This window comes from Perca fluviatilis, chromosome 12 (genome assembly GCF_010015445.1).
Source record: "Perca fluviatilis chromosome 12, GENO_Pfluv_1.0, whole genome shotgun sequence".
NCBI lineage: Eukaryota > Metazoa > Chordata > Actinopteri > Perciformes > Percidae > Perca > Perca fluviatilis.
Window position 1 is genome coordinate 21,255,781 of NC_053123.1, and position 60,948 is coordinate 21,316,728.

The 60,948-nt window shown below is 39.7% G+C and overlaps 5 protein-coding genes across 8 annotated transcripts in view; 1 reads left to right on the forward strand and 4 right to left on the reverse strand.

Annotated features, from left to right (window-relative positions):
• LOC120570262 (cytoplasmic protein NCK2-like) overlaps positions 1-1,642 on the reverse strand; it is a 45,542-nt gene extending 43,900 nt beyond the window's left edge. Inside the window, exon 1 of the mRNA XM_039818511.1 lies at positions 1,398-1,642. The gene's annotated coding sequence lies outside the window, so the exon portion shown is untranslated. The remainder of the gene's footprint in view (positions 1-1,397) is intronic.
• Positions 1,643-13,472: 11,830 nt separating this feature from the next.
• Positions 13,473-18,848, forward strand: LOC120570592 (four and a half LIM domains protein 2). The gene is made up of 6 exons (XM_039819004.1): positions 13,473-13,609; positions 16,180-16,355; positions 16,469-16,643; positions 17,338-17,507; positions 17,641-17,827; positions 17,930-18,848. Exons 2-6 carry the CDS (start codon positions 16,200-16,202, stop codon positions 18,079-18,081), a joined length of 840 nt encoding a protein of 279 aa, XP_039674938.1. The 5' UTR covers positions 13,473-13,609; positions 16,180-16,199; the 3' UTR covers positions 18,082-18,848.
• Positions 18,849-21,233: 2,385 nt separating this feature from the next.
• Positions 21,234-24,079, reverse strand: c12h2orf49 (chromosome 12 C2orf49 homolog). The gene is made up of 4 exons (XM_039817085.1): positions 23,938-24,079; positions 23,585-23,739; positions 22,404-22,650; positions 21,234-21,899 (listed from the first exon to the last, which is right to left on the reverse strand). The coding sequence occupies exons 1-4, from the start codon at positions 24,046-24,048 to the stop codon at positions 21,843-21,845; spliced, it is 570 nt and encodes a 189-aa protein (XP_039673019.1). The 5' UTR covers positions 24,049-24,079; the 3' UTR covers positions 21,234-21,842.
• Positions 24,080-26,385: 2,306 nt separating this feature from the next.
• gpr45 (G protein-coupled receptor 45) lies at positions 26,386-31,729 on the reverse strand. Of its 4 annotated transcripts, none has more exons than XM_039817129.1 (3): positions 31,582-31,729; positions 29,725-29,818; positions 26,386-29,036 (listed from the first exon to the last, which is right to left on the reverse strand). In XM_039817129.1, the coding sequence occupies exon 3, from the start codon at positions 28,927-28,929 to the stop codon at positions 27,769-27,771; it is 1,161 nt and encodes a 386-aa protein (XP_039673063.1). In that variant the 5' UTR covers positions 28,930-29,036; positions 29,725-29,818; positions 31,582-31,729; the 3' UTR covers positions 26,386-27,768. The 4 variants fall into 4 exon arrangements, with proteins under 4 accessions (XP_039673063.1, XP_039673064.1, XP_039673061.1 ...); XM_039817130.1 differs by having other exon boundaries at positions 29,551-29,818; XM_039817127.1 differs by having other exon boundaries at positions 29,725-29,822.
• A 4,401-nt stretch (positions 31,730-36,130) lies between these two features.
• On the reverse strand, positions 36,131-38,688 carry pou3f3a (POU class 3 homeobox 3a). The gene has a single exon (XM_039817114.1). It carries the CDS (start codon positions 38,196-38,198, stop codon positions 36,909-36,911), a length of 1,290 nt encoding a protein of 429 aa, XP_039673048.1. The 5' UTR covers positions 38,199-38,688; the 3' UTR covers positions 36,131-36,908.
• Positions 38,689-60,948: the final 22,260 nt, after the last annotated feature.

Genomic DNA, 60,948 nt, shown 5'->3' on the forward strand with positions numbered 1-60,948 from the left:
GAAATCGTGGTATTCCCTTAACCAGAATATAATCGTTTTTTTAAACTACATGTAAACGCACTGAGAGTAGGAAGTGCTTATACATTTTACTTATGTAAAAGTAGCAATACCACTCTGTAAAAATACTCTGTTACAAATTTAAGTCTTGCATTCAAATGTGTACTTGTATGTAAAACCATAACTTAAGCTTTCAGATAAATGTAGTCAAGTAAAAGTACAATATTTCAATATACAATATATTATAAACTAGCATTAAATAGAACTTGAATTTTTTATTTCCTCTTATCCAGTGAGTAGTAACCCTTCTAGTTTTAGTCTGGCTTGAAAAAATACTGAAATGTGCAAAGCATTTGAATCACGTTTACCCTCAAGACTTCTTAACTTGTGATGCAAGATAGGAAGTTTCTGTATTACCGGTCTATTATTGCACTTGCCTTCCACATACCTGTCAATGCTGAGTGAACCTTGTCCTATGCGTTACCATGGTGCCCTTAACAGAGGGTGTGTCTGCACAATAAGTGTGCCATAAAAGTGCACCTCAACCCAAAACTGCTGCCTGTACCTTAAAGCAACCTGAAGCATTACATTGCCACCGCATACGTGAGATAAAAAGACATTTCTCCTCGTCTTTTCGAGAAAAAAAGTATATCAATGTATGGATATAATGAGCAACTACTTCAGACAAGCAAGAAAGACAAGGCATCCCATCATATATTGTGATTAAAAGGAAGGCTACATGGTGTAGTTACCATGAAGAGCCACTAGAAACACTGACAAGCTCGGCATGTGGCAACAGTCGCCAATCTATGGTGTTATGGCAAATGTGGTTCATTGTGTAGCTATTGCGTTTTAAACAATAAGCTCTGACACACACCATGCACTCTAGTGATGAACAAATGACTCATTGTGTTTTAAAATAAGTAAATAAAGAATACAAATTTAGAAAAATAATCCAAACAAAACGTCTTTGAGAATAGAGATATCTAAAAAGCAGTAGCCTGCGCTTACAGGCCTTTTAAGAAGTGACCCAGTATAAATATTAGCCTACAAAATGGGTAAATGGATACATTTTAACTACCTGTTTTAGTAGAAGAAATGAACAATTAAGGCATTCAGGGTGTGTTGTTTAATCGTAACAAAAACAAATGCAAGGCAGACCGCGGTTTCCAGCACAATGTCTAGTTAAGCAACATCTGAGTGGACAAAGACCAAGCGTCAAATCTAGAAAGTGAGTCGAGTAAGCTACCATTTTTGTCCCAACTTTTACGACTGTTTGTGATTTTAATTTTCGTGTGAAAATAAAACAAAAACAGACGTTTAAACAGCGCTTGAGTGGGCAAAGTATAGCCGATCAAACTGCACCAACTTACACAGTTCATTTGCGGTTACAGGCTTACCTTAGTGCTCACTCCAGTGAGAATGGGCAAACGGTGACACACTCCGCCAAAATGAGAACCAAACAATAAATAACTGAGCCCGCGTAAAACCGACACAAATAACGTTTAAATCCACCTATCCTTTGGTTTTACTGTTTCTTTTTGTTTCTTTTAAAACATGAGCTGACTGTGTACTGCTCGACCTATCCTCGTTTGTTTTTCTGTCGCAAGCTGACTGTCTCGGTGCCTACACCTCAATCACTCGTATCAAGCTAGTCCGGATGTACAATTCACTTCCGCTCACAAGTTTCAAAATAAACGGCATTTGGGCATGGATAGATATACAGTACATGTATATCTATGGCATTTGGGTAGCAGAGTCGGAATTACCAGTCCTGAATTAAAAATGTTAATCATAAGGTAAAGTACTCATTATGCAGAATGGCTCATTTCAGTTTCAGTTGTTATTATAGAATATTATATTATTCAGTTTTTTATCACTAACGAATTGTATTGTAATTTAATGTTAAAAGTCACGTTAAAGTCAAATTCCTTGTGTGCACATACTTGGCAAATAAAGCTGATTCTGATGTTATAGTTCGTCAATGTGGAGCCAATTTTAAAGACTTTCTATACTGATTAGATTAGTATTATAATACTGCATTATATCATGTAGGCCTAAGCATATCATGTGTTTATGTAAAAAGTAACACAATACAAAAAAGGTTCCGAAGCTATCTATAACATTACAGAAAATATAAAAACAAGCTTACAAAATCAGTTAAGTTCCATATAGATAAATGTAAATTCACCAACAACATTTGTTTTTAATGTTTTCCATAAAGAAAGTAAGCAGTAGCTTATTTAGAATCTCGCACTAATGCTGTAATGACTTTAAACAAGTAAGTTGCTTAACGTTTTTACTTAAGCGACTTATCCACTATTGTTTTTTTGATTACTATTATTTATATACATTGTACCGTTCAACAGTTATTGAAGAGAAAATAAACTTTCATTTTGAACGAACATCACTTAATTTCTGGTGAGACCGTGCTGTCTTCGGTTAGCTTGATCACCGGTTCCTTTGGTGACGTCACCAACGCTGGGACTGGTACAGGACAACGCCAAAGGAAATGGGACAAACTCTGGGGGACTAACCCTAACAATCTCGCCCATGGCTGATGACAATGGAAAATGTGCTTTACATTCTATTTTTTACATTCATTTAGGTCCAACATTTTATTTATTGTATTCATATTACATTGTGAAATGTATTAGTAGGCTACAGGTAGGCTACTAAATGGACCTCGGTGTGGCCGTTTCCTGGGTCAAGAATGATACATGTGTGATTTCCACATTTTTCAATCATTTGACATATGACCAAGTAGCAATATTAGTCTACACAAAATAGTCAACTAGATACTCCAGCTCGACTCAACTACATTCAAATAAGATGAGATCAACTTAATTGTATACCCACAGGAAAATTAAAGACGTATCACAGCTGCATAAAGAAGTACAACAGAAAGTGCATAGGCTACAACAAGGAGCATGGAGAATAATCATAGAAGTGTTATACACCACTACATAAAAGAGTATGATTATATAAATGTAATACAGTAAATCAATGCAAACAATTGGTAGGCCTAGGTCTACTTGTGTGGTGGGTAAAGTGATTTTTTTCTGCAGCTAGCATGGTAGAGTCATGAAAAAGGATGCAGTACTTTGGACTCCTGTGAAGAAAATATCAACCTTGAGATGTTCAAAACAAAAAAGTGAGTGGGATCCGTTAAAAAAACAAATTACTGAATCATGATGTAATATTGAAAATAAAGACAGTATTATCCAAGTTTCTTTTGTTCCAGCTTATTTACAGTTTTTGTTGATTGCTAACAAGCATTGAGCAATACTTAAGCCACCTTATACAGTCTCTGCATCACCAACATGCATCTTGGCCAAACGGTTAATCTCACCTCCAGAACTCACTCAAACCACCAAACCACTTCATACATGCCTCAAAACAAGCTCGCTGGACCAAAACACCTCTCACTCAGAAAGCAAACATTGTCACTCATAACACACTGACCTAAACAACACTGACAATTGGGAACATTACATAAATAATGAACTTTCATCTTTGAAGTTTGAAAGTTTATGGTTATACATAAATGAGTATTTTATAATAGAGTAAACATTTCACTTCAATGATTGTACTAAAGTATATGGAACAATAAATAAATCATAAATTAGCTTCAAATTCCTTCATTCATTTTTTTATGTTTGTGCATATCATAATTTACTGTAATGGTGAAAACTAAAAAGTTCAAACAAAAAAGAATTCTTGATTTTCCAGAGCTCTTATAATAATAATAAAAAAAACATCAACATGTAGGCTATAGTATAATCACTCATAGTGTACAGTATGTGAGGGTTCTAGTCCTCCCTCTCTCCTGCATTTGGCCCCAAGTTCTCATCAACATCACATCTTATCTCTTCTCTTTCACCTGAAATTGCAATCAGCTGTTTTGAATGATTATTGCTTCATTTTATTGTAAATATTTTTGCTAAGATGTTCTCTATATTTTAATTTGGTTGCTGCAGAAATGCACAGAATAATTCTGTTTTGATTGTCTTTTAACATTTTAAAAGCAGTGTGGTATCAATTAAAAAATTTTCTGCAGATATATTGTGTTTTGCAGGTGGTATGGAGGAGAAAAGAGTTCATGGATTTTGAAAAAATGTGGTCATTGAATACGTTTTGCGTGAAAGCAATACAAAATTATTCACAGTTTGGTCCACATACACTTTTGTTTTGCTGACTGTATGAAGAGTTTTGACAATGGGACTTCAGTTTTGTCCAATGCATGTTAGCAGTCGGAAAAAACTGTAATACTCATGCAGGTTTTTTGGCGTGAGTGTTCTTGTCCATTTTTTTTTATTATTTCCTTCAAAGTCATTTTTTTATTATGGTATTTTAACAATCAAATATTTGATTGATAAAATACCATGATAAAAAATACTTAGTTATTATTACATTAGATGATACAAGTTGTGAATTCAGTGAAAAAGGGGCTTCTCAAAAACCTCTTTGGGTTATTATTGACTAATTATCCACTGTTTTTGCATGGCATAAAAGTTAACATGAAGTAAAGATTAAGAATACATCTAAACTTAAACTTTAAACCAGAGGGTTACATTATATTCCTGTTACTATGCCAGACTTCTCACCAACTACATAGATAGATAGATAGATAGATAGATAGATAGATAGATAGTTCGATCGATCGATAGATAGATAGATAGATAGATAGATAGATAGATAGATAGATAGATAGATAGATAGATTTTTATTGATCCCCAAAATGGGAAATTACAGTGTTACAGCAGCAAAATATCAGACACACAGCACACATACAGAATATACATAATATGATACAATATACATAAGGATAGAATACAATAACACATATTCAAAATATATACAAGTTAGGAATAAAAATGTAAAACTACTTAAATAGTATTAATTAAAACTTGTACACATCTGTAAAGTGTCTCTAAAGAGTCTCAACAAACTGGATTCAGCTCATAAACTACAGCTCTTAACTTCACATTTTACTTTTCTCATAAGCAATATTCATCCCTTTAACAATTGAGTTAGGACAGTACACTGATGCAACTTCATTTTCGTGTTCCTTGTTCCACAGCACCCCCACATGTCAATCTTTATTTATACACATTGGAAGGGGTGTAAAGGGTTTTTGGTACTCATCTGAAACTTTGGGATGTGAAACTGAAAATGTCAGGCCCAAGGGCAAAACAATGCTTTTATTTATAGTGAAATGTGAACAAAATCATATCAATTAAAAACAAAAAGGTTTCTTGCACACATATCTAGCTGCCCTTCCACAAGGGGGCAGAGCAGAGAAGCTAAACACTCTCCATCATCATTTGTGCTCGTCACATATACCAACCTCTGCAGGGTCATACTATAATGTCACAATATCAAAATAACCAACCCAACTCCCCACTCGCAGTCAACATTGACAATGACTTTCATACCCTTACAAATCAATTTGATTAGAAAGCGATTAGTTGAAAAATTAGAAGCACATGCTTAAGTTGTTTTTTTTATACAGCTGACTCAAGGATAATTGGAAAGAGCTGAGGTGCATGTTTACACTACCAGACACTGAGCTGGTATTATTAGATTTCATGGTTGAATTTTATGTACCATTAAATTACAAAACATCTGATGGCATGTGACCTCTGTACAGGATTTAAAGCTGCTTTAAAAGTGCAAAAATGATCGGAATGGTCTGTTTTTCATACCCCTCCTCTCTTAAGCCCAAGGAGAGCTTGACTTATTAATCAAGGCTTAGTAACACTTGTCAACACTTTATCTGCCACTGCTATAACCAGGATGTCTTCCATTTTGGATCCACGCCCCTCATATTCTCACCAGCCATACCAAGTCATCCCACTGAGTGACTGCTGAGAGCCCTGCAGCTCAGCAGAGCTATAGTTACAATGCTGATGAAACTATAGATGTTTATTTTGGCAGTAAGGCGCCCGTCTTTAAGGCCACCTGATTGGAAGCGATGATGTATGTGATGAACCGGTGGCTCCCGTGCTATGTTTACTATTCTGTGGCCTCCAGACCCAGTGAAATGTGAATCACATAGACTGTAGAAAATGTGTATGATGTGTAAATGTATGTCTTTTTTGTTGTGGCTGCGTTATCATACATGCTATCTCCAAAACATCTTACAGTGTGAAAAAGTAATTTCAGTGAACACAAGACTGCAATTTGAAAATAAGAAGTAATCATCAGAACACATGTGTACCATATTGTACCTGATTTTGGCATTGTATACTGTATATTGCATATATTTTGGATGTGCACTTTATTGTTATTGTAATAGTGGACTTTTATATGTGCACGCTTCCCACTTTGTATTGCAACTGATGCACGTTTATGAAGTTACAGCTAATAACAGCTTAGCATAAAGACTGGAAGCAGAGGGAAATAGCTAGCCTGGCTTACAATCACCTCTAGAGCTCACTAATTTCAACCTTTATATCCCATTTGTTTATCTGTACAAAAAAGTGTTAAAAGTCCTGAGAGAAAGGTTCTCTGAGAGGCTCTACTTATGTGCTTTCAATTCTTTGTATGCAGAGAAGCACACAGATTCACAAATGTCAGAAACTAACCGAAATAATATTGCTCCTAATTGTAGACGTACATCTACAAGCAAATCTTCAACACCAAATCCTCAAGCTAAGCTTAGTATTCTGAATCATCATTGTCATTGACTGAATCAGTAGCTTTTTTTTTTTTTTTAATCTGTTAATTACTCGTTAAAGGTTTACTGACAGACCACAGAAAAGCTACAGAAACAATCATGATATAATAAGTCTGTTGCAGATAGGTGGTTGTTAAGTCATTACTCTTATAAACAGTGTTGGTAAATTTTGTACTGAACTGTAGGAGACACTTTGAAGCTGCAACAGACTGTTGCTGTTACTCATTACATTACATTATATGTCATTTAGCTGACGCTTTTATCCAAAGTGACTTACAATTGCTATATATGTCAGAGGTCGCACGCCTCTGGAGCAACTAGGGGTTAAGTGTCTTGCTCAGGGACACGTTGGTTGATGTATTGCAGTGGGATTCAAACCTGGGACTCCCACACCCACACCAAAGGCATGTGTCATATCCACTGCGCCATCACCACCCCACTCCATTGCTAAATGAAGTGCAGCCCTATTGATATTATTACACCTGTGGTTTTCTTGCTACATGATGTCAAAATGTCTGCCATGAAAAAAAGTCTATACCTTGAAACTGAGGCAGCTAAATAGAATTCAGACATCATTCATTTTCTTGTCCACACCAGTGGTTTTCCTTCTGTGACATCTGAAAATGTCTTCTGTGAAAAGGGCCTATCATGACGTTAGGATTGGTGATGTCACATGTATTTGAACAATGGTGTGATCATTTAGCTTAGAATAAAGAAAATATATGAATGGCTACTACGAACTAGGAATCTTTGAACTGACCTGAATGAAATAATTCAATCAGCAAACTAATTTGTAATTTCTGTTAACTTTGTGTTAACTTTGTGGCACACACAACAAATCTTGATTCCTTTTTTGACACAGCAAAAGTAAAACATCTCTTTAGACAAAGCCATAGGCCTTTGCCATCAGAGTAGCCAAATAATAAAAGCCTAACTGCATTACAAAGTCGGGACCGCTGGCCCCCAGCTGCCACCATACCACCAGCCTCAATCTTCCACCAGCCCCCAGATCTTTGGGATCTGTATTCTTGGACATGGGGGCTTGGTGGTAGCTGCCACAGTGCTATCATGACAGCTGCCCTTGCTTTGCAACAGACAGAGTTAGTAAGATTAACGCAGCCAGAGACAGAGGGGCCCAGTTGTTGTCCCGATAAGTGAGGTCAGATGAGACTACAGCACCTTTTTAGTGAATGGGACCACGAGAAAAACAACTAGAAGTAATTTACAAGTTCTTAACATGGGACTTTTCTCTGAAACTAATTTAGATTAGCTGGATTTTGTACTGAAGCATCATCAGAAGAGGAGTCGATAATTAACCTTTAGTAAAGGAACAAATCCCCAAAATGTTGATGTTCTCCCACCCAGTCCATAAAATAGATGGCTATATAAGTCTTTTATTGTAAAAATGACACCGATTATTAAAGAGAGGTTTTCTAAGGGGAGAGATTACTATTAAAGATTAAAATATTATTACTGTTATAAGGATCCTTTCTGCTCTACTTTTTTAGGCTCTCCATAATCGCTGCATAATAAACGCGGTGTGCTTTCCAATGTCACAGAAACATCCAAATGATTCCAGAGGAAAGCAGATGATAGTAATTCTGTATCTGTTGGTCTCAGTTTGTGGTTGTATAGGTAAAAAGCAAAAGGAACAAAGAGAAAAGACAAATTTCAGCATCTAAATAAAGTGTCTGGTGACTGCTGGGGTTGAAACATTCAACTAATCTCTGCAGGGATTTAGCGGTCTGGGAACACAACACCAGGCTAAATGACTGAAGATTTGCTGTGTCATATATAGACCCACATCACTGCTTTGGCATCGAGCGAAAAAAAAAAACGAGCACAGGAGGCTTTTAATCAGCATCATAAATTTGAATGCCAGCAAAAAAAGCAACCACACTGACCAGAGAAATGTGCACAGGTGTCTGTAGTTTCACTAATTTGAACTTCAAAAACGTTTAAAGTGCCCATATTACGAAAAAAACACATTTTCTGGGATTCTTGTTATTTTGTGTCTCTGGTGCTTCCACACGCATACAAACTTTGAAAAAAAAAAACATGTTGTTTTGAGTGAGTTTCTGAATGTGTCCTGCCTTCAGTCTCTGGGTGAGCTGTTCAAAATCTGCACGGCTTTCTACGTCACTAGCCGAAACAAGGGGCCTAGGGGGCTAACCGTTAGCATGCTAGCGCTAGGTCTTCTCAATGGCAAAACACTGCTACAACACACACAAATTCACCCTAATATACAAAATAAATTGTATAGAACTATTTACATGTCCCTGTTCTGCAAGTATTCCACGCAAAGTTGGAAGTGTGTCCTCGTTTAGAAGAAGTCTCCCGGCTAATCCTGCCTTACAGGCCGAAGTTGGAGAAACAGCTAGCTAGCTGTAATACTTACCTAGCTACTGCGCATGTGCGACTGACAACAAAGATGTTACAGAAGTTGAGAGGTCTCACTCTGTAGCTAAAACAGAGACCTGACACAGGGTGAAAAGAGGAGCTGCAGCAATGTGCAGTACAACAAAAATATGGTGTTTTTTGAAAATTAAACCATGTAAACCTATTCTGATACAATCTCAAATTACAATTATGAACCTGAAAATGAGCATAATATGGCCACTTTAATTGCTGTTAGTTTATATTTTAAACGGTTTGTTGTTTTCCTGGTTTTGTGTTTGGCATGTCCTGTTTGTCCTAATGCATGCTGGGAATTAATAAGGCATTAAGGAATACACCGGTATGCATGGAACGATGAATGAATGAATGCATGTAAGCATAAATTACTGAGCCCCTGCTCAGTAATTTATGCATACATTCATTGTCTTAAAACAAATGCTAATTTAATTTATACCCATCTAAAGTATCTTCAGATGAGTAAACACATATTTTCCATAGTTTTGTTTTTTGTTTGAAATCTTTTGAAAAACAATCAGGTTCATGTTTCAAATCCTCCTGTTGCAGATTACTTTTCATGTTGTGTGCAACACAAGAAAAGTAATCCTATTCATCTCTGTCACAATGAAGTTTGAGGGGAATTTTCTCCTTTCTACCACATGACCATACCTCATGATGTAAAATGCCCTGCACGTGAAATTTTTTAAAGCAAATCCTTATTCAATATAATATAATACAATTGTTGGAGCAAGTTAAACCATCAAGTTAAGGCTTAGTGAGGCTAAATTTGAGGCTAAAAAACTTATCGGGCCTAATTTTAATTGGCTTTTAATAAACATAAAATATCCTGTGTTTAGGATGGAAGGGTTGTTAGTCTGTAGCTGGCAATCAAATGCGGAAACTCATCTCTTTTCCATCACCCTGATGGATTTTGTTACCGTTGGACAGAGCCAGGCTAGCTGTTTCCCCGTTTATAGTCTTTGTGCTATGCTAAGCTAACCAGCTGGTAACTGTAGCCTTAATGAACGGACTATACTGTAAAGGTGGTAACTGTCGTTTCATCTAACTCTTAGCAAGAAAGCGAACAAGAGTATTTCCCAAAATGTCAAATATTCCTTTAATGCAAGTAATCCTGTGTGGGTCTTCAGCATCAAATCAAGGCTGTGGTAGTCACACTTGTTAAGCTACCCTATTCCCACAGTGGGAGCCCAATATTATTGTGTTCCTCTTCATCAGTTCTAATTGCCCATTTGAGACCTTCATTATGACGCCACACACTCTTTAAAGTCAGTTGCTGGGATCCATTTCAACCAGTTTGACAGGCAGGGCAGTGAAGTTCTTCCAGAGGATCATATTGGATCTTGGGTGACCCAGAGAAATTCCAGTCCAATTGGTTGCTGTGGCATTAATGATTAACGGTTCACCAGTGATGATGGGGTCTGCCTTGCTTGACCTTTCCACATAGCTGTATTTGCAGCAGAAGTAAGCACCAGGCTTTAGCAGTACGATAGCCTTGCAGTGCCCAAACAGCTGCACCTTTATCCCCTGGCCTTAGCAGCGGAGTTGGAGGCCTCGATCCAGAGCACAGAGTGGGGGAGGGATAACTATGTGCTAGCTGAAGACAGGCAAGAAGCAACGGCTGAGGGCTGGGGGGCAAGGACTGAGGGCATGCCAGGGCAGTCCTGGGAAATATTTCAGTTGGGCCTAAAACAGACTGACCCTTCCGTTGGATCAACGGAATTACATTTCGAGGATAATTGCCACGAGCCGGGTGTCCCTCAACTTCGATCTCTGTGTGTTGCAGTTCTCAAACTCTGTTGGCTTTGGGAAACAACAAACTTCAAACTAGAAAGCTATGCGCTAAAAGTTGCTCGTTTTGAAGATAATTTGGATTGTGCAGCAAGGCAGGCCTGCTTGGTTCTTTTGGGAAATGATTGTAAAGATTTACAAAGAATATGTTTTATGTTGTGGATAAAGTACACACAGCGATACACTGGTAAAAGCAAATTCTGTTTAACCATGTATACAGCTAATTTAAACAGCTCACGCTACTGTATTGTGTGAACAGTTAACTTCATTTAACATTTTATGCAGTGTTTTCTTTTGCGGGGTGCAAATGTTCCACCAAAACAAGTTCCTTCCCAAGACTATTTTGCAGAGCCACCGTTGTTGTGTCCGGAGCGAAGAGAGACAAATGCAAACAACCCAGAGTGTTTTTTTTTCTATCCCAGAATGTATGTGTGGTGTAGCCAGACCTTACTCCACAGCACTGTGGAGACAGGTCTGGCAATCAAGACTACCTTTATTAAGGTAACAATTAGACCACATGCCTGAAATTAAGTGAACTGAAATTATTGCTTTTCCATGCCTGGCTTAAATACTTAAGTATTACTCTAATATGTCTAATTTATACATTTTAAATATAAGAGAAATATGGTGATGAACATATGTGATTTATATTGGTGCTCAAGTTTTATGAGTGAAATCCGTCTACTTTTTTACTATAAGCACATTAGATGCATGAATGAAAAGATGCCAAATGTTTGTTGGGGAAGTAATTAAATCAAATCTATTCCCAGTCTTGTCCTGTGTACTAGCACAACATCTTCTTCTGTTTTACGACCTGTCATCTGACTTCAATTTTGCAGACTACTCCAAACTACATAGATTCCTGTTTGTTCCAGCTGCTTGTTTTAAACTTGTTCAGGATGATATTCATTGAATTTCTTAGCTACTATAATCTACATTTAAACAGAAATTGAAAAGTTCCTTTTGACGATATTTTAATTCCAGTTGGCATTTGGAGCAGCTTCCATAAGAGCAGTAAAAAACACATTGTTATAAAACCTGTATTCCCTGACACAGCCACAAGACTAAGAGTTTACAGCCATGCTAATGCCTCTGTGAGGCTATACCTCAACATAGTGGTGCTTTGAGCTAAATGCTAATGTCATAAACATCAGCATGCTAACATGCTGATGTTTAGTAAGTAGGTCCGTAAAAATACTTTGTAAAATGTTCATCATCTGAGTTTAGTGTGTTAGCATACTAACACACTTATCAGCGCTAAACAGTATGCAGGTATTTGGTAATAAACCAAAGTATTACACACAATTAAAATTCTGACCTGATAATGGCGTTAGATGAAAGGTTAAGGGATCACCAAACTTCTTACAATTTATCCTGAGGGGAACATGAATGTGTGTCTCAATGCTTTTGGATGACAACAGTTGTTGAGATATTTCACTCAAAACCACAAAAGTCAACCAGTCAGGGGCTCATCAATAGCATTCATCCTCTGGGGACTAAAATGTCTGTATAAAATATATGTACAAAGTTTCAGATATTTCAGTCTGGACCAAAGGGGTAGACTGACTGGTAGCCATGCCGTGAAAAAGAACTCTTTTTATACACGATACAACACATACGAACACACACATGCACATAGATGCAACACACACACACACACACACACACTTTGTGAAGCACCAATGTCTCTATGGCTCTTTGGTCTTTAAATAGAGCACTTTAATCTAGTGACGCTAGAGAGTATCCAGGGACCACCAGGTCAGGAAAACCTGCTTCAAACAGAGAGAAAGCGAGAGAGAGAGAGAGAGAGAGAGAGAGAGAGAGAGAGAGAGAGAGAGAGAGAGAGAGCTGGGATAATTAAAGAAAGAATTTATGCTAGCTTGGGGTTGATGGAGGGTGCTGTAGCAGTGTGAACAAGAGAGTGTAGGGTTGCAGAAAATAGTGCTACAATTTTCTTAGAAACCATGAGGGTGTCTGTCATTATCAGGCCTGGATACTATACCTGACACGTTGGAGGTTGGGCTTAGGGATTGAATGTGTATTCCCCTGTGAGGAGAAATATAGGGAGGTAAAGACAGATGAGACATATGAGTAGGGATAAATCTCACAGGACAACAATCTTTGACGTTTGACCCATGGCGTCCTTTCCATCATGGATCAACCGGCCATAGAAAGATTGTGGCATTATGTAACAGTGTGCATAACTGTGTGTGTGTGTGTGTGTGTGTGTGTGTGGTGTGTGTGTGAGTGAGTGCAATATTATGATAATGATAACTCAGATATCTCAGATGTAAAGAAAACAGAAGTTGAGAACATGCTTTTCTCCAGGAAGTGGGATAGGGGGGGATGATATGATAAGGCTGTTGTGGGGAGAAACAAAAATATTAGAAAGATGAAATTTAAGTGAGTGAATAAGCAAGTGTATCACAAAGTGAGTATGTGAGAGAGTGAACAACTGAGTGACCTTAAAAGGCCACACGGTTTCACTGGTGACTGAATGAGCAAGTGAAAGTGGGCCTTGGGGTTATCTCTGTGAAGCGCCGCTGTATTTATAGATCATCTTAAAAAAGATTCCCTGCACCCCCCAACTCCCCATTCGCCCCTCCCCCATTTTCAATTAGCCCCTGATGGGTGGAGTAATACAATCAGCAGAAACTTCAGCTCACCCGGAGCCTCCTCTCAGTCTGCCCTAGACTCCGCACAGGCACACACTCCGCAGACAGGAAGGTAAGACCCAACTCTGTTCAACTGCTCCACTATCCATCCATCCACTCGTCCATCTTTCCACCCATTCCTCCTTTCACTTGGGTTCATTCACCATGTCTTCCATTCTCCGGGACACAGCCGCTCACTGTGCTCTGGCATCCTCCTGTCTGCCTTCCCACCCACCTGCTCCTGTTCTCCCTCTTTCCACCTGCACAGTACCTTCACTAATTAACCTCCTCTTCTGTATCCACACTGTCTGTCCTCTTGTCTGTCTCAGACAGCCTGACTTTATTAAATTATTTTATCATCTCCAAAAAATGCACAACCCCTGTCGAACCTGTTAGCAGAGTTCATTTCCACCCTTCTTTCATTCCTTCTCATCAAGCTCACACTTTCCTTCAGCAAAACTGTGGTAGTAAAGGTGTCATCTCCTCCTTTGTTATTACACAGTTGTGATATCCATTTTGGCAAACTGGTCTGTTCTTTTGATCTTTTTTTATGGCGCACTTCACAGCATTTTGGTATGACGGAATTGAGTATCAAATCTTCTAGTCACATCAATCGCACAAAAAAGTTCTGGTAATACAATACAACAACTAGGGATTTGATAGGTTCCTGAAAAGATCTCTACATAAAAGAGGAATATAGTAAATTTAAAGTAGCTTTTACTTTTACAGTTGGTGGAAGAGTTCAGATTGAAGTGCAAACTTTTATTTATATTGCTCTTAGTTAGATTGTGAACTGTAATTCAAGATTTAACAGGAACATTTTCTATTTAGAGCTTAATTCGAGTTAACATTTCATTCCTTTATCCACTTACAAGGCTATTATTAGTGGCTATTTGATAGTACTTATTTAATTGACCGGGAATTCCTCCAGAATTGTTGCTTTGGAAGAGTAGAAACTTTATGTAAGCAAGCTGTTTAGAGGTCTCACTTTCGGAGAAGGTACTGGTTTATGGTTTGCATTTCTATAGATGGTTGGATAACATTTTAAAGACAGTCTTACGCATCTTTAAAACATCTGGAATTATATGTAGATTGTAAGGTTTTTTGAGCCATACAAGGCACTTAAATTCATGATTGTTTTTTTCAGCTTGACTAACAAATACATTCCTCACAAAAACTGGAAAATAAGTGTAATGCACAGAGAGTTGATTTTCACTCTGAAAAAGCACTGGAACTTTCTGGGGATCAACCAGGCTGCAAGCTGGTCAAACATTTGTCATCCAAGTGGCCATCGCTTGGCATCAAGCGATTTGCAGTGAGAAACTTCCAGATGGGCAGCATCAAAGAGGCCCCAGAAGCTGGGGAACAGCTGCATGTCTGAATAGCTGAAGCTTTTATTTGTGGCAGTTGAGATTATCCTTTTTTTATTTTTAGGAGTCACATAAATCCTTATATAAGCTAGGTGAGTCATGGTGGGAGCAATAGACAATGAGGGAATGTGGGAGGGGTTGAGAAAAACTCAGCGCAGATTATACATCTGAACTTCAGCCAGATAAAATATATTATAAGAAATCACTCACAGATCTCATGTTGGACCACTGAGATGGGAATAGACAGTGATCACAAATAGATCAAGGGGCAGAAGCTTTGACAGTCCAAGCACAATAAAAGTGCAAGATAAAGGGAATAACAACAATAGAGAGCAGCTCAATTAAAAACAGGAAAGCAAGAATTTAAGAAAAGAAGAACATGAAAGAATGGTCAGAAGGGAATGTATGATTTTGAGATTTCCATCCATTTTATCTAGCCTTGTTGTATGGTCAAAGCTTTGCCGAGCACATATAGTCACATGAATAGTAAAGTATTCATGTGAGTGATAAAGCCCGGGTTGGTATTAAACACTTTATGTACTGTGCACTCAAATATATAGCCTATCCTTGGTACACTGAGTATTTAGGCGCAGGTGGGATAACCAGAGGGCTTAACAGGCAGACCACAAACAGCTGCAGATTGTGAGTATCCATTATTATGAATGCTATTCAAACCCACTTATACACCGATACACACACACACACACACACACACACACACACACACTCACGTACACACATGCATGATGACAAGGGATACAGTGATCTGGTGCTGACAGCTAGACGTGAGGTGATAGATGGGTCAGTGTACAGTGGCATGGTGAGGGTTGGTATGCAAACGGGGCAAAAGTTGACAGTCTCTAAGCTGGACTGATAGAGGTTATTTATATCTTCCTCATCTGTCACCTTCTAGTTCTGACACGAGAACAAAATGAAGGACTGCTGAGAGATGGGAGAGAGAGATGAAAGGGGAGAATTTGCAACATGGGAAGAAAACTGTAATGTGAAGGATCTTCATACTGAATGTGTCCTAGAAAACATTTATTGCTTAGAATTAATTGCTATCTGCTGAGTGTCAGTGTCACGGCAAAGATGTATTTGAAATGAGAAGCAAAAAGACCAAACTGTCTACAAAGCTTAATGTTATTTAGGATGCAGAAATCATACAGATAAAGCTTTTTTATATGCAGAATTACCCGTTATATAACATCACAGTATACTTTCTCTCCTTTCACTTCCTGTGTCTCTTTGTGTTTCTCTCTCTCTCTCTCAGGTGAGTGACTCTGGGTCAAAATGACCGAGCGCTACGACTGCCACTACTGCAAGGAGTCCCTGTTTGGGAAGAAGTATGTTTTGAGAGAAGAGAATCCCTACTGTGTGAAATGTTACGAGAGCCTGTACTCCAACACCTGTGAGGAGTGCAAGAAGCCCATTGGCTGCAACACCAGGGTAAGAGATGTCACAACATACATTGTGCATTTGAGCCCTAACATGCTCTTTCTGTGCATTTCTGTTTTAAACACTAGTCGGTCGGGCTAACTGTCAATCTGATGTTCTTGTAGGATCTGTCATACAAGGACCGTCACTGGCATGAGGAGTGTTTCATGTGCTTCCAGTGCAAGCGCTCGCTGGTGGACAAGCCCTTTTCCACCAAGGATGAAAAGCTCCTCTGCACTGAGTGCTACTCCAATGAGTATTCCTCCAAGTGCCACGAGTGCAAGAAAACCATCATGCCAGGTAAGAAGAAAACCACAAAGAGAGCAAATAGTTAAGCTGATGCCAACGCAACAGATAGCGAAATCCAATTTTTGACATGAAAAAACTCTATCTACAGTTAGCATCAGAATAGTGCGTCCGTGAATGGTTTACATACAATTGTCTTAAATCTTAATGCTGCTTAATGTGTCTCTTACATTACATGCACAATAAATCAGTGTATTTATGTTAAGGCAGGCAATCAGTCAGGACATGTTTCTGTTGGTAATTTGAGCCATAGTAATTTTACAGATAATACATTATAAATAGAAACTGTTTTCAGGCCTTAAACCCAATTCCTCTGTATATGTCTTTTAAAGTATGTATCTAAGAATATAATTACGTGTGCAGGAACTGGGGCAATTCTAACCCTTTAATACAAATACAAAACACGCTTCAGATTATGAAACCATAAAGAATGTGCATGGTGCCACATGTATCACTTTATGACGACCTCTTAACAGTCCTCTGGATTGATACTGAGACAACTACAATATGGACCAAACATTTAAGAAATTCCTAGTACTTATATTTCTATTAAATTATGCGCTTTTCCATAAATTGGACTGATTATTCAAAATGTAAAATTTTCTCACAAACAAGACCCAAATTATTTTTGACTGTTTTTCTTAGTCTAATTGCTGTTGTCTTTGCATCCCTTTACGTTTCTCTGAAGGCTCCAGGAAGATGGAGCACAAGGGTAACAGCTGGCACGAGACCTGTTTCACCTGCCAGAGATGCCAGCAGCCCATTGGCACCAAGAGCTTCATCCCCAAGGACAACCATAACTTCTGTGTGCCCTGCTATGAGAAGCAGTTTGCCATGCAGTGTGTGCACTGCAAGAAGGTAGGACACCCAATTGCAAATGATTTTCAAAGTAGTACTTAATTATGATCCATCTTCACTCAAAGAAAACTGATTGCACATGTATGAGTCTCAAAAAAGTGTGATAATATGACACTCTTATTATTATTATTAGCCCATCACCACTGGTGGGGTGACCTACCGTGACCAGCCCTGGCACAAGGACTGCTTCCTGTGCACCAGCTGCAAGCAGCAGCTGTCTGGCCAGAGGTTTACCTCTAGAGATGACTTTGCCTATTGTCTCAACTGCTTCTGCAACCTTTATGCCAAGAAGTGTGCCTCCTGCACCACCCCCATCAGTGGTAATCACATTTTATCAATGTATTGGTCTCCCTGAATCTAAAAAGGATTGTTTAAAAAATGTTTTCCAGTTGATTTGACTTGGATTTGTTCTTCACTTTCAGGCCTTGGAGGCAGCAAGTACATTTCCTTTGAGGAGCGCCAGTGGCACAATGACTGCTTCAACTGTAAGAAGTGCTCCGTGTCCCTGGTTGGCCGTGGCTTCCTCACCGAACGTGATGATATCCTGTGCCCAGAGTGCGGCAAGGACATCTAAATCGGTCTGAAGGAAGACAGACACATCTGATTGGATGGCCATGTTATGATAGAGGAATGACAAATATACAAAAATACTATCAGAGCACAGAGCATAGCATCCATAGCATCTTTACAACCTAGCATTACTATGAATGTACATTGATGTATGCCACGAAATACAAACTACTAACAGTGTTATTTGAATTTAGACTAATTTAAAGTAACCTAAAGTTCATTTAAGTTAAATGCTCACTATTTGAGAAAAAGTTATCACTAATAAAATAACTGTTGGCAATTAAGTGAAGACCTTTGCTTACAGAACAGTAACACATTTGCTGATAGACGCTGTATGAAGCATTTTGAAATAAATCTACAATATGAATGTAGATACACTTTGAAGTGTAATAATAATTACTGCTTTGTGCATGGGCTAGCTTGATGCTATATTTAGTAGAGGTTTTGTGAATGAGTTCTGCAATTACAAATTAAATATATTAAAACTGTGTCTTTACTCTTATAATTGTTAACTGTAGCTGTGCATGAAATAACATGAATTATTCACATAAAAAAGCGGTTGAAATATTTCTATTTTGAGCAGAAGAATGCACACACATTTAATACAAAAGTTACAGCAGATTGGCAGTTCTAAGACTTCTTAAGAGGAATTTAGATTGTATAGTTTGTTGCTAGTTAAAGTACAGTAAGTACTGTATATGTTACAATACCGGCAAATTAGACATGGGCCAAAAAGCTGTTTACTTTTCTGTAATTAAATCAACAAAAGTATTAATTGTATTGAGACAATTTATTTAAAAAATGTTGGTACAAACATGACACTGGATTTGAAAATGGATTCAAAATGCTGTGTGAATCTTTTTGATGAACTCTGCGTACAGTCGTTTCAAAGACAGTAACTTCAAAGTCAATTTATAAACAATTTAGAATAAATATACTTAAAAAATACAATATTCCTGGTTTAGTACACATTCATTCTTTTGTTTAATTAATAAACGGTGATCCGTGAATGCTATTAAAAAGTAGGGGTGTCATGATTTGGATTCTAAATTGAAAATCGACCATACCTTTCAATTTTGATTTTCAAAATCAAAAAGCAGGATCGGCAATTCTCCCAGTACTTTTTTTTCCACCAACCCCGCCTACTTGTGGGTCCGAAAAAACACATACAAAAACCAACAACAGATGGCATAATGTATCTTACTGGCAGTAGCATGCAGCTAAAGACACAGCTTAGCGTCCTGACAGGAAACATCGCTGCCTGGTATGGAAACAGCTTTGTTGGGCTGAACATTCAATAGGCGGTTCCCTATCCTGCCATGGGTGCCCCCCATTATAAACATTTTTATACACATTTAGTTATCATTATTGTTTTTAATGCATAAATTGTAGGAACTGACAGGATAACATTTCACCGAAAATGTATTTTATATGATTTCACGTGACAAATAAATTGTTTTGAATTGATTGATTGATTACCAGTAGCCTGCAGCTGCACTTTTTGAGACATCATGAACACTGCTGAAGTCAGAGATGATGGAGAAACAACAGAACTGGAAAATCCTGCTTCACTGAAGTCAGTGTGGCAACATTTTGTCTTCCCTGTGAGTTATGTAAACAAACAAGGAACATTGAAGCCTGTGGGCGCCAACGGGACTTCACGGTGTACAACATGAATGCATGGTGCATTCAGGTGCACCTCAAACTCTGCAAAACTCAAACTATTGTAAAGTACCCTTTTGCAATATAGTGGCTCTTCTTTGTGGCATAGCCGTCAGTGATGAAAAGAAAAAGTTTAAAATCGATGTTTTTAAAATCTAAGGTCAAATCGAATCGTGGATTTGGAGAATCGTGACACCCTTATTTAGCAGTGAATTATGATCCAGATGCACAATAGCACACTACACTAAGGGACCGTCCACACGGAAACGTTTTTTTGTGCAAACGCACATGTTTTGCTTCGTTTGGGCCGACCGTCCAGACGAATCCTGCAAACGCACTGCCTGAAAACGCACTTTTTTGAAACCAGGTCTCAGGGTGAAAAAATCCGAAAACGGCTCTCGTTTGGCTTCGTATGGATGGTGAATACAGATCCGTATCGATGATGTAATCGCCACACCCCTCTTTTACACCCTCTCCCACAGCCGCTGACGCACACAACTGCGGTGAAGCTAAGCGAGCATGTCCCATCTCCATGGTCAAACCAGCTCACTTCATCTAAATACTCTGCTCCCTGACCCTTCCCTCTGGATTCTACACAAGATATATTGCTAACGTTATGTAGCCAACGTTAAACATCGCTAAAGTAGCTGACCGCTCCAGCAGCGAATTAACGTTAACGTTAGCTGCTATGGCTATCTGTTTATAAAGTGGAAGTAGATAACTTATCAACTAGCTAGCTAATCTGTCTGCTTATCAACTCCCTGAACGGATTATAGTAACTTTTACCACGGCTTATTGTAGAAAGGCTACTGCAAGAAAAACTTATAGATTATTAAAAAGACATCATTCATGGATCATTGATGTTTGTTTGACTGCCGATGTTAGAGCTGAGCGTTAACGCGGCTTAACGTCGCTTCGCTGCTAGCGCGCTGCAATCATGCAAAATAAAAAGCAATCCAACAGCACATTATACAACGTAAACAAAGACACGTTTTCTTGCGGCAGCCTTTATAAAATGAGCAGTGGTGAAAGTTATTATAGTCCACGGATGTATTAAGAGAAAATGATAATCTAGCTAGTCATGTTATGATGGGAAGTGGAAGTGACTATGCTCTTCTTCTCCGTTTTTTTTGGTAAATTTCTGTAGCAGAAACAGCGCCACCTATAGGCCTGGCATATGAAGTAGCGTATTGAGTCATTTACAAGTGGATTCGTTTGGACGCAACTATTCTTGAAACGAATCCAGGGAAGACGGGTAAAAAAAAGATTGTTTTGGTACGTGTGGACGGGGCCTCATATTCAAAAACCCTGAACAACTTGTGAAACAGCACCGAGGCCAAAGCTCAGTGGAATGGAGTTTATCGAGAAGAAAAATTACACCAACTACCGGTTCAAACACACAAACACCTTCTAAAATTCTATCTGCATAATCTGTGATTTGTTTCCTTTGAAATGTACACCAGAGAAAAACATATATTTTTTAGCACTACCTCATAACGTGTTCACAATGTTTATTAGATATGTCCATCAGTCAAAATCTCAAACTATGAGAGTCTATGACATTTATGTCAAAAACAATCTGTCTATTTAAGTCATGGTACTACCAATTACAAAATGTTAAACAAAACCTGGCAGGAAAATCACCCTTTAACCCTTGCAAGCCAGTACTGGAGGCCCTCTGACCAAAACCAACTCGTGCACAGAAACAAGAACATCAACAACCATAATTCCCATAAACAGCATTTCAGAAAACAAAAGAAGTGTCACTTGTTTTGTCCTCTAGAAGGTGTTCACGTGTGAGACTTGAGGAGAGTTGCTGGTCATCGATGGAAAGGGCACTTGAGGTTGTGGAAAGCAACAAGGAAGCTGGCGACTTCAAAAGCTGGATGACCTTCGGAGCACCACCCCATCAGGTCAGCTCTCGGGACTGAGCGAGAGCTGTGAGGTGGCCTGGACACAGAGGTAAAAAGGGTTTCCATCCATTTTGTGATGTAATTAGTTCAATAACTGTGAGGGGAAGAGCACAAATACTGGACAACATTTGGTGGGAAAGGAGCGATCTGTCCGAGCTCACATCAGGTCTATGTGAATAGCGGTCTGAGGTCAGGGCCATGTCACATGCTGGATCTTTTTCTTCACCTCTGGAGACTTAATTTCACCCTGAAGAGATGGAAGATGAAACATCAACAGGTATTAAAAAAAAAAGCAGTCAGACAATGAATCAATACCACACATAATGCAATGCAATGTGTTACTGAGCCATTAGCATACCAATATCGATGATTTAAAACATTTATGGATTAATAATAATTTGCTATCATGAGTTTTCTGTTTTGCAAAGACTTAAAAGATTAGAGTTACAAACACATTATGTTTCTTTGACAGTTTTGCCCCCACATGATTTTATCTCTGCGGTCATTTTTTTTTTAAAAACAATTCCTGCTTTTCTTGAAAGAAAGTTTTGCTGTTTTAGGGTTATGTAGTTTTCTTTTCAGTATATTGCATTATTAGTAGTCATGTTTATTGTGAAAGTATTGTAAAATTGTAAAACACAAGCAATACAAAACAATATTGATAATAACACAAATTTTCCTTCAATCACACAGAAAGATTGGGGGGGGGGGGGTTATGCATAACTGAGGGGACAGAACAAAATGTTCCTACCGAGCGGTTTGCTTCTCGTTTGAGGCTCGCTGTGTCAGTGCTGCAATGAATGGATGAGGAAGATGTGTTTCCAGATAGCTTGCGGATGGGGTTGGACAGGCTTGCAGCAGGAGGAGGTTTTAACCGGTCAGTGATTCCTGCTGACACAGTAGTTCCCTCTGGTTTCTTTACTTTTAGTGGGCCAGAGTGAGAGGCACTGCCATCAAACACAATCAGAGGCCTTTTCCTATTGTGGTCGTTAGTGGAACTGGAAATTACCAGACAACAGTGACAACAATAAATCAATCATTTACACTGAAATGGATTAAATTCATGTTGATGGTAAGGGCTCTATTTTCGAGCAGGTGCACAGGGTGACAATCTGCTCTGTGCTGACATTTTTCCCTGAGGCGCACTGAGATGCCTGCCCACCTGCTCGGAGCAGGACAACTGCACAGCGCACCTGTGGACTGTAATATCTTGAATTGTTGAAGGCACATGCACATACATCTCCTTCTCTGTAAACAACATGAAATCAAGGAGAGGGTCAACTTTTCCTGCCACAGCTTTCCGATCGTGGTCAGATAGCACAGGGGGGACACTTTCAGGGTTTTTCCTGACTCAGAATTGGCCTTTGGGGGAGAAATACGAACGACAGTAAGCATAATCGGTTTGAGTACAGCAAAGGCAATGAGTCTGTGTTACATTACTACTTTTATTTCTGACAATTTGATAAGCAAAAATGTTAATTAAGCTTGAGTAACTGAAACCCCAATCAACAAAACTGCTTAAAAATTAATATTAGTATTTAAATACCACCGTTTAAAATTAACGGGAGAGTCCAACACAGCCAGACTCTGGACTGTAAAACTGAGATTAGCGCTCCTATTTCAGCTTATGCTCTGCTTTTCAACTGTTGTTTGGTAAATTGCTATTAAACACATTCGGAGAGGATTTATAGTGCTATTTTTTTTTCCTCTCAATTCTTATCATTGATAATGATTGATCTGCTGATCTGAATCTTATAAAAACTGTCAGATACATGTAGTAGAGTTCAATATTTCCCTCGGAGATTTAGTGGAGTAGAAGTAGAAGGACAGCACTTGAGTAAATGTTACTTTACACCACTGACTAGCTGCCTATGAAAACACAGCAACGCCCATATTGAAAGCATCCAGTGTAGTTGGCGTTAGCTGACTGACCTGTGACCGGCCGCTGTCTGTCTCGCTCGGGTCTTCTCCATCCTCTTGCCCCAGCGGCTGTCGGGTAAAGTCCTCTGCGGCCGCGGGATGACATGCCGGAGGTAAAGCTCTGTGAGCTGGTCCCGACTCTCACAGTCCCTTGTACTGACATGTTTCTGATTCAGATTGAGAAAAAAAACTAACTGTTAGCTCACATTCTACGATAATATGACAAAAATGAATAAACGTTAAGAAAACCGCTGCTGATGAAACAAGTTTACAGACTGTTAGCCGGTGTGCTAATATTATGGTGTGCTTTCTAAACCTCCGCATTAGAAGACCTTTTACACATTTCTCTCCAAACATGAACTCACCCCACTTAATATCAGCTGCATAAACTCTTGAGACAACAGCTCAGGGTGCAGTAATAGATCCACATCCGAGGTACAGACAGTCTTTCCATCTTGCCCCGTGGAAGTCGCCATATTGGATTTTTATTGTTTTCCCGGCATGCATCGCGTCATAACAACACGGCATGTGTCAGTCATCATGTCATATGATGTTATTCACTGAAGGATGCCTGCACCATCCATGGCCTGCACGTTTCTATTAAAAATTTTTTTTTATCAGATATGATCAATGGTAGAAGAAGTATTCAGATCCTTTACTGAAGAAGAAATACTAGTAGTACACTTTTCACAAGTAAAAGTAATGCATTCAAAACCTTAGCGTACTTAAGTAATAGTATCCCAACTTATTATCAACAAAATGTACTTAGCCTACAGTATGAAAGGTAAAAGTAGTCATTGTGCAGTCAAATGGTCCCTGTCAGTGTTTTATATGTGATACAGATTGAAAAAAACAACTGTCCATCAAGGGAATGCCTAAACAAATAAATATGTAAACGTCAACAAGACATTAACTGCACATATACTACTCAATAATGTTATTCATTTTGTTTGCATACTATTGTGATGTTGTCCAGTTCAGTACAGGTATTGTGTTTCATACAGTACACCTTTGTGTGGTTCATCTGCTGATGTGTTCACTTGTTAGGTTTGTTCCATGGACAGACCAAACACTGGCTGTAGAGAGGGCGTGTTATACGTTTTTACGTTGACTGAAGGCCACCATAGGTTCCACTAAATCCTACACACTGGCCCTTTAACATCATGCCAGGTTGATGTTTTCTGGTTGTTAAACACATTCGACTTTTTGTGATAGTTCTGTCTTAATTGGAGTCACACTTCAGTATTTTGAAATTATATCAAACATGTCATAACTAGCCGACTGTATTTAATAATTTTAGAGCAGTTTTAAAAGATAAGAGGCCCTTCCGCTTGTAAAGGCTTGTCTCGATCAGTCACATGTTTATACGTCTCAAATATGTCCTCTTAGTGACAAGCAGATCCTATTTTCAATCACATGCTGATTTAACCATTGATCATGTACGTGGGTGTCTCATGGAGAGAGATATATTACAGCAGTTAGAACTGAAGAAGCCTTTCAGATGAATGGCAAAACGTCTTCAATCAGAAAGTTTCCTCTTCTGCACGAGCTGGCTGCAAAACAACTTAGATCCACACTCTTCTCATTGTTAGAACACGAGAACATATCGTTTATTAAACTATTATAATGACCACTAGGCATAATTTGTCTTTATAATGTGTTTCACAGCTCCATATACATGTAACTCAGCTGTGGGTATGTAGACAACATGCAAAATAAAAAAAACCATGTCCCTGAGCTTATACTGGTTTAGCCTGTTGTGGGAAATGACTGCAGCCTTGGAGGAGTTGTTGTCACAGCCTCAGATCATAAAGTAAGTGAGTTAAGTGATTGAGTTAGGACAGTAATGTGATGTAGAAGCAACCATGTGATCTAAATTAAGAGGGAGAGGCCGTGCGTTGGTTGTCATGTGTTGGAACATGAGTAAATGTGCATAGGGCCTAATTCACATTGTATTTGCCATGACTCTTCTTTTGTGTAAATGTATAAATGTAATGTTATTGTGTGTCTACATAAATGGAAACCACTTCAAATGTTACCTTACACATTAAAGAATCAATGTATGAGAACGGAGGAAAGTGATTTACATGTAGGCCTAAATTCAGCACCTTTCATATTGGACATTAAATGAGTACTTGTTCTCTCCCTGTGGTTCAGAAGTTAGAAAAAATGTCAGTCTACATGGACAACTATTTAAGTGATTGTTTTATAACTCTCTTGAATTAAGTGAGTTCCAGGTCAAACCCATTAAACAGCACCGGGTGCAGAAGTTTAAAACTTTGATTTATTTATTTAACAGGGACAATGGTCAGTCCCTGACTGTCCCAGAATTAGCTCAGTATCTACATTTCATCAGCTTATGGCATCACATGTTATGATTTGGGTACAGAGAATAAAAATGATAGGCTACATCATACAAAAATTAAAAACACAATAGATGGATAGAAAACTTTATTCTCTATTTTTGATAAACCATTAATCGTTGCAAAACTTCCTAACATTATTAACATAATAATAACATAATTTTCATGCCTATCAATTTGCTTCTTTTCTTTGTCTTATGTGACATTTAGTTTAATAACTTGGACTGTTGGTCTATAAGAGAAGATTGTGCCTTTAGCCAGTCAGCCTGGTCTGTCAGAGGTTCAAGAGAGTGGAATATAATTCCAATTCACATCAGACAACTAAACACTTGATTGCTTGATTGCTTGTTTGCAATGTCGTTCTATATGTACTATATATATGTCATGTCACTACTACTTCTACTGCTTTAACAACAGCGTGTCCATTTTTCAATACACCTTATCTCTGATTTGTTCAGCAATTTAAATATAATTAATGAAGTTAAACAAAATCAAAATTCAGTCTGACAATAATTCTGAGAATTCAGCAGAAAATAAAACTAACTTAATTTACAATGAAAGAACAGCACCATCTTCCTGTTTCATGCTGTAGAGCAATATACAACCTATACAACCTCTATCTGGCTGACTGAGACTGCCAGTATTATTAATGATGGTCTTTCAGCTTTATAGCATTCATACAAATATCTCAAATAATTGCAGTAATATTTTATCCATATCAAAATGCCACACATATTTATAAAAGGTTGAATAAAAACCACAGTGCATTCACTTCTTTTGTTCATTCAGCCTAAGTCATTAGAAAAAACAATAGTTACAATTCCAATGGGATTACCTAACCTGATGTAATTTAATAAACAAACCGCTGTGTTTGTTGTTTTCAGTGAAGTAGATACACATCCACTCACAGTGAATATATGTCTTCCTCAGTATCCCAGCAACCCATTTCCATTATGTACATTGTAAAAGCTGCTGTTTTTCATCCAAGCACTCAGCAGTCTGTCAATGCAGCCTCTTGTACAAACTGTATTTATTTACCTGGTGTCGTTTATCATCAAAAGATAAAACGTTCAAGTAAACATTCACAGATTAACTGACACACAACTGACACACTTTTTTGTTGACACACTCAACAGTTTCAACTCGCACAAGGTCGTGTTTCTGCACAAATCTCATTCAAATAAGTTCTTTTTAAAGACGTCAGTTAAAAGATTACGGACTATTTTCTGAGAACATCACTAAACGTTAATACCTTGTATGCTTTTTTTTTTAAACTCATCACATAACTGACAATAGAATTATTATCACCACTACTACTCAAAGCCTAAAGATTGAGTCTACAGTCTGAAGAAACAGAATGAAATTGATGAAACACTTCAGGGACAAATGATGAAACAGAGAAGCCAATTGACAATGGAGGATAAGAAATTGTTTAGATTGCATTCATTTTCAGAAACCATAATGGCTAAGAAGTTATATCCACCAGGATACCTGTAGACTGAAAGCAGCAGACACAATAATCTCACCACAAGCTTTCGATTGCTTCCCACAACCTTCCTGAGCAGATGGAGTTGTCCAGTTCTCACGAAATTGTCGATATTCAAATTTTGATTTCTCTGCGCACTTACAGGACTTCTTATCCATGTTGGCTTAAAAAATGAAGACTGAAAGTTCATTCTTGTGGTGAGATTATTTTGTTAATGACCAGTATAGTATTAAGGTGAACTTCATTCACCTTTGATTGCTTTTTATGAGGAACAGAGTTAAAAAAAACAGTTGATAGCAGTTTCAACACCTGCTGGTTTGTGCATCGACCAACTGGTCCTCCTTGTTTTACACAGCTGACTGAGTCTCGCTGCACACGTAGATGTTGCTGGGCCTCACTCTCCTGCGGCTCCTGCCTGGCACTCTGGGACACAGTCTGCAGCTCTTGGGAATGAACTCCTGGCAGGCCTCCCTGAACTTTCTAATCCTCCAGCAGTAGATGACGGGGTTGAAGACCGTCTTCAGGTAGCTGAGCCAAAGAGCGCCTATGCTGATTGGGTAGAAGACCGAGCTGTAGTAGAACTGCCGGCTGAACACGGCCAGCAAGCTGACAACCGTGTGCGGCAACCAGCACACCGAGAAGCCGACAAAGAGGATGAGGATGGTAGTGAAGGCTCGGGTCTTGAAGCTCATGTCCACCTTGATCTGCGGGGGCCGCTGCAGCCCAGTCAGTCTCATTTTGCTGACTTGGTTGAGGGCTGGCAAACAGGAATGCTCACTGGTGTGGTTGTGGATGCGCAGGGTGTTGCGGCGCACTGTGTTGAGGATGCACATGTAAGAGTACAGCATGACAGCAAATGGTACAAAGAATACTGCCACTGCCAACAGCACTGTGTATCCCCGGTCTGCCAAAGATTCGCTGTATCCCAGCACACACTGCGGCGCCCAGGCACCCCCAATACCTGCTGCACCCGTCCTCCACCCGACTACAGACGGCAGAGACACACACAGGCTCAGCAACCATGAACCTGCAATCAACAGTTTAGCTCTGTGTGGGGTCAACTTGTCCTGCCGCTGCACAATGATGAGGAAACGGTCCACACTGATTATGAGGAGGATGGACACCCCCTCCAGGACGAACAGCCAGTACAGCATGATGGACGCTCGGCAGAACCCGCTTCCAAAGCTCCAGTCGGCAGTGGCCACAGTGACTGCAGTGAAGGGCATGCAGAGCAGAGAGAGCATAATGTCCGAAAAGGCCAACGTGGCGAGGAGGAGATTGATAGCAGAACGCATGGCAGGTTTCTGGTAAACAATCAGACACACAATCGCGTTGCCGAGGAAACCAATAGTAATCATGAAAATCATTATGGCTGCCAGGGTCACACGCAGAGTGACTGATATGAGGGGAGTCGTGGCTTCTGACGGGAGACTTTCTGCTGCTTCCTCTACATTGTCCAGCCCCATGAAGCCGCACTCCTCCAGCAGGCTTTCATTACAAAAAGCCATAGCAGCTATTATCAAGCGATGTCAGCCCAAAAGAAGGTACATGTTTGATTATGGTTATGGTATACACATTAAGTTGTCCTCCATCAGTTGGTCTTCCATGGCAATACCTGAGATAGAAAGAATATCGACATATGGCATTTAAAAAAACAACAACCTGTAAACAAACTGTCAACATACATGAGAGTTTATTCCTGAGGAGGTTTCCATGATTTGAATGGATGTCAACAGTGCATTACATTAATGTGCTGTCTGTCTTTTAAAAAGCTGCTGTAAACATGGTGAGTGTCTAATTGTATAGTCAGAGGAAATCAGCTGCCTGGTGATCTATTACTCAGTGATAGTTGTACATTTGAAACAGTGAGAGGAGGAATGACTTCTCCATGATGCTGAAGGAGTTATATAAGCAACAGGACCGACCCACAGACACACCACATTGAGAGATAAAGTCACACAGAATTGACATGAGCTGCTCACTGGCTTGAATGAGCTTGATGATTAACATCTGTACAGACTCACATGGGTGCATATAGAAACATACACACTATCAACCCTCCAATGCACACAGTACATGTAATGCTTCACACATGAATAGAATACACACATTTACACACAAGTACACACCCATGGTACAGCCTGTCTTCCTTCGACTTAGCAGAAGCTTATTCTCGGATAATTCTCAGGCTCTGATGCAACCTTGATAAAACAGAGAGGAATCCTCAGGACACACACACACACACACACACACACACACACACACACACACACACAGGTCACGTCTGTTGCTATGGTTTTCACCTCTTGCTTCTGGTGGTGGGACAATGTTAAGGATGTGTTGACGTCATTCTGGCGTTCAGGTCTTAGATGTGGTCCTCCCAGGTGGACTGGCTGGCTAGCTGGGAGACAAGAAGACCAGTTAAGATTCATAACCTCCTGGACGCCCGGACAGCTCAGTTGGTAGAGCAGGCACCCATATAGAGGTTTATTCCTTGACACAGCAGGCCGCGGGTTAAACTCCGACCTGCGGCCCTTTCCTGCATGTCATCACCCCCCCCCCCCCTTTCATGTCTTCAGTTGTCCTGTCGAAATAAAGGCCGAAAATGACCCAAAAATATTCAGAACCTCCATGTTTAATTCCTTGTGAACTTGCGTTGACATTTAGATGTGAAAATGTTCTTTTTATAGCAGATATTTTCCCTTTTCATCAACGTAGGTGTTGCTAATAACAGTAACGATGGCTTTGTTCTGTGGCAGTGTGAAGCAAGCATGCACAATTGCAGGATGCTGAAACTGAAGCAGCTTAATAATAAAATCCAGCCATCATACATTTTTTAATTATCTACATCTGTGCTTTTCATCCATTTGTCTTCTGTGAATAAGGCCTTAAATGATAGTATACACAGAATCACTGTAACATAACTAATGTTAATAGCCAAAATAAAAAAAACATATCTAAGTTTGAATTAACTTACAATAAGAGGAGTAATGTTATCTATATGATGGTTCACCCACACATGGGAAAGGAATTGGTCCCTTCAGTGACTGTAGCTACATTCTTGCACAAAAACATCATAGGCCACTGCAAAGTGTTGCTGGTTGTTGCCATGGCAACAAGGTCACCAGTTCCATGGCAACACGCAGTCTCTACTCTCATCCTCTATGACAAAATATTTTCTGTATCACAGGGTTTGCAATTTAGGACTTTTTCAGGACTTAGAAATTAAACTCATAGTCTCACTACATAAAAAAATATGTTTTTCTTGACAAACATAAAGGAATGATGCCTCACTGTCAGACACTACATATGTTACAGTCTTTATCTTTAAGTATAATCAATAAAGCTGCCATTTAGGCAAGTCAAAATGCCTAAATGCCTAGCTTTATTGTTAGAGAAGAAGAAAAAACTAGGCCTGTGAAGAAGAAACAATGGGATCAATGCACTAGGCATTGCAGCAAGGCAATACAATGCTTTTAAATTTTAATACATTAACCTTTCGAAATGATTAGGTGCAAATTATGTAAAGAAGACAATGAGCTGACTTTCCCTGCAGGAGGCTCCTTTCTGCTTATTTCAATAAAAACCGGTGATTTCACTCAGCTGCTCTGCTCAGCTCAAGGGCTGATTCTATAGGCAATGAGAGACTGATGTGACAATACAAACAGAGAAATATTACAGCATGATACAATCTAAATAAAATACTAATTCATGGAAAAGGCCTCTTCATTTTCTCATTTTCATGTTATGTTTTATTAAAAACAGCATCCAGATATAGTTATTCATTTTAGAGGATTATGGTGGCATCAGCTCCTGGATGCAGGCTTATGTTTCCTATAATGTCGTAGGCATATATGTGATGTTATGATCTTTTGTCCCTGTAATGTTGATCTTGATAATTACATTCAGAGAGCCAGCACTGAGCCTGCACTGTGTCCTCACATTTACATATTAGCCTGTTTCTCTCCATCACCGGTGTTTCTCTGTCAATCACAGGCAATCTGTCTGCATCACCACAGGAGGACGAGTCGATGCAAATCATCAGATACATTACAGCCATCGAAAACAAAAATACAATTCCCCCCTCTATACAACGAGTAGGGGAGTAAAGCAATAAACCGATCATTTTTAAGCTTTAACCAGACATAATATAGGCCTACCTTGACGTTACATTTGATATCAGGTGTCATGCTCTCGTCGAGCCAGTCAGCTCGATGATCGCGTTTCCCTTCCTGCAAGTCGAGCTTTTCTCAAAATATCCCACTTTGAACATTTTACTGCCGTATCGATCGCCATCGTACCGCCTGCGGATGATGCTGACGCCAGAAGAACAGGTGGTCACTTATTTAAAGGAGCAGTGCGGCGAATACATACATTTGGAAGCTAAAATATTTAAACAGGTATTTTGTTTTCTCTTGCACATGGACCATTTAGCATAGCTTTATTGCTCAGCACAACAAATAATAAGGATGATATTATTAATAATAAGTTGTGAGAGGATTGCATTGTTTTATTGAAGATACACATTAATTAAGAAGACATATTGTAGATTTTGGTGCATGAGCTGATAAATGTCACCAACCATGGGAAAAAAATCCAAAAGCATTTGCAGCATTTTGAATAAAACAATTGTAGACAAAAGCATCTCATCTCATAGGCCTCGTATGGAATCTTACGCAAACAAAAGGAATACTATTTACATTGAGTATTTGCTCTAGTCCTCAAGTGATACAGTAGTAAGTACAAAAAAGGACACATTTCATAAAATGTATGGATTTACAACATCAAAGTTCCATTTAGCTCTTATTTCCAAGAATTTACATTTTTGATCAACTAGAATATCGTCATTATGCATGTATAAAATAAGCAATACTAAAGTGGGGTTGTCAGTCATTAACTTCAATGACAGACTCAGTCTCACATCCACTAAACCTCCAATTTTGGATTGTGGTTTTCTCCTCTTGAATTAGTACATTGCTTTACAGCTTATTATATTAAATTAATCCAGAAAAAATATTTCATTTGCCAAATGGTCCTTTTGCACTTTACAGTAAAAAAAATCAGATACGTGCATCAATTATTTTGTCCAGGAGATGGCAGCATTGTGCCTTACAAGCATTTGGCCTTCAGTTGTTGAAGCATTTTTGAGACATTTATGTGCTGGTATGTTTAGATTTTTGTAAGTATGATTAGGGTTTTTTAATTAAAGCAACTCTTTTTCGAGCATCAAATGTTGATAATAATTGTACAGTAATATATACAGCGAATATATTGGTAAAATTCTTATATAATATTTTCAGAGGAGGTATATCACACATCGTTACTAGAATGCTGGCTGACTCCAGATGTGCAGAATAACATCTGTAGACACAGATTTTCGACATGTAATTTAATTGCAATTCATTTTTAAATAAGAAATGTGGTATGTATGGTGTATTCTCAATATTCACACACGGTTACATTCACACACTTAACATGCAGTAGGAGGTTCTTTTCATGGGCATGCTTGTCTAAATTGGCATCGTGCCCATGTGTTGAACATGCCCATCAAAGAGTTCCACTCCACCGGTCTGGCACATGCATGCTCGTCACGTTCAGTGGCACCCGCACAACAAGCTTGCTAGTGAGAGAATTCATTTCCCTGTCCATTATTCCACAGATGTTTGCTTTAATTTCTTCCTGATAGAGAGAGACTTTGGTACCCCATCATTTACCAAAAAAGCAAACACAGGCAAAGTGAAAAATGTTCACCACTATATCAGAATACCCAGAGGAGAGGAGAAAACCCTACACAAGTTTATTGACTTTGATTTGATTGAATCTTGTACAGACAACTTTTGTGTTACATTTATAACATTATAATACATTCACACACAAAATTACAACCACCAAAAATGCACATTTTGTGTATTTTAATTCATGCTTGCCACTTCCTCTGACTCCAAGTAGGAGTCATGTGTGCCATGAGCTTTGATTCATACTGAGGAAGCCACAGCGTGTTAATCAGTGTTAGACTTGGTGCTTAACTAGTCTCCGCAATGTGAGAATAATTAACACCAAACAGCGGAGACTGATAATGTGTAACCCTCAGTGAAATAGTTAGCTAGTTAGAAAACTTAGCTGTTCTTCGAATAGGTTCAGGTTTGTGTCTGCTTCATGTGACTGTGGCCCAAGTCCCAAACAACATGCATTAAAGGAGGGATTAGCATGCAATAATTGCTTAATGTAAAGTACTGAACAAGATTTTAATTATGAGCAAATATATTAGCCGCTTTTATTAGATTAGGTAATAACATCCTTAACTGCAAACATCCCCTGTTTCAGTGATGCAGAAAACAATACTCCAATTATGTTGATACTAAATTTTAAGTAACACATATTTGCATAAGCACTGACTGCACTTTTTGCTGTCATTATAAGCACAGATGCACTTCATGTGAGTTGAGCCATTTCTGTTGATTGAGGGGTTTTGGGTTCAGGTTACTATAACATCATTATCTTGTATCTTTACATCCCAGCATTTATATTCAGAGAAGACACCTAGTGCTGTGTAATGACAAAACCCTTTAAAGGGCTTTTTATCCCTCAATTCCAGCCTTATTTCCCATCTTTACATAGCCAAGCTCTGAGGGGATAACACTGCATCCTGCAAGCTTAGATTTTGCCTGCATTTCTATCAGCGAACTCTGGCTTTTGCAGCTCGGCAGGAATACATCATGTTAAGAGGCCTCAGTAGATGATTACAGTGAGCTGTGGTGCTACCTTAACACCTCTGTGTCATATTGCTGTGGTACCTGAGAGCAAGTAGAAGTTTTCCTTTGCGTTGTTGTGTGTTCATAGCCTAGAAATCTAGACGCACCCTAGTGGCAGCAAATGGGATGTGGTTCTGGCTTGTCAGGCTAGTGTGTTCAGCATGTAGACTGTGATTGGTTTTCATGACAGAATGCTGTGTGTGTCTTTTAGCTGTTGTACATTCAAGTCACTTGATGCTGATGATCTCTGTATGCCAATCCAGGATATAATGAGTCAGTAAAAAAATCAGGATTGTCTGATGAAAGCACTGTTTCTGCAACTTGTCTGATGCTGAAAAAAACAGAGTTTTGTCTGCCCAATAATAGCGGAATCATATCAAATTGCTTATAAAAAACTTTGTTCAATTGTGTCTAAAGTATCTGCTTTCATCGGTACCAGCATCATAAAGTATCATCATAAAGTATCATCAACATTCTTTCTTCATATGTACTCGTCTCCCTTCAGCCTTCAGGATTGAAAAATGTCCTAGAGCGAGGACGGCTGCATAGGCTAACATGTAAAGACCCATTCAAACCACCCATTCATGCAGGCAGGCTGCTATTTACAACCCACTATTTTCCCCTAAATCCTGCCAATGTTCAGCGAAGTAACACACATGCACACCTTGCACACTTTTGACATATTAGTGTGCTTGTCATCACGTGTTTTAACAGTAATAGTAGGATTTATTTAGTATTTGAATTGTTTGGACACATGTTGCTCCCAAAGGGACAGAAATCTATTAGAACAATTTACCGGTAATCAAGAATCACATAAAGTGTGACAGAGTTACCAAAATGTGTTGCAGTTACACATTTGTGTTCCATATCAATGTGGAAGCTTCCAGAAGATATTCAGCAAAAAATACTCAAACTACAATTAGCGGGACAATTGCAGTAATCCATTAACTTCCAGGTTTGTGTTTATTTCTCAGTGTTCTGTCAGGTTTGTTGGCAGCTACTGTAACAGCAGATCTTTGATCTTTGACCCCCTCCGCCAAGTTTCACCACAACCACCGCTTATACTTTGCCTTTTCCACGACTACCGCCCTTATCTTAATCCTGAATGAGATATTTGATTTGAGACACTAGCTAATCTATGCATATGTTTCTGCATGTATTGTGTGTCATGTTTGTGTGGATCAGAGACAGAGAGAGGAAACAAAGATTGTTTCTCACAGCCAGCGCCCTGAGCTTCTTGCTGCCTATCTGCCAAACCCATCATCTGTGGCAAAAGATCTGCTGCCTCGTGTCCCTGCATCTCACTGTCACCTTGGCAACCGCTGCCAAGCTGAACTGCCAGCTGGGATAGCTGACCTCATATGGCTGCATTCCACTGCCACCGGATGTATGTGGCTGGACTGCACATTAAAATGTGGAAGCAAACCCCAAGAAAAGACGTATGTGATGAGTCTGATCAGTTTCAACACTGTCAACACAACTGGACTCATTAAAAATGGGAAATTGTGTTGGCTAGTGACAGATTATTCCATATAAATGGTGATAACTTAATGAAGAAGACTAATGATCACTTTCAGATGAGGACCACAATGGAAATAAGTTTGTAACTTTCTTGTGTTATCCTCGACAGTTCTGATAAATGTACAATGTCACTGTGTTGGCATCTTGTTATGCATTTATTTCTGTTACTGTCTAATAAATCAATCAAAAAGTACTGTCTATAAACTGTAAAAAAAAAAAAAAGTGAAAAATACCTGTTTTAATTTCCCACAGCATAATATGTATTCCAATAGTTTGTTTTATTCAACCAATGTTCCAAATCTCAAAGATATTCAATTATATGGCAAATCATATCATCGCATCATCGAGGCTGTCTGTGACGTGTGTGTGTGTGTGTGTGTGTGTGTGTGTGTGTGTGTGTGTGTGTGTTTGTTTCTCAGGAGGCAATAAAGATGGTCATCTCAGATATCTGAAGACAATTCTTTTCTTATGTCATATTTATTAAATAATTAGTCTATCCCATGAAAATAAACACTGGAAAAAATAAATAGTCCAAATCATCACACAAAAATACACAGCATGACTTACTTGTACATAAACTTAAGGGAATGTTTGCTAATTTAAAAAAGGAGTTTCCTATGAAGGAAAACAATACTGGTATAATTTTAAATTGCTCTTTGACCATCTTAAACTGTGTCACAACATACATCCACTGACACACAACACAAAAGTGAGAAACACGTTTGAAGGAAGATAAATTATTGCTTATTATAAACAACTTAATGCTGAATAAAGCGCATTAAATCAATGTCTTTCATATAAAAGAAACGTAGGCTAGCCTGTGGGACATCCAACTCTGCAGCATTACGAGCGAACTTTTCTTTTCTTTTTTCTTTTTTTTTTTTACTTTACAGAGATACAGAAATAACTTTTTTGTTTGAACTTCTTGGCATCAGATTGATAAAATGTTCATTCTGTAGGCTCTTTCGGTAAACAAATATAGTCTTTAATAGACTTTTAATTATTTTCTATTCAGATTTCCGTTAAGCTTTTCATTTTCTGTCCCAAAGGCTGATTCGTATTGGAGAACCATACCAGAGTATGCATAAAAGTAGACACACTGGATAACATCATTACGAGGATCAACGAACATGGGGAGCTGTAAGAAAAGTTAATCAATGACCCCATCATTTAGGGAAACATGAAATAGTTGATTCAAAGTTCCAAAGTTATTTTCACGTGTCGCTGTACATCCTCTTGCAGTCTATGGAGGGTGACGGTGTGTCAGGACCTATGCTGCCCACCTGCGAGTATGCGTCCTCCGGGGTGCGTGGCAGTCCTGGCGGCGTCATGCGCTTCTCTTTCTGCCTGCGGTTGCAGAACCAAACCCTGACCACCTCCTTCTCCAGCTGCAGAGTGTCCGCCAGTGAGTTGATCTCCTGTGCGGATGGTTTGGGACACTTGAGGAAGTGGCTCTCCAACGCGCCTTTCACGCTCACCTCGATGGATGTGCGCTTTTTCCTCTTCCTGCCCTGGGTGGCGATCTTATCGATGCTGGTTGGGCTGCCGGTCGTGGAGTCGGCCTCCTCCAGCCATTTGTTCAGCAGAGGCTTCAGCTTGCACATGTTCTTAAAGCTCAGCTGAAGCGCTTCAAACCTGCAGATGGTGGTCTGTGAGAACACGTTGCCGTACAGGGTGCCCAAAGCTAAGCCCACGTCTGCCTGAGTGAAACCCAGCTTGATCCGCCGCTGTTTGAACTGTTTGGCGAAATGCTCCAAGTCATCAGACGTCGGAGTGTCCTCGTCTGAGTGCGGTTCGTGGTTCATCCCGTGATGCTGGTGATGGTGCGTGTGGTGATTATGGTGGTGATGGTGATGACGGTGGTTTCCGTGGTCCAGCTCCGGGGATTCATCGCGCACCAGCCCCTGGTGCATGAGGCTCTGCCCCGCGTGCGAGCTGAGCATCCCGTTGACTGTAAACCCGCCGGGCTGAGAGTAAATGAGGGACTGTTGCTGTTGCTGCTGCTGCTGCTGTTGCTGCTGCTGCTGCTGCCCCTCGGTGATGCTGATGTGCGCCGCGGAGCTGCTTCCCCAACTTCCCAGGTGCGCCTGATGGGGCCCCAGATGCGGGGACCTGTGGTGCAGAGCAGTGCCTGTGTGGAGGTCCTCCCTCCCTCTCTTCACGTCCTGCGGCTGGGAGCTGGGGGACCACGGAGAGCCGGCCTCGACTGCTGCCACCGCGGCCGCGGCTGCTGCGGCTGCTGCGTGAGGCAGCGATGTCACCCACTGGTGGGCATGGCTTAGCATGTGCCCCCCATTGCTCGCCACCATGGCTCCCTGCATGAAGTCACTCTGCACCATCTTTACTGATGGGTCCCCTCTGTATCCACTAGACACCGTGGTCACAGCGGTGCTGCCCGGCTGCATGCCACCAACCCTCCGATCAGAGTGAAGGACCGGGCCGGACAAAATCCTGCTGCTGGCTAGGTATGGACTCGAGGTGGCTGTGGCCATCCCCCAAAGCATATATCTTCAGATATATTTCTCTTTATTCTGGTGGTTTGTTCAAGTCTACAGTTTGTTCTGATCCATGAATAAATTCAGTCTAGAAAAGAAATCACTCCATAGAGGCTCAGCTGATAATTAGTTAGGTTGTTCGCACTGAGACCTGTGTGATAAAACACAGTGTCTTGTCATTCCTGTGCAACAAAACAATTTGTCTTCAAAACTTTTCTCTGTCCCGGGAGCTCCGCCGTGCGTAATCCACAGACCCGATGATATGGAAAACACCTTCTTTGTCCCGTGCCAACATGAGGAGCTGACTCTCACTTATTTCTCTTAACGATTTAAAGCGATTAAATGACAGCGTGAAACGTTAAAGCCTCTCCGGTCCTCTCGGTAGTTTCGCTCACTTCATCTGCTCTATCCGGCGCGTCTTCTACGGAGCGAAGAAGACCAGCATGTGTTTACCTTGTGCTAATGCTGCGTATTCCTCTCCCATCTCCATCCAATTACAACAGAACGGCTCTGCAGAGCACCCGCTGATTGGACGCACAGTCAGAGAGGAGCTGGTGTGTCTCATTCAAGCCTCGGGCTCGGGTGCACGAAGTTCTTGCTGCAGGATAAAAAAAGCAGCAATATGCTAAAACCTATTACAATAGGCCCAGATAAACAGACAGAGAATGTGTCTTTAAGGACGCACAAAGTAGCCTTTAGGCAAACAAATCCAAAAAGAAATCCTGCAACAAAACTTCTTAGCCTACATAATGACAATGGATGTAATAAAGATGATTTGTATCATAATTATATTGTTATTATCTTACGTCTTATATATATATATATATATATATATATATATATATATATATATATATATATATATATATATATATATATATATATATATGCACACACACACACACACACACACACACACACATTATTTGTATCTGGCATCTTTTATTATAACTCAAAGCCACCGAGGCCTGTGTCAAAGATACTCAAGTCTGCTCTGGGTACATAGGGAGGTTTGTACGCGTCTTGCATCTTAATGCGCTCTCCTTTTCATATGGTAAAGGAAGGCCACAGTGGCGTGACACACCGCACTGGTGAGCGCTGAAGGTGCACAAAACAAGCCAACAGTTTTATTTTTCCATCCTTAAAACAAACCGGTTCTGTTGGGATGTTTCCATGCTGGGTCCGTTTCTGGATGGTCGGTTAAATAAACGTGTCACGGGGAATTTTCTGCCACGGGGTTGCTTCAGTTTTGAGGGCCTTGAAGCATCGACTGAGACGCATGAAGTCTTGTGACTGGAAGAGAGAGCCAGGTGCAGCCCAATAAATGTGCTAATTTATGATTTTCAGCTTTCAGGATTTGTCTTGGATCTCATCCAAAAGGTAAAAGGTAAATAGACACAAAAAATGTATTTTACCAACCCGGAACATAAACTGACACTTTACCATTTCAATCTACCTCATGTTCCAGATTACATTTAGATGTTTCCGATTTTTGGATGTGTTTAAGTTTGAAAACAGTAGCCTAATACAATTTTGTAGCAATGCAAATATGCTATATGGTTTATTAGCAAAATTATGTGTGTGCCATATCCTGTAATATTATTATTAGGCTTTTGTACAGATTAAAATGCATTTAGGGGACAATACTCACTTTAATGCAGATACAGGATTACTCTCAATACACAGATTACGGAGTAATCTCCGCAGGTATAATTTCCGAAATCGCCATGTAAACTGGTCAGGGTGTTCTGCAACGTCCCTTCAGTGCAGTGACCCTTTTTTAAGTGTGTGGGGCACTCAGAGCGCTGCCTGAGGGAGCACAATGATACACTTATAACTATTGGCTTTATCAATTGTTCCTGATGCTTTAGAGATCAGTTTTTAATTAATAAGCACAATGAGTTGACAGGGATATATATATATATATATATATATATATATATATATATATATATATACACACAAAGCAAGTTTTCATGAACATACATTTCCAAAATGTTTAGTTTTTAGTGTTATTCATGTTTGTTCCCCACATTTCATGCTTTATTTCACAATACATTTTTACAATTACATTCTCTATGTGGTTTTAAGAATTTGTCATATAGCCTCATCAAAAGTTATATGGACGATATACAGAGATCAACACAACAAATGGGATGAGTGCATCAGCATTAAGTTCGTCCAAAAATCTGTATCATATCATAACATAGTGATATATCACCAGATATGGCAGTTTGTTATGAAAAGTTCAGATTTTGCTGTCTTAACCCATTGATCCTGTACAGCCACAGATAACTTATTTTTGTCAATATTTCTAAATATGCAGTTTTAATAATGGCTTGTAATGGTAATGGTCTGTAAGGCATCAGTAAATCATTTACTGGAAAATATATCAAGGCTATTAGTTAAAATGTATAAACCTCACATTCCCAACTGCTGACTTATTATTGTAATAACCCTTTTAATGACTTTGAATTGAATTATTATCATTTATACACATGTCAAAAATGTTATTGATGGATTTTAACTGATCTATAAAGCATTAGTAAATGATTTATTAGCCAATATTAAAGCGGTTAAAGCTTCTAATTAAAAAATATAAGTAATTTGTTCCACAGTCTATGAAACTTGTTTATTGTTGAGTTGTATTCTGTAAAACACAATAAAAACAGAGAAGCTGTACAAAACACAGTCTTTCCAGCCTACCAGCACAATGTTAAGAAAACCAGAAGACTCAGGGAATGCACTAATGTTTTTCATGTGTTGTGCTGGCTGGTCACAGCACTGGGTCCTCTATTTGTTATTCATGAAGGAAGCTGGGTGAAGAGGCCTTCTTATGATGCACATTTCTCTCTCTCTCTCTCTCTCTGAAACTGCTTCACAACTAAGCAAATCATCTGTTTCAGTTGTAGTGACTACTGTAATTAATCCAGCATAATAAGCAAGGTACTGCTGTTTATTTTAGATATTCTTCAAATCATTGACACAGACTCTCTCTCTCTCTCTTCTCTCTCTTTCTCTCCCTCTCTTCGCCCTCTGTTGAGTCTTCAATATGCAGATCGGCCATTTCTGCCCCTGGGCTATTTTCTTTGGTAGAATTTGGAAATATGCAAATGCTTCCAACAAAAATTGCAAAGGAGGAAAAGGAAAAAACCTTCATCTGGGCTCCAGGAGTTTTCCATTCAAAGAAACAGATGATTTTCTCTTGTTCATGCTCTTGCTCCTTATCTGTTTGTGTTGTTGGTCAAGGGTCTGTCTAATCAGCCTACTGTAAGAAGAGAGAGAGAAACACATATCAGGCAGACAAAACAAAAACGAAGTGGTAAGGATGACAGTTTTGTTGTTATCGCCACCATTATTAAGTTAATATTCTTTGCACAGACTATAACAAGATGTCCCTCTCTTCGGCTTTTGGCATGGTATCAGGTGAAATTGAACAGTTGGAATCATGCTTTTTTTATTGATTCATTGTATATGTGTGTATGTTGTAGAAGCTACAAGACTAGGCACATCGTGTCTTTCAGCTTCTCCATTGTGAGCCGTATGTGGTGTTTACAGAACACTGAACTGCACTGAAAACACTGCTGAGAGAACATAACTTATCTCCGTGGCTTTCCTCCCTGCACTCTTTATATTCCACCTCTTCATTGTCATCCTGTGGCTCTGATCATGAGTGTGTTTGACCTTCAGCTCTCTGTGAGTAAGAGAGATGCTTCACAGTGGGAGTCTCTACCAACCACCCCCTGCTGCGCATTTAAATCAGAAGCAGAGGCAGCTACGGAGAGGGGACAAGGAGAGACTAACTGTGGTAGTCAGGGTACAGAGAGAGTGGGAAAGAGGAAATGGAGAGGGAACAGTCAAAGTATCCATTTCCAAAGTCCTTACTCAAAAACAGAAATATGAGACAAACATGATCAATCATATTCAAATTACTATATGTCTGAATGCATTGTGGTGAATGATCTTCTATCAATAACTGATCATTTCTTATTAACTAACACTTGATGTGGGGGAATTACTCAGGGAGGGTAAAAGGACAGGAAAAGAAGGAGCAGTGTTTACCACACTGGAGAAATAGTCAATTACCAAGCCCTGCTGCGACTTATTGTAAATGATGACACCCAATGGACAGATGCACTGGTTAAACACTGTTGTTGTTTGGCCCATTATGTATGAATAGGGGGAATTCATTTGTGAAAATTACACTCATTAATCCCAATGGATCATTTGAAAGGGGCCAAAGTGACAAGGAACAGCACAGAGAGAATACAGCCGGGTAATGGTACTAAGACATCACTCATCCACACACACACACACACACACACACACACACACACACACACACACACACACACACACACACACACACACACACACACACACACACACACACACACTCACACACACACACACACACACACACACACACACACACACACACACACACACACAGGTGTGTGCAGGGCCAAAAATGTGGTAGTTTCTAAGTGTCTGTAAGCATTAACATAATGGTGAAAGATGTTCTTGGAATGATGGTCTGTTACAAGCAGACATATTTGCTGAATATTTATGCTAAACTAAAACAAAACGCACTGAGAGGAGAGACACATCTGGGCCATCATAGAAGAAAAACAGGAAATTGAGAAAAGATGACTCATGGGGTTCAGTGCATTTAGACAAAGTCACGGCCTATATGAAATGTATAGTGCTTACGTCTGACTGCAAAAAAAGAAGATGGCATGAAACCTGGGTTAAAAATAAGCAAGCCTATGAGATTTTAATTTCCTTTTAGCGTTTACTAAGGCTCATGAACTGAAATAGACATTTTAAAAAATGACTACATTTGTGGTTTGTCTTCCCACTGTGGCGTCTAATGAGTTTTTATCCATGTTCTCTCTAAAGTTCCCTCGGCGTCCTTCGAATATGACTGCAAACAGTATGACAGAGAAATTTAGTCAGGAAATACCTTCAGCTCTGCAGCCTGTGGCTACAGACAACTGTAGCCCTGTACCCAGGCCCAGTACTGAGCCAAGTCAAACAGCGGGTGTCCCTGAAGGGCCGGTCTGGCTCAGTCTGGCTGGCCCTGCGCCTTTCATGAATGGACAGATTTCTCTCTGAAGCTCCCACCGCGGTCCACGTGGTTATAAAGGCTCTCTGTAGTTAAGATGATTTCTCAGGTGGGTTTGGAGGAAAATAAGGAAGTATCAGATACTGAAATATTAAGTGACTTCTGAACCAAGCGGCAGAATGGTTTGTAGCATTTTCATTCATGGTTCTGTGCTCCTGTAACACTACGTTCCAGTGGATCATAAATACATTGCAAGGAATAATAGAAGTGTTTGTAATGTATTGACTGAATGTATGACTTTCTTGTTCAATTGTGTTTGAATTATCTGAACCGTTTGAGAAGAGCATAACAAAAGAACACTCTTGAACATGTTAAAGTTCTTGTCAATGTATCAGCACTAAGCAGAGCTGTGCGGATCAGCTGAGAAATCAATCAAAACACCTTACAGTGGAATCTAATCAACCAAATACAATGAATACCTTTACACACAGCAGGTTAACAATGTCATGCAGCTTGGATATTAAAACATTCCCCACAGTGAGTGCAGTTTCACATTCACACTACCTTACATGCCACAGGTATGATTGTTAGTTATATATTTTTTTAAATATTTATTACCCATTAATAAAGACATAAGTCTTTCTAAAATGTGCACCAGTATATCTTAACAAAGAAGAGCTACTTGGGCTGACCATACTGAAAAAGTGTGCACTCGTAGTGAAATATGGCACTTTTCATAAATGCATAGGTTACATAAAGAACAAAGTGACATCTTTCATATTCCAAACCTTCATCGGCACTGAACTTCAGTAAAACAATAATTGGGGGGTAATACGTAAGAAAAGTTTTTTTTAACTTTTTTGAAGTGAACGTACTGTATTACTGCCTGATGAACGTTACTGTGAGCAACACATTTATTGTTTTACTGAAGTTCAGTGCGGAATATGAAAGATGTTGTCACTTTGTTCTTTATGTAACCTATGCATTTATGAAAAGTGCCATATTTCAGTACGAGTGCACACTTTTTCAGTATGGTCAGCCCAAGTAGCTCTTCTTTGTTAGGGTATAGTGGTGCACATTTTAGAAAGGGTTTGCATCTAATGTCTTTTTAATGGGTAATAAATATCTTTAAAAATATAAGTAACAATCATACCTGTGGCATGTTTGCCCTGCACTAATAATAACCATCTTACAAGGTTGAAAGCTCTGGTAAAAGATAGTGGACCTTCATTTGGGATTGTTTTGTCAACCTTGGGTGGCCAGGTTATTAAAATCAATTTGATTAGCATCATTTTTAATTTATTTTATTTTAAGCTTTCTCCTTAATCCATCAGCAGGACCCCTCCAATAGACTGCTCAACCACTTCCCTTCTGGCAAACAGCTGCAGAGCATCTGGACCAAAATACATCTGTTAACAACTTATTAGCATTTACTGTACAACTGCAACTACATATCAGATTAGGGGTCATCCTAATTAAAAAGTTAGCTAAAGGCGAAGCTCTGTCTTCTTCTACTTCCGTCTTTATCCACTCTTGATGCTGCACTTTACAGAGAACTTTGATTACTCTAATTTAACAGGTCTTCCCTCAGCACTGGTCCGCACTAAGTCATTGGGTCTGCTGTACTTTTGCAGCAAAGATACAAGTTTCACATTATACAGAGATTCAGAGTTTTATTGAGGATTGTTGTGGTCTTAAAGCTTTAGTGCGTAACTTTTTGATATTAATGAACGTCTGTTACATTCAAGCCATTGCCAAATGAGTTGCTACAACGCTAATTAAGACTATCAGCTCCACAACTCTCTCTGTATTTCTCAGTATGGCTATGTTCAGAAACTGGTGTCGTCCGGCGAAGATAATTACCTCTTCTGAAGAGTCCCATCATGTTTTTTTTAATACTCCTTGGATTATTTGTCCTCCTTGGCTACTAGCAACTGTGTGGAGGAGGGGTGAGGGGGGTTCACGATAACGGAAGGCTTGTATCACATGGGTGCGGCAACAGTTTTGTTGCCATTATTTAGAATTCCTCATGGGGGAGACAGAAACTACGCACTATAGCGTTAAACTTTAGTAGCTGACTGGAAATTTGCTGACTGCATAAATTTCCAGATTCCAAGCTGCACGAGCACCGTCACATGTATACACTGACAGAGTGTGGAAATCAATATCAATCGAGGGCCACAACTTTAACCTATGACAAGCCTTTGTTGGTTGCGATGTTTGACTTCTCACCCTTGAGAACACGTCCAGCAGACCCAGCAGCTCACCTTGTGCCTTCCGACTGGCCCCAAGCGCTAACCCCACACAGGCAGTATCAGAGACAACCTTGACATGCACACAATGAAAACACAGCCTACTTCAGCATCTTTCTTTGATGTACATTATCAAAGACCTTTCTCCTCCTCTTCTCCCTGGACCAAAGGCTACTATTGTTTTTGTTGTTGTTATTGGTATTGTTTTCCACCCTTATAACACAAAGCAGTCTGACCATGACTCTGATGCTAATGCAGAGGTGGAGAGGGTGTTTTAATGAGCTGTAGAGTAGATCAGAGGGGCTCGGGGGGGTTAGAGAGTGGGAGTAAGTAGCACTGACTGAACATCAAAACACAGCTAGTATCCAGCTTCTGCTTTTCCCCAGCCATGACCTTTCATATACAGGATGTAACATGAAAATTATGAATTTCTGCTGAAGAGTAAACAATAAGCTGCAGAGAAGAAAAAAAAAACTGAGGTTGTGTTAAAAAAAACGAAAGCATAAATTTAGGAGAGGAGATCATTTAGTTTGGCCACCAGTAATACTGAAATAGATAGTTGTGACAGAAAAAAGGTTTAAAGACCCAGTCAGACCAGCACTTAAAGCAGTAAAAATCTGTAGCGAAATCAATTCATTTCAATGGTATCACCACAATTGGTGGATTCGCATGCAGGGGCAGTTATGATACAGGAGTCGATGGCACAGATATGCATTTTAAAGGTCCAGTGTGTAACATGTTTAGTTGTTCATTATCAAAATCTGTGTTGCCCATTCACAAACTTATCCTTTTTCATTAATATTTACCACCACCATCAATTCCAAATATTCCTTTTGGCTTGAAATTTAACATTTGCATTTGCATGAACTGGGGTAGACGCTCCATATTCATGCGCCATCTTGAAATATGTTAGCCAGTAAGGGACATACAGGACATACTGCTCCGCCTTTCGCGTTTTCGCTGTCACAAGATAAACTCACAGGTTTGAAGAAGGAAACATGGAGGACCACACATCTTCAAAATCCAAATTTCTGGAACAGGAGTCTTCTTCTTCGCCCAGAAAAAGAAAAAGGATATTGAAAAGAGCAAGAGACCGGCTTTTTGAAGCGTGAAGGCTACCGTAGCTGTAATACGTACTTTGAACTGCATGGTGCGAGAGAGTTGATTGTGATATATGATCTCAATGCTAGATGGGAGAAATTCCTACACATTGGACCTTTAAAGCAAGTTTGCTACCTCAGCAAGCTTCTCTTTCTCGTTCAATAACTCTCTTGAATAAAAATGATGTTCATTCCTGAGAACAAAATGCCATGGGGAGTAAACAGTAGCCTGGCTCCGCCCTCCTACGTACTTCCGCTCAATTTTCATTTTCCTTCAGTACTACGTCTGGGTTTGCGGTATATTCTTGGGTTTTCTCCGGCCAAATATTTGGCGGTCCAATCCGCGAACAGAGTGAGTGGCTGAGAACGATGACGTTGAGGACGTGCGCTAGAAAGATGCGAGTGAAGCCATTTGGTCCGTTGTGGCAACACTGCCGAATATCCACAAGTTAAAGCCCGAGCAAGAACAATATTTGCTGAGTTGTGTTGGTGGCCATGATGTTGTGGCCCTCCTCCCCACGGGGTTCGGGAAAAGTTTGATTTTCCAGCTCGCTCCGTTAGTGGTGAAGGAGTTGGCTAAGGCTAATGCTAACGATGTTAATGCTAAATATAAGCCGATAGTTGTTGTCTCCCCTCTTGTTGTATGGCGTTATATATGTGTCACATTCCTGAGCGAGTAATTGTATGTTTTGAGCGCAGAGAACTATATTTTGCAAGCACATTACATTACATTTTGAACAGAAATTTACACTCGCAAAAAATTATTTAGTTTGAGTAAACAAAAACCTATTTCGGGCACAATAAATGTAAGCTGCTGCGCTCCGGTCCTGTCTCCCTCGCTCTCAACCTCTTCTCTCTGCGCGCTCAACTCTAGACACGCTCGCTCAGATTTTCACAGCGTTACAAGTGTGCCACAAAACCAACCAATCGCAGAATCAAAAGGTCAATTCTGATTGGCTGTTCGTCTCCAATTAGATTGCAATATCAGGAAACAAAAATCTAGGAGGAACCGTCTTTTTCAGTCAACACTTGTTGGTACGGCAAATACCGTCTACAGTGGAGCTGTTCGACTAATGTTACTGGATTAAAACACATTTCGGTCAGTATTTTGTATTATTGACATAGCTATATCACAGAAATGTCTTAATATTTGTGTGTACTATAATGCCGTTGTTTTGTTTGACTCATATCTCCTTATGTTTGACTCATCCTTCACAAGCAATCTAGCTAGCTAGCTCACACACAGCAGCCGACATGTCATCGGAACAGGCCTCCGCAGCACTGTAACTAACAGTTAGGTCTCGCAATGCGAGACTGAACAGCAGTAGGCCTGTCACACTATAGACACATGTAAGTAGTTTTTAATACTTTGGTTACATTACCGTATTTTATTAACCTGAATTATGTTGCTATATTAGCTTGCGAATGAGCTATCCGTTGCTAATGCTAATTTATCTCAAAAAGCAGAAACGTTAGCTGCTACTGCCAAGATATGATTTCACGAGAGACCAGAGAGGTGTTATAAGACTCGTCAAGTGTTGTCATCTGTCTTAAAATGAAATCATATCTTGGCAGTAACGTTCTTTAGCTACTGCTTTTTGACATAAATAAGCTAGCTAGCTAACGTTAGCAACGGATAGCTACTTTGCAAGTCAATTGAACCAACCTTACAGAATTAAGGTTAATAAAACACCACATCGATGTAACCAGTATTACAAACTTCTTTTAAGTGGCTGTATTGTGACATTTTAGGTTTGTTCAGATGAATATGTTGGATGCATAGACTGTATCCATGCTGGGCTAGCTAATGTTAGATTTCTTGTGAAGGATGATGTTAGTCACACACGGAGATATGTAATTCAAAAAACGGTGTTGTGATTAACACAACTATTAAGGCATGTCTGTAATATACCGGTCGGTCAATAATATAAAATACTGTGGATCAGTGCTTTCCAACCCTTCTGGTCTGAGGTTCCCCCACATCCCTGTCATATTAACTCACATACCCACCCCGTCAATTCCCAATGTGTTCACACTATCCTATTAAAGTGAATATTCTTACATTTTCATGCACTTGAACTATAGACATTTAGGTTGTTTTGGTCAGAAATTCTACTAGCTTGGCCTTTTACTTGAAGTGTGGTTAATGTTTCAAAAGTCATACATTACTTTTAACTAATCATTTAAACTGTTAGCTAAGTCAGTAGGCCACTTTTAGCTTTTTATTTCTACCATTGATTACTTCGCTATATGTTTAAACATATGTGTTGAGCTGTTTCAGCTGATATATTGTTTTAAATCAATCATAATTAAATTATTTTGATTAGTTAAGCTGCTCCACAATCTTTCCAAGTACCCACTAGCTACAGCAGAGATACCCCTTGCTGGGGAATCACTGCAGGTGTTGCGTGTCAAAGACTGTTTCCCTGTAGATATGTCTTTCCTGCTACTTGCGATCTAATTGGAGGTGAACAGCCAATCAGAATTGACCTTTTGATTCTGCGATTGGTTGGTTTTGTGGCACACTTGTAACGCTGTGAAAATCTGAGCGAGCGTGTCTAGAGTTGAGCGAGCAGAGAGAAGAGGTTGAGAGCGAGGGAGACAGGACTGGAGTGCAGCAGCTTTTACCTGCGAGCAGAGAAAGACATGCAAATACATTTATTGTGCTCGAAATAGGTTTTTGTTTACTCAAACTAAATTATTTTTTGCGAGTGTTAATTTCTGTTCAAAATGTAATGTGCTTGCAAAATATAGTTCTCTGCGCTCAAAACATACAATTACTCGCTCAGGAATGTGACACATATATAACGCCATATTGTTGCACATTCCAATCGCTAACGACCAAACGTTAGCGATTGGTTATGGCAGATCCAGAGTGGCTCTGGGCATATCCAATAGTTTTAAACTTCAACAGAGTACCCGCCTTCAAGGAAGTTAACAATGTAAATGGAGAGTGGCCAGACTCTCTGTACAAATGAAATGTATAAAAGTCTGGTAGGACCAGGCTAAGTAAACAGCCCAGTAAAGAGAAAATAGAAAGAAGCTCAGGTATTATGACTGACTAGTGCTAGCATGTTCCCGGCTGGCTTGTTAGCAGTTAGTCTGCCAGCTAAAGTAGTTTAACTAGACCTGTGAGTAGTCACTACATCACCAATCATTCTAGAAGATATGATTAGGTTAGATGATTAGATTCAACTTTATTGTCATTGCACATGTCACAAGTACAGAGCAAGGATATGAAGTTAGTGTCTAATCAGAAGTGCTTAAGCAGTGATTAAATACATATTAAATAACATGTGCTACAGTATGAATAAATAACATATGCTACAGTATATACAGAGTGCAAGGTATGAATGATATAGAAGTATATAGATGTGTCAATTTGAGTGTCTATTACTACAGGTATGTACAGGCTATGGCTATGGTAATACAGAATACATAACTATACAGAACCACATATTTGTGTGCCATTTTCTTTAGAAGAGTGAGAAATCTCAGAAAGCTGCAGGTTAGAGTAAAATCAGTGCCAGAGGGACTGCAGTTGCTAAGAAATCAGAGGAGTCATGTATCAAGTCCTCAGCAGCATAGGAAAAGGGGCACAAATTGCAGAGTGGGGAGGAACAGGGGCTTAAAAGGGGCCCATAAACTAATTTGGCCCAGGGCCCCCCTAGCAGGTTAATTCGGCCATGCACTGACCACAGGCCTACATACAATTATATTAAAAAATGTCTGGTTAAAGGGGTGATAGAATGCAAAACCGATTTTACCCTGTAATAGTTGAATAACGACAGTTCGGTGGGTAAATAGGACATACATAGAAGCTCAAAATCCCATTGACACCCCTTTACTATGAAAATCTCATATTATGAAACTGCCGCTGAAAACGGGCGAATCTCAACAAAGCTAGTTGCTTACGTAAGCATTCCAGGATCTGTACCTTTGTCACGCCCATGGGTGTATTTAGAGAACAGTCACGCCCCAACATTTACATAGGCTACACAACTGACCTGAGATCAGGTAGTCTTCTGAATCTAGGTCACGCAGATCTCTGCTATTGCATTATAAAATTCACTTCTGAAACTTTTTTATGCAAGAAATCAACTATGTAAAGTTCAAATATGGGCCACTTTACGAAAATTGATGGCTAATTGCAAATTTTGTCCGGCTGTCTGTCGGAGTTCAGCGGCCGGTGCTGCCTGGGTTGCTACATCACCGCCCTGCCTGTCCTCCTTCACAGACCCCGGCCTGCTGTGAGCTCGATTGAGCTCGGCCAGCGGCCCGGTGCTCAATACCCGCGCAAACTCACCCTTTCATGGGTGACTGGAACTACCACACGCCGCTGCCCTGACAGAGCTCCAGGGCCTGCAGCTCGCTGTTCTGCCTCCTCTCTTCCTGCTACCGGTCGGCCAGGTGAGTGACTAAGAGTGCGGTCAGCGAGCTTGTTACGCCCGCAATCTCTTACCACAGCCCGCAGGTTCAAGTTAATCTTATAATGCATATGTGTGTTGAGTTATTTAAAACAAACAATCGGGGAAATAAACACCTCTCGATATTTCCCCATTGTATTGAATGGGACATATAGCTAACAGCTGCTCGTCCTACAAAGACGCCTCGCGTTCATAAAAATGCCTTAAAATCAAATCGGACACAACGCTTAGCTTTATAAGACATTGGGGAATGATGTTATATAAGTGGCGTGACGAAATTCAAACTGTAAATATACTATAGTTATGCCAAAAGTGTAGCTAGCTAGCTGCGATATTTCCCCATTGTAATGAATGGGACATATAGCAAGCAGCTGCTCGTCCTACAAAGATGCCTCTTGTTCATAAAAATGCCTTAAAATCAAATCGGACACAACGGTTAGCTTTATAGGACATTGGGGAATGATGTTATATAAGTGGCGTGACGAAATTCAAACCGTAAATATATTATAGTTATGCCAGCAGCCGGCCGCAGAGCCCTGGTAGCAGTATCCACAAAGGGTGACTTTGCCCTGGGTATGGAGCCCAGCAGGCTGCCGCTTTCTCGTCAGACTGTGTGGAGCTCCTAAAGTCCAACACGTCTTACCAAATTTGCAATTAGCAATCAATTTTCGTAAAACGGCCCATATTTGAGCTTAATATAGTTGATTTCTCGCATAAAAAAGTCTCAGAAGTGAATTTGGTAAGGAAGCATTGCAGTGTCTGGAATATGAGATTCTGTCCCGTCTCTAATGTGTGTGTATTGGGGATTCGCTCAACCAATCAGCGCGCGTCTCTAATGTGTGTATATGGCAATCACATGGCACCGCGCGTCTCTAATGTGTGTACAGTGCCTTCGAAAGTATTCGCCCCTTGAACGTTTCGACCTTTTGCCACATTTCAGGCCCTCAAACATAAAGATATAAAACTGTAATTTTTTGTGAAGAATCAACAACAAGTGGGTCCCAATTATGAAGTGGAACGAAATTCGTTGGCTATTTCAAACTTTTTTAACAAATAAAAACTGAAAAAGTGGCGTGCAAAATTATTCAGCCCCTTTACTTTCATTGCAGCAAACTCTCTCCAGAAGTTCAGTGAGGATCTCTGAATGATCCAATGTTGACCTAAATGACTAATGATGATAAATAGAATCCAGCTGTGTGTAATCAAGTCTCCGTATAAATGCACCTGCTCTGTGATAGTCTCAGAGGTGTGTGTAAAGCGCAGAGAGCATCATGAAGAACAAGGAACACACCAGGCAGGTCCGAGATACTGTTGTGGAGAAGTTTAAAGCCGGATTTGGATACAAAAAGATTTCCCAAGCTTTAAACATCCCAAGGAGCACTGTGCAAGCGATAATATTGAAATGGAAGGAGTATCAGACCACTACAAATCTACGAAGACCCGGCCGTCCCTCTAAACTTTCAGCTCATACAATGAGAAGACTGATCAGAGATGCAGCCAAGAGGCCCATGATCACTCTGGATGAACTGCAGAGATCTACAGCTGAGGTGGGAGACTCTGTCCATAGGACAACAATCAGTCGTATACTGCACAAATCTGGCCTTTATGGAAGAGTGGCAAGAAGAAAGCCATTTCTTAAAGATATCCATAAAAAGTGTCGTTTAAAGTTTGCCGAAAGCCACCTGGGAGACACACCAAACATGTGGAAGAAGGTGCTGTGGTCAGATGAAACCAAAATCGAACTTTTTGGCAACAATGCAAAACGTTATGTTTGGCGTAAAAGCAACACAGCTCATCACCCTGAACACACCATCCCCACTGTCAAACATGGTGGTGGCAGCATCATGGTTTGGGCCTGCTTTTCTTCAGCAGGGACAGGGAAGATGGTTAAAATTGATGGGAAGATGGATGGAGCCAAATACACGACCATTCTGGAAGAAAACCTGATGGAGTCTGCAAAAGACCTGAGACTGGGACGGAGATTTGTCTTCCAACAAGACAATGATCCAAAACATAAAGCAAAATCTACAATGGAATGGTTCACAAATAAACATATCCAGGTGTTAGAATGGCCAAGTCAAAGTCCAGACCTGAATCCAATCGAGAATCTGTGGAAAGAACTGAAAACTGCTGTTCACAAATGCTCTCCATCCAACCTCACTGAGCTCGAGCTGTTTTGCAAGGAGGAATGGGCAAAAATGTCAGTCTCTTGATGTGCAAAACTGATAGAGACATACCCCCCAAGCGACTTACATCTGTAATCGTAGCAAAAGGTGGCGCTACAAAGTATTAACTTAAAGGGGCTGAATAATTTTGCGGCCAATATTTCAGTTTTTTATTTGTTTAAAAGGTTTGAAATATCCAATAAATTTCGTTCCACTTCATGATTGTGTCCCACTTGTTGTTGATTCTTCACAAAAATTACAGTTTTATATCTTTATGTTTGAGGCCTGAAATGTGGCAAAAGGTCGAAAAGTTCAAGGGGCGAATACTTTCGCAAGGCACTGTATATGGCGATTCGCTCAACCAATCAGCGCGCGTCTCTAATGTGTGCGTATGGCAATTCGCTCAACCAATTAGCGTGCAGCTCATCTAAATATTCATAAGCACACCATATTTGGAAGAAAAGCTCTTGTTACAAATAGGGCCAAAACACAGGGATGCATAAGGGCCAATAAAATATCAACCAGGCCATTTTCAGCCCAACCAATGTTACATACCCCATTAGGAGACCATAAGGAAGGAGTGTGAAATACCCTATATAATCATTCTATCCCCCCTTTAAGTAAAAAAGACACACTCTACCCTGTGAGTGAGAAAAGGTAACTAATGCTCCCAGAAACCAAGTATACAGTAGCATATTCCCAGAAAAAAGTATACAGTAGCATATAACAGAACAAAACAACTTCTAAAGTCTTCATTCATAAGCCAAAAATAAGACACCAGATTTTAATCACACTGTCTGCACGGATTGTTTGAGGAGCAATTCTTTCAGAAATCATTTCAACACAAACTGCGAGTTTTATGCAAAGATGGACAAAAGCTTTACAGGAGACAATAAGTCTGAAATGATTGGGAAAGAAAATACTGTCTGAACATCTAGAACTTTTTGTTACATCAAAACACTTTGTTGCTTTGTTTTGTTAAAGAAGACTGAAAGTTACTTGTGATCCTCAACTTCTAAAGTTCTTCTGTCCCCTTGCTCCAGCACTGCTCCCAACTTTTTGGAGCAGTTTTCCTGAGATGCACCATAAATACATAGTTACTGTAGGTGAGTCTGTCCTCACCACTGCCAGACCCAACACTCATCCTCCTGAGCTCCCGCTGAGATGATCGGTTTTAAGCATCTCTTGCTTCTCAACTGTTTGTATAATGAGATGCAACAACAAAACTTCTACCAGTACAGAAGTCTTACAGGAAGCAGGAGTTGGCACAGAAATTAACTAGCTTCACACAGCCGTGTTTCAGCATTATTGTCAGAAATTAGACTCTCTATGGTTACACTTCAAGTTAGTCGTCTCATCAGACACCTGACAGGCTTTGATTCTTAGAGGCTGCTCCATCATGTTCTCCAGCTTCAGATCTACATGCTGATCATTTCCAGATGAATTATTGAGGAGTACGACTTAAGAGACTTTTGTTTATAAAGTATTAATTTTCATTGGGACCTCTACAGTGACTATGTATGTATCATCACTATTGGTGTTACAGGTGCATTAAAATGCAAAGCACCAGAAGATGTGAGGCACAATTGTTCTTAACACAAAGATTCATGTTCAACTTGAATAGGGTTGGGTACCGAAACTCGGTGCCAATAGGGAACCGGTGCCGACGTAAACGGTAGTAACGAGACCGAATAAGAACGAAAGTTTCAGTGCCTCATTTCGGTGCTTGACTTTACACTACACCTGACAGCATGTAACGTTAGCCTACCTTTAGCTAGCAGCTGGATTAAACACCGGTAAAATGCTGACAGCTAACCTTAAACAGTGTAAAGTGTGACTGTATTTCACTGTGGAGGACTTCAACAGCGGGATGTAACAGTCTGCTCTGCAGCGCAGCAGCTGCCGTTGTCGCAATTCATAGATATACAGTATGTTTATGGTCGGAATTAAACAACACAGACGGTGCGTTCACTTGCAGCTGCCGTTGTCGGAATTAAACAACACAGACTTAAAACAGGTAGCCTCGTGGTGCATTCACAGTAATTGTAAAATACCCTTTTCCCATCTGGGGTTCAATAGCAATTTACTGGTGAAATAAGTTATTGTTATTGTTATAGTTATTACATTATTATTAAATCTTTAATTTGACCATGGCCTTAGCAATAAACAAGTCACTGACTGTTGTTTACTACCCTTCTTTTTTTTCTTCTTCTTTTTTTTTTAACTTTATTGAAAAGTACCGGTTCTGGCACTGTTTAGGCACCGGCACCGTTTTAAAAGTATCGATTTAGCACCGGAATCGAAAAAAAAAAAAACGATACCCAACCCTACACTTGAATTTGTTTCCTCCTGTGGATAGCAATCTGTAGAAGATATGAAACATTACTTATTACTTATTAGAGATTATGTCAGTGTTGTGACTGAAAATGAAAGCTAAACACATGCTAAGGACTCCGTGAGGTCTACTTAGACATAGTGGTGCGTTGAGCTAAACACTAACAGGTGTAACGCTTACCATATTTACCATTTGCTAATTAGCACTACATGTGCTAAATGGGAATATTTTGCAGATATTTGGATATAAACTTAATAAAATTTGACCTGATGATGATGCTAACTGAAAAGTCATCACCCATGTTATTATTATTATTGTGTGTACCAAATTAAATCCAATAGTTGTCAACATATTATATAAAAAACACTGTAACTTCAACTTAATAATGGTGCTACAGAAAAACGTCAGCAGATCACCAAAATCTTAAACATTCATTGTCTAAAAACCATGAATGACATGAATACAAAATTGTGTGCCAATCCATTCAGATGTTGAGATATTTCAGTTGAAAACATTGACCTGCTGTTGGTGCTACAGGAAAAGTCAGTAGGATTCATCCTTTGAGGATCATGAATGTCTGTAAAATATTTCTGAAAGTGGTGTACAGATCGACCATAGGCATAGTGCATGGGAATAATTTGTAAGAAACTATGCAACTGACATATATATATATATATATATATATATATATATATATGTATATATATACACACACACACATACACATACATACATACAGTATATACAAGCATAGTGCAATTTTAACTTTGACAAACACATTTTATCTGTCTGTTCTAGCTGTTATGATAGTCAGTCCCTCCAGGAATTTGCAATGTCGCGACTGCAACAATTCACGCAAATTCAACCAAGCACGTGAATTCAGTGTGACTCGCAATTTTGACCAATCACGCAACTTTTACCAATAACCGGAGTTTCCCACGACTCACAGCAGTCCCACGTGCCAGACTTTGCATCAGTATGTGACGCTGAGAGCCACTGACCAAGCGGGAGTGAGAACGGGTTGACGTAACACACGTATGTCGCCAAATTCATTTCCTTGTTTCTGATATGAAGAGGAGACGTGTGTGACTCCAACATCTCACATTTACCAACAAAGCCTACAGCGAAAGACCGTGCAAAACATTTCAGACCGTCCTGCCAACCTGTATACATTTTAACATCAATGTACGCTCTAACGATTTTTCACTGTCAAGTCGCTGAAAGCTGCTGCTATTTCAACCCTGTCGGCTCTCTGCAGCGAGCGGGGCTGCTGCTCAGTTCCCCCCACGACTGACGCGCACACACAAACACACACGGTGGATGCAATAAAAACCGAAGATAAGACGTACAGGAAACCTAAATTGAGGACAGATACGAGCTCTCGCAACTTAATTGCAACAAAAATACAAAAGACATTGCAACTTTTATTGCATTTTTTTAATACAAAAATCAGGCATTTTGGGACGCAATCTCAAAAAAAGTCAGAGAAATCCTGGAGGGACTGGATAGTGAAAAAGCAATAGAAAACGGGGAATTTATCAAGAGTCTCAGTCTTAAACCAGGTTAGATAGTTCAATACAGAGAGCAGTGTACTTGAACAAGGCAAATGGGAGTAAGGAAAAGAAAGGACTTGTTTACCTTTCCTCCCCTTCTGGGTGGAGGGGGATTCATTAGCTGCTGTGTAAATCAATCTGCTTCTCCTTAAAGGCCTGTCAATTTAGCCCTGATGTCTGGCAGCCTGACATTGCTCGCTGGATATTTAACTTGAAAGCCAATTAATCATCATGATTAATTCACTCACAAACCACATGGAACTGTTCGACTTTACCTTATGGAATAAGAGCCGAATTCTCGGAACTTGAAAAGAAAGAAATGTGAAGAATTGAAAGTCTCACAGCTCCATTCACTCTTGATCAGCCTCTCAATACACAGTTTCAGCTGCAACTCCACACACTCCTCCTCTCCACTAGTGTTGCACAACAAAGCTAAAGCTCCATCTTTTTCAGCACACACTTCTTATACACACACGATCGTGGTCCATGATTATAGAGTGATTCTTATAATTGGCTTTGCTCTTCAAATCTATAATGTTAACACAGGCTCGAACTGTGAATATACATTTGCTTGCACATATAATGAAGTAACTTCAGCGTGTAGAAAAACAGCAATTTTAAACACTGCGTACCACACTCTGGCTAATATTTTCTTAGCTTAACTTTTAATATTTCCTCCTCTTTCTCAATGAAAGGGGGATCATACATTAGGAAAGTAGAGTTTTAATATAAATTCCATTTGGCACTTAGTCATTATCTTCCAAAGTCTCAGCTGAGGTAATGGAAATGACCTAAACTGTGTGCAGAGTTACCGAGAAAGACGGTTCTGCTATCAGTAGGGGGGGGGAGCTAATTCACTGAGGCAAGGCAGACTTCAATCCATACATTTAGTGTGATAGGTTTGGTGAACTTTGGGAGGTCTTATGGCAATAAAAATGGAGATCACACCTTAAAAATAAAAATCTCATAATGTCATTACAAATTCTGCACAAAGTGTCTCGAAGCTGACTCAACAAAGTAATGAAGTCAAAGGTTGAATGATTCGTGACACAGATTGGCTGACTGATGACTTCCTGTTCCAGCTGCTGTTATATAGCCGTATAGCTATAAGAGGACATGAGCAGCAGATCAATCAATCATACCCCCCCCTCGGCAATAGCATTCCATTGTGAGAACATTCTTTAGTTGCAGTCTAATCACTTTTGAAGCAGCAAATGATCACTGTCATTGTAGAGTCCAAGTGTAAAGGCTGACACCTCTGCTGCCAGACTCAGCTCATTTCACTTTGTCTGTGCACGTATGCCAAAGCCAAAGGATTCTTTGTGTGCCGGAGCATCTGTTAAACACATGTCACAACTTTAAATTATGCCTGAGGTACATATGCAGGCTGGACTGAACATTTCTGCCCATTCCTGAGAAAAAAAGAAACACAATTACCTTCACGAGACATAGTGTGAAGACTGTAGATGTAGATGGAATGTTATCGCTGGAATCTAATAGTTTAACGACTATAATCAATATTTTTATATTAATGGATCATATCATTACTTGTATGTGGAAGAAATTGCTTGGATAGTGACAAACCTAGATAATTATCACCCCTCGGCTAAATAGTGCTTTATAGCATCTTCAAGGTCATTGTATTGGTTTTCCACCCCTGATCAGCGTTATTTCCAGCAGCAACAGGCAACAAAAACAAAAAGCTATTCTAAACTGACTGCATGTTTCCTGCTCAGCATCAAACAACAGACAGACAAAATTAGCAACACGCTGGTAAACACATTTGAGCATTTAGCCACTAAGGAGCCTGATACTTTCTTCAGAAGTTAGTGTAGACCAAAATACTGGACTTACATTCGCCAGGTTGCCAGAGACTCAACTCCAAATAATTACATTGCTTCGTAACACCACCATGCAGCTGTAAATTCTCTCTTGCCCACCAAATGTGTGTTAATCCGTGGCTTTATTGATGTTTAAATACTTTACTTTCTCCTGTTTACTACAAACGGCAGTGCACTGGCCATTTTAGTTAAAAAAAAAAAAAATTATACATTTGTGATTTCTAGGGTTGGCGATCATGTCCAGAAATAGCGCCATGTTTAATTGTTAAGTTGGAACTGATAAGCAGAACTGAAATGACATTATTTTTACGGTGACCTGTTTTTATTTATTTTGGAATTGGTTTTAATTTGAAACCAGGTTTCGGTTTCCAAACCTAGTGATTTCATAAGTTTTTTGTATACAGTAGGAACAAATGGGCTACTTATCTTCTCATGGGACAATAAAAATATATACATGGAATAACACCAGTCTAATCCTTTAATATCCATTCAGTCGTAGCAGACATTGTTGGCAACTGAAATCTAGAGCTGTCTACAAACTAACAAGGGGAAAACAAATCCGCTGTAACCCCAAAGTTCCTTCAAACCAAAAAACATAACAATCAAGTTCTTCTTTGTCTCATATCCAAATAGCTTCTTCTGCTCCACACTTTTTGAAAGTTGAAGTGCGACAGAACAACTTGACTTCACAGTTCTAAAAGAAGTTGATCAGTCACATTAGAGGTCTTTTAATTAATTGATCCACCTGTCTTGATACAACCCCCCCCCACCCTACCACTACCACCACATGCAACCTCCCACTGAGCCGAACTCTGCACCGAACTGTCCACAACGCAGGCTCCAGCCTCTATTTGAAGAGCAGGACATGAAAGCAACAGTAGACCCTCCACGTGGGCTTCATCGGATCTTAATTAAAAAGGCGTGCATATTATTTGCTGTAACAAAGGGAAGTTGGGGGTTCATTTAAATCCAATTAGGCCTGTGCTGATGCCTCAGGAGATGAGAGAGAGTAATTGGTGTTTGAACACCAAGGTCTTTGTTCTGGGCTGCAGTAGATTGATAAAAGCAATAAGCACACAATGTAGAGCGACTAGAGATGGGACGGGCCTGTGAACTTACAGTATGAAGGCTTAAACACACCAGGACCATAAAACAAGACAATTAGTAGTATGGAAATTGTTCCTTGTTGTTCTGAAAAGAAATGTGGCCCCCTGTGCTGCAGGTGTTACTGGAAAGATCAGCTGAGTTAATTGCGTAAGTCATTATTGCCTTATACCACACTCAATGAGCCTCAGCATAATCAACGTTTAGACTGTTAGTGTATAATTTCACTAACTGAAATACATTTCCTTTTGTAATGTGATTATCATCTATTTTTCCACACTGTTCCATCCACTGTTAAATACATTACTGATTAATGAGAGGATCAGGTGTTCCCTCCAAATGGCCAAGGTGGGTGGTGGTAGTTATCAATAACATGAAATCTGGACACACACAGGGTACATCATACTTCTATATGACTGTTTACCTCTGTCTGTCCAGTCCCACCAAAAAATGAGGAAATTTAACAAAAGACATCCATCACAGCTAAAGGAATTGATAACCTGCAGCTAAGCCTGAGCCTTGAATTGAGGGTAATATCAAGCATTTTTTAAGAATCCTCCTCTGTGGCATATTAACACAAAGAAAGCTGGCAAATAAGTGATCCGTCACTGTGTCTGTGCTTATGTATGTGTGTTTAATGCATGCTCATGTAATTAAATGACCAGATCAATACCACTGAGCTCCTCGTAACCTGACAACTGCTTCTTAAGAGTGAAGAAAACATTCTTACTTCCTCCCTCTCACCTTCTTTGTACTCTCTGAAGCAGTATTCAAGTGGAACCTTTTGACGTATTTTAACATCCACCTTCCTCTTGAGCTCTCTGGAGATGCTCCTTTGGCTCGGGCAGTATGTCGAGGAGAAAGGGAGAACAGCCAGGACACTAAAACACACAGCACAGGTCACATGTGGGGAG

Excerpts from the sequence above, each read along its gene's own strand:
- LOC120570592 (XM_039819004.1), top strand. The coding sequence starts at position 16,200 with ATGACCGAGCGCTACGACTGCCACTACTGCAAGGAGTCCCTGTTTGGG. Across the intron at positions 16,356-16,468 it reads CCATTGGCTGCAACACCAGG|GATCTGTCATACAAGGACCG; the intron begins GTAAGAGATGTC and ends ATGTTCTTGTAG. Across the intron at positions 17,508-17,640 it reads AGTGTGTGCACTGCAAGAAG|CCCATCACCACTGGTGGGGT; the intron begins GTAGGACACCCA and ends TATTATTATTAG.
- c12h2orf49 (XM_039817085.1), bottom strand. The coding sequence starts at position 24,048 with ATGGCGACTTCCACGGGGCAAGATGGAAAGACTGTCTGTACCTCGGAT. Across the intron at positions 23,740-23,937 it reads TGCAGCTGATATTAAGTGGG|AAACATGTCAGTACAAGGGA; the intron begins GTGAGTTCATGT and ends AATCTGAATCAG. Across the intron at positions 22,651-23,584 it reads CAGACAGCGGCCGGTCACAG|TTCCACTAACGACCACAATA; the intron begins GTCAGTCAGCTA and ends GGTAATTTCCAG.
- gpr45 (XM_039817129.1), bottom strand. The coding sequence starts at position 28,929 with ATGGCTTTTTGTAATGAAAGCCTGCTGGAGGAGTGCGGCTTCATGGGG.
- pou3f3a (XM_039817114.1), bottom strand. The coding sequence starts at position 38,198 with ATGCTTTGGGGGATGGCCACAGCCACCTCGAGTCCATACCTAGCCAGC.